Source organism: Lithobates pipiens, unplaced genomic scaffold (assembly GCF_037356315.1).
Source record: "Lithobates pipiens isolate NorthernLeopardFrog02 unplaced genomic scaffold, aLitPip1_a1.2 Scaffold_37, whole genome shotgun sequence".
In the NCBI taxonomy this organism is placed as follows: Eukaryota; Metazoa; Chordata; class Amphibia; order Anura; family Ranidae; genus Lithobates; species Lithobates pipiens.
In genome coordinates, this window is record NW_027507825.1 from 5,362,310 (window position 1) to 5,434,398 (window position 72,089).

The window sequence follows — 72,089 nt, forward strand, 5'->3', positions numbered from 1 at the left end:
TGGAGCCACCTCCTCCCAGCCACGTACAAGTCCATGTGTTTCTTGGGACTGTAAATGATCCCTTAAAGACTGCTGCTGATGCTGAGTGTCAGGCTCCACCTCCATGCTGAAACAATCCTCCTCCTCTTCCTCCTCCTCGTCCTCTTCTTGTGTGATCGGCGGGCCAGCAGGAACACTGTCTGGATAAAGGGGGCCTTGAGAGGTAAGGAAGTCCTCCTTTTCCTGCCTCTGTTCTGCCTCAAGTGCCCTGTCCATTATTCCACACAGCGTATGCTCCAACAGGTGGACAAGAGGGACAGTGTCACTGATGCATGCACTGTCACTGCTCACCATCCTCGTGGGCTCCTCAAATGGCGACAGGACAGTGCATGCATCCCTGATCATGCCCCACTGGCCTGGGGGAAAAAAACAAGCTCCCCTGACCCTGTTCTGGTGCCATAGTCACACAGCTACTCATTGATGGCCCTCTGCTGCATGTGCAGCCGCTGCAGCATGGCCAATGTTGAGTTCCACCTGGTGGGCATGTCACAGATTAGGAGGTTCTTTGGCAGGTTCAATTCCTTTTGGAGGTCAGTCAGCTGAGCACTGGCATTATATGACCGGTGGAAATACACACAGACTTTCCTGGCCCGCCTCAGGACATCCTGTAAGCCCGGGTACCTGCCCAAGAACCGGTGCACGACCGAGTTAAGGACATGAGCCAAACAGGGCACATGGGTCAGTTGTCCCTGTCAGAGGGCGGAGAGGAGGTTGGTGCCATTGTTGCAAACCACCATTCCTGGCTTAAGCTGACATGGTGTCAACCACCTCTCAGCCTGCCCTTGCAGAGCTGACAGAATATCTGCCCCAGTGTGGCTCCTGTCCCACAAGCACACCAGCGCAAGCACCGCATGGCATCTTTTTGCCTGCATACTTGAGTAGCCCCTTGAACGCCTATGGAGCACCACTGGTTCTGAGGACAAAGCAAGAGGCCATGGAGGAAGAAGAAGAGGAGGGGGTGGAGGAGAGAGGTGTGTCAGAATCACTAGTAGTAGCATTTTGGAGGCGTGGTGGCGGAACAACCTCCAACACTACTGCACTTTATCCTGCATCTTTCCCAGCTGCCAGCAGAGTCACCCAATGCGCCATGAAAGATAGGTAACGGTCCTCTCCATGCCTGCTGGACCATGAGTCAGCAGTAATATGCACCTTACCACTGACTGCCCTGTCCAGCGAGGCCAAGACATTTCCTTCCACATGGCTGTAGAGAGCCGAAATCTCCTTCCGTGCGAAAAGTGGTGTTTGAGAACCTGCCACTGAGGAACCACACATTCCACAAACTCACGGAAGGGGCAGGGTCTACCAACTTTAAAGGCAGCAGGTAAAGTGCTAGCAATTTAGCCAAGCTAGCATTCAACCGCTGGGCATGTGGATGGCTGGGAGTGAACTTCTTTTGACTGTGCAGCAGCTGGAGTAGGGAAATTTGGCTGCTACAATCTGAAGTAGGTGTACTGATAGCAGATTGCCCTCAAGTACTTGGCTGTGACATACCTAATTCTACACCTTCATTCCTCTCAGTGCAGGTTTCAGATGAGGAGTAAGGAGAGGTGTGGGTCTTTTAGGTACGCTTGCCAACGAACTGCATGGCAGGTCAACATATGTCTAGTCAAGCATGTGGTGCCCAAGCGGCTGATGTTTTGGCCACGTGAGATACACTTGAGAAATATGCTGCAAATAGCAGCTGTGCGATCTTATGCACTCCTCCCAAAAAAGGCCCACACCAAAGAACTTTTGGAATAACGCACAGAGGCAGCACCCTGCACATGCAGAGCTCTGTGGTGTGATGCAGTCAGTGTGCTGCCCTTAAACTGGCCCCTGGAGGGCATCCTGCCTCGTTGGAGATATGCCTCCTCTCCTCCTCCTCCTCCTCCTCCTCCTCTCTCCTATCAGGCACCCACGTGGAGTCTGTTACCTCATCATCCCCTCCCTCCTCATCACTGGAGCAAACATGGCAGTATGCTGCAGCTGGGGGAACATGACTGTCAGATTGCTGTCCCTCTTGGGCATCCCTCTCTCTGGGCTCACGTTACTGCCTTCCTCTAGCTGGGTATCATCATCAGAGCCTTCAAAACGCTGGGCATCCTCCTGGAGCATGTACCCAACAATGTGCTCGAACAGTTCGGGGGACTCCTCAGGAGGACATGGTGGGGCTAGAGAAGGAGTGAGTGATGCCATTGAGCCGAGGGAAGAGGCCACGTTGGCAGCTGCTTTGCCAGACAAAGTACCCTGAGCCTGGGTGAGAGAGGATGAGGAGGATGAGGATGGCTTGGTCATCCACTCTACCAAGTCTTCGGTATGTTGTGGCTCAACAAGACCAGCTGCTGAAAAAAAGGTCAAGCGTGTCCAATGGCCACGTGCTGATGAGGATGCACCGTGTCCACGACCTGCACTGTTGCCTCTAGACACAGAGCCTGCTTGCCCTCTTTTATTGGCTCGTGACTGTCTGCCTCTCCTTGTTGGCCTTCCAGACATACTAATGGCCTGCAGGGAGATGTAGCTGCACAAAGCTGGGACGTATATACTGATTATACTGCAGCTAGCAGAATCAACTGCCTGCCTGTAGTATTATTAGTATGAGAACACCAGCAATTGGGGTAGCTTTAGGTGCACACTGTGCAGAGTACACAATACACCAACTGTAATTACTACAGCTGCCTGCGGATAGGATCAGTGGAATACCAGCATTTGGGTTAGCTTTAGGTGCACACTGTGCAGAGTACACAATACACCAACTGTAATTACTACAGCTGCCTGCGGATAGGATCAGTGGAACACCAGCATTTGGGGTAGCTTTAGGTGCACACTGTGCAGAGTACACAATACACCAACTGTAATTACTACAGCTGCCTGCAGATCGGATCAGCAGAACACCAGCAATTGGGGTAGCTAAAGGTGCACACTGTGCAGATGACACAATACACTAACTGTAATTACTATAGTTGCCTGTGGATAGGATCAGCAGAACACCAGCAATTGGGGTAGCTTTAGGTGCACACTGTGCAGATGACAAAATACATCAACTGTAATTACTACAGCTACCTGCAGATAGGATCAGCAGAACACCAGCAATTGGGGTAGCTTTAGGTGCACACTGTGCAAAGGACACAGTACACAGGAACAAATCTAACTAAACTGAATACAGTGTGTGTGTGTGTGTGTATATGTATGTATATATATATATATATATATATATATATATATATATATATATATATATATATATATATATATATATATATATATATATATACACACACACACAACACCTAGGATGCATATATATATATACACAATACACTGACTGCAGCTAACTGACTAGCCTCCTGCCTGCTCTATCTAACTCAAATGAAATGAAATGACACTGTCTCTTTCTCTCTCTCTATCACCACGCCGGAACACATTACACAAGGCCGACTTCCAGGCGGCCTTATATAGTGTTGGGCGTGTACTAAACCCCCTGAGCCATAATTGGTCAAAGCCACCCTGGCTTTGGCCAATAACGGCTCGCTAGAGAGATGGCGCTGTGCTTGGCCAATCATCAGCCAGCAATGCACTGCTATGCCGCAGTGAATTATGGGCTGTGACGCGCCACTCAAATTTGGCGTGAATGTTGAATGCCGATGTTCGAGTCAAACATGGGTTTGACTCAAACTTGAAGTTCATCCCTAGTCAAGAATAAGCCAAGATCGGTAAACAGGATCAGACATAGGACACAGAGCAATGAGTACACGGATGCCAAATCAAACAATATTGATCAGCAGAGTTGGCTTGCTGTACACAGGTTAATATAGTTCCCTGATATGGGGCTGGGGTTCAGCCATCTTCCCCTCACTCATCTCCATGCACAGCCAGTGAGAGGACCGAATCGCCTGCACCGCTGCCGATGGCACCGGCAAGCGGCGGAGGGCACCCTCTCCCGCTGCCGATAAAAGTGATCTTGTGGCGAATCTGCCGCAGAGACCACTTTTATCTTGTAGCCGACCACCGGCCAAACATGGGGATACCGGGGATATGGTAGCTGGCCTGCTGCCATAACAACGATATCTGTCCTCAAAATTAGGGCATATATCGGCGGTCGGCAAGTGGTTAAGGATGCACATTAGTACCGCATGCTGAGGGGTGAAAAATGTGGGTGGAACTCTTCTTTAAAGTCCCAAATCCCCCTTCTTTTTTAACATTAGCATATAAGCACTGAATATTGTCATTTAATCTTAAGGCTACTTTCACACTGAGACGCTTTACAGGTGCTACAGCACTAAAAATAAGGCTTGCAAAGCGCATGTAAAGCGCCTCTCCTGTCACTTTAGTGTGAAAGCCGGGGGGCTCTCACACTGGAGCGGTGTGCTTGCGGGGCGTTTAAAAAAAGTCCTGCAAGCCGCATCTTTGAGGTGCTTTAGGAGCGGTGTATACACCATTCCAAAAGCACCCCTGCCCATTGAAATCAATGGGCAGCTCTGCCGAAGCGCCTGCAAAGGGCCTCGGCAGCGACGCTTTGCGGGCACTTTCAACCCCTTATTCGGCCGCTAGAGGGGGTTAAAAGCACCCCGCTAGCGGCTGTAAAACGCAGCTAAAACAACAGTAAAGTGCTGCTAATACGACAGTAAAGCGCCACTAAAACTAGCCCCTGCACCTAAGTGTGAAAGTGCCCTTAGTAAAATACATGTTTTTGTTTGTTTTATTTATCACTTGAAATGCTCACACTATGACAAGTGACGCCAGGCATACATACGTCTTCATGTCACACCTATTTTTTTATTACAACGCTATAAACACACAAGGAAGTCAATGCAATAGAAAATGTGCCGATTTTTTTCTTATAAAATGTGAATATCAGGTTTGTTGCCCAATCCGGCGTTGTGCAAACGTACTTTGTTATGATGGGGGGCGGAGTTTTCTGAGAGTCCGAGAAATCTTTTGGCACTTAAAAATGTTGTTTCTGGCTCTCTGGCTCTGCAGACGTGAAGGATCCATCCGTGTAGAAGGTTGGTCAGGTTGGTACCGGTGATGGGTGGTGAAGGTCTAATTCTAATTGGAACTTTCTCAAGCAGTTGCACTCTTTTCCCCATCATTGAATGTATTAATATTGTAAGGTGGGAGGGGATAATAATCTGTGTAGACGGTGTTCAGGGAATTGTTATCTTTTGCATTTTTTGGTTTTGGTTTGGAAATCTTTAAAAAAAACGGGCAAAAGATTCCTTCACATTTATTTTTATTTGTGTCCTATTGTTAGATATCTCTTTACTACTTTTCCCAGAGAAACAATTAATGCCGCGTACACACGATCGGAGTTCTCGGCGGAAAAGGCTCTGATGGTTTTCCCCGACCGAATTTCCAACGGAATTCGGCTCAAGCTGTCTTGCCTACACACGGTCACACCAAATTCCGATCGTTTATAACGCGGTGACGTACAACGCGTACGACGGGACTAGAAAAAGGAAGTTCAATAGCCAGTAGCCAATAGCTTCCATCTCGTAGTTGAATCTGAGCATGCGTGATTTTTGGCATGTCGGAATTGCGTACACACGATCGGAATTACCGATAGAATGTTCTTCCGTCGGGAAAATTGAGAACACGCTATCGATTTTTGGCTGGCGGAAATTCGGACAGCTAAATTCTTTTTTTTTTTTTTTAAGATATTTTTTATTGAAAGGCTGAGACATTACAAATATCCATATAACGTGATGGCAAAACAAACAGATAACACTTGTATATCATACAGGGAGAACATTTTCAACATGTTCATGTAGCAATATCAATCTCTCTAGCTTAACAGGTACATCAGTTTCTCCTTTTAATGTCAGCCAATAGATTTTTATTTTCATAGAAAAGAACTGTAAAACACAAAAAGATAAGGAAAACGCACAGTTAAGTCATAACTTTATATAATGTTTCTAGTACCGATCCAGGGTGCCCAGTTAAAGTAAAAGCCAGAGGATTTCCCTTCTGATGTGGAAAGGATCTGTTCGTACTTAAAAGTTACATCCATTGTCTTATTCAACTCACTAATATTTGGGGGGTCGGGGGACTTCCATTTTTTGGCTATTAAGAGTCTAGCTGTTGTCAAGATTTGAACCACTATAAATCTAAGAGATGGGGGAAATTGATCTATGCGGAGGTTTAATATTGCTAGTTCCGGTGTAGCCACACTGATAATCCCAATAGTTCTGGAGATTAGGGCAAATACTCCTCTCCAAAAGCTCCTGATGTAGGAGCATTCCCACACCATATGTAGTAAGGTGCCCACTTTCCCACACCCTTTCCAGCATACGTTCGAGGTATTTTCTGCAAATTTCGCGGTAATATAAGGAGTGTAGTACCACCTAAGAAGGAGTTTCTGAGATGTTTCCCAATGTGATATGGATCTGATGTGACGGGCGCTACTCTTTACAGCTACTTTCCATTGCTCATCCGAGAATGAGGTGTCCAGATCCGTCTCCCATTTCTGAAGAGGATGTGTTTTCTTAAAAACACTTTTAGATTGCAAGAGATCATAAAAAATGGAGATGCCCCCCTTAAGTTTCATATCGTCAGACCAAAACGACCATGCCTGGTGGGGAATGAGAACAGTGCATCTCCTATGATGTTTTAGGAAAGAAGAAATTCGCAAATATGTAAAATAGGCTGTATTTGGAATATCGTATTTGTTTACTAGCTGTCTAAAGGGAATCAGTTTATTATTTTGAAACAGATCTGAGACCAAGGTCAGACCCTTCTGCTCCCAAAGTGACACATCAATGTCCGCCAGGCATGCGCTCAAAGAAGAGATAGGAATCGAAATCTCCGTCAAAGTCTGGTGGCTGGTCACATTGAGAACAAAGTGTCTCCAAGTTTCTATCACTAACTTGATTATGGGATATTGTGATTTGATATTTGCATTGAGAAGTGACGAAGCCAGCAATGTAGAATACAGTGAGTTGGAGAGTAGCCAAGCATTTTCTATAGAAGCCCATTGTTTGTCCGGTTCGGACAGGATCCAATACTTAATTTGATCGAGTATACAAGCCCTATAGTAGTCTCTCAGGATAGGAAACCCCATACCACCCGAGTCCTTCTTACAACATAAAATAGTACTAGAGCATCTGGGTTTCCTGTCTTGCCACACAAATGAGGAGAGCTGTGCTTGGGCAGATGTGAAAAAAGACTGGGGAATGTGGATAGGCAGAGCTCTAAAAAGATATAAAAGTTTTGGTAGTACCAACATTTTGTATGCCGCTAATCTACCCATCCAGGATAGGTAATATTTCTTAAGATTAGTCATTTCTTGGTGAAGGGAGGAAAGTAAAGGTAAAAAATTCACTTTGAATAAGCCAGAACTAGGTGATATCAATTTAATGCCTAAATATGGAATCGGTTGGTTCGTCCACGGGTAGGGATATCTATTGGCTAGATCTTTCCGTGTTGCTCTCTTAATGTTGATAGCTAATATATTGGACTTAGACGCGTTAACCTTATAGTAGGAAATTTTATTGAACTGTTCTAAAGTATCATGTACTGCTGGCAGTGAAACGGATGGCCGGGAAAGGGATAAGATTACATCATCTGCAAAGAGTGTTATTGAATAAGAAAATTTCGCAATTGGAATACCTATGATGTCTGGGTGTGTGCGAATTGTTTCTGCTAGGGGCTCCATTATAAGGGCAAAAATTAACGGGGACAACGGACACCCTTGCCTTGTTCCATTCGAGATGTCAAAACTTTCCGAAAACATCCCCTCCGTAAATACCATTGCCGAAGGGTTCGTATATAGGGCCGAGATGGCTGAATATATATTCCCTTCCAACCCAAATTTGTCGAGTACCTTACTCAGATACCCCCAGTGGACCCTATCGAAGGCCTTCTCTGCATCTAGGGTAAGAAGCAGAGAAGGATCCCTCGAGGTCTCAGCCATATGAATCAAGTTAATAATTTTCCTGGTTGCATCAGGGGCTTGGCGACCCTTAATGAATCCCACCTGGTCGCTTTTAATTAGAGAAGGTAGAATTGTGGACAACCTATTTGCCAAAATCTTTGCAAAAATTTTTAGATCCACATTTAGTAAGGATATCGGTCTAAAGTTTTGAGTGGACTCCGTTGGTTTCCCTGGCTTGGGTATTGTTATTATTGTGGCGGCTAACATTTCCCGGGGAAAAGAGTTGGTTGAAGTTGCTTTCTCAAATGTGTTTAGAAGGTGACGGTCAATAATGGGGTAGAATGCCCTATAGTACTCCGACGAGAAACCGTCTAGGCCTGGGGATTTATTTAAAGGTAATGCTAGTATTGTTTTATGCAGTTCAGTCAGCGTTATGGGTTCGTTCAAAGCAGTTAGTTGGTCTTGATCTATTCGTGGGAGTAGCAACTTGTCAAGGAAACGTTCAATCGCGTCCGTGGTCGGTTGGGGAGTGGAATTATCGTCTCTTAAATTGTATAAAGCGCTATAATAATCCCGAAAAGCGTTGGCTATGTCTTTTGGGTTGGATAGTTTAACACCTGTAATTGGGTGGTGGATAAACGGTATTTTTTGTTTAATGGTTCTCTCTCTAGTCTGTCTAGCCAACAGTTTTCCTGCTCGATTCCCTTGGTGGTAGAACCGGGCTTTCCATTTCTTTAGGATACGGTCCTGTTGTGATATCAGCAATAATCTTATTTCGTGTCTAAGACCGTCCAGTTGGGAACCAATAGCAGGTTGGGGCGACTTTTTGTTTTGATCTTCTAACTTACCGATCTGGGAAAGGAGACTATCGATTTTTAGATTTCTCTGCTTAACGGCTGTATTTCTGAGTTTAATTAAAACCCCTCTCATAAACGCTTTGTGGGCGTTCCATACAGTGAAGGGGTCCGACACAGACTGGGCGTTGTTTATAAAAAACTCCTGTAATTCCGAGGCAATCTGCAATTTAAATTTGGGATGCGAGAAAAGGGAAGTATCGTTTCTCCATCTATTGGCCCTAGTCTCCGTCGGACACCCCTCCACTACTACGGAAACTGGGGCATGGTCAGACCATGAAATATTATGTATTGCAGACCAAGTAACCTTCTGGAGCAGAAATTTGTCAACTAGAAATAGGTCTATTCTTGAGTACGAATTATACACACTAGAATAATAGGAATAATCCCTTTCTGAGGAATGTTGGCATCTCCATACATCGTACAACCCATATGTTGTCATGAAATGCGCAAGGGTAATCCTGTCCCTGGATTTGTGAGGCCTCGAAGACACATCAAGGGCTTGGTTTGGTATCGTGTTGAAGTCGCCACAGAGTACAAGATAACCCTTGCGCACTGAAGCCACCTTCTTACCTACTTTGTGCAGAAAAGACAGTTGTTTAGAATTTGGTACATACACATTAACAATAGTATAAACCACATTATCGATTTCCCCTATTAGGATAATGTATCTACCCGCAGTGTCTATTTCAACCTGCAGACATTTAAATTGTAAGCTGTTGCGTATTAGTATAGCTACTCCCTTCTGTTTTTTCTGAGCATTAGCTAGAAAAACTGTTGAAAAATGTCTATTACGAAGTTGCGGGTGTTTAGAGTCCAATAAATGGGTTTCCTGAAGGCAAAGTATATCACTTTGTAATTTCAGGGCTTCCTTCCACAGTAGGCTTCGTTTGTGAGGACTATTAAGCCCTCTGACCGGACAGCTAAATTCTGATGGAGCGTACACACGGTCGTATTTTCCGATGAAAAGCTCTCATCGGTCTTTTTCTGGCCGGAATTCCGATCCCGTGTGTACGCGGCATTAGAAGTCTCTCCAAAGTCAGAAGAAACTCTTTCATAGTTGTCAGGTGTCCCCACTGGAAGATATTCCCTCCCATCTTTTTCTTGTGACTACTGCAGAAATAGGGCCGAGATGGCTGAATATATATTCCCTTCCAACCCAAATTTGTCGAGTACCTTACTCAGATACCCCCAGTGGACCCTATCGAAGGCCTTCTCTGCATCTAGGGTAAGAAGCAGAGAAGGATCCCTCGAGGTCTCAGCCATATGAATCAAGTTAATAATTTTCCTGGTTGCATCAGGGGCTTGGCGACCCTTAATGAATCCCACCTGGTCGCTTTTAATTAGAGAAGGTAGAATTGTGGACAACCTATTTGCCAAAATCTTTGCAAAAATTTTTAGATCCACATTTAGTAAGGATATCGGTCTAAAGTTTTGAGTGGACTCCGTTGGTTTCCCTGGCTTGGGTATTGTTATTATTGTGGCGGCTAACATTTCCCGGGGAAAAGAGTTGGTTGAAGTTGCTTTCTCAAATGTGTTTAGAAGGTGACGGTCAATAATGGGGTAGAATGCCCTATAGTACTCCGACGAGAAACCGTCTGGGCCTGGGGATTTATTTAAAGGTAATGCTAGTATTGTTTTATGCAGTTCAGTCAGCGTTATGGGTTCGTTCAAAGCAGTTAGTTGGTCTTGATCTATTCGTGGGAGTAGCAACTTGTCAAGGAAACGTTCAATCGCGTCCGTGGTCGGTTGGGGAGTGGAATTATCGTCTCTTAAATTGTATAAAGCGCTATAATAATCCCGAAAAGCGTTGGCTATGTCTTTTGGGTTGGATAGTTTAGCACCTGTAATTGGGTGGTGGATAAACGGTATTTTTTGTTTAATGGTTCTCTCTCTAGTCTGTCTAGCCAACAGTTTTCCTGCTCGATTCCCTTGGTGGTAGAACCGGGCTTTCCATTTCTTTAGGATACGGTCCTGTTGTGATATCAGCAATAATCTTATTTCGTGTCTAAGACCGTCCAGTTGGGAACCAATAGCAGGTTGGGGCGACTTTTTGTTTTGATCTTCTAACTTACCGATCTGGGAAAGGAGACTATCGATTTTTAGATTTCTCTGCTTAACGGCTGTATTTCTGAGTTTAATTAAAACCCCTCTCATAAACGCTTTGTGGGCGTTCCATACAGTGAAGGGGTCCGACACAGACTGGGCGTTGTTTATAAAAAACTCCTGTAATTCCGAGGCAATCTGCAATTTAAATTTGGGATGCGAGAAAAGGGAAGTATCGTTTCTCCATCTATTGGCCCTAGTCTCCGTCGGACGCCCCTCCACTACTACGGAAACTGGGGCATGGTCAGACCATGAAATATTATGTATTGCAGACCAAGTAACCTTCTGGAGCAGAAATTTGTCAACTAGAAATAGGTCTATTCTTGAGTACGAATTATACACACTAGAATAATAGGAATAATCCCTTTCTGAGGAATGTTGGCATCTCCATACATCGTACAACCCATATGTTGTCATGAAATGCGCAAGGGTAATCCTGTCCCTGGATTTGTGAGGCCTCGAAGACACATCAAGGGCTTGGTTTGGTATCGTGTTGAAGTCGCCACAGAGTACAAGATAACCCTTGCGCACTGAAGCCACCTTCTTACCTACTTTGTGCAGAAAAGACAGTTGTTTAGAATTTGGTACATACACATTAACAATAGTATAAACCACATTATCGATTTCCCCTATTAGGATAATGTATCTACCCGCAGTGTCTATTTCAACCTGCAGACATTTAAATTGTAAGCTGTTGCGTATTAGTATAGCTACTCCCTTCTGTTTTTTCTGAGCATTAGCTAGAAAAACTGTTGAAAAATGTCTATTACGAAATTTGCGGGTGTTTAGAGTCCAATAAATGGGTTTCCTGAAGGCAAAGTATATCACTTTGTAATTTCAGGGCTTCCTTCCACAGTAGGCTTCGTTTGTGAGGACTATTAAGCCCTCTGACCGGACAGCTAAATTCTGATGGAGCGTACACACGGTCGTATTTTCCGATGAAAAGCTCTCATCGGTCTTTTTCTGGCCGGAATTCCGATCCCGTGTGTACGCGGCATTAGAAGTCTCTCCAAAGTCAGAAGAAACTCTTTCATAGTTGTCAGGTGTCCCCACTGGAAGATATTCCCTCCCATCTTTTTCTTTTGACTACTGCAGAAAGTTGGATTATTACAATGGTCACCAGGAGAAGCCGAGAGGGTGAATCTGTCCAATGGTGATGTGGAGAGCAATAAAACCTGATGGGGGTTTTAATGGGAGTGGCAAAAGTGCCTTTCTGCGTAGCTGGGAAGTAATAAGAATGTGAGTATAAGTGACTGTAGGTGCTTGCAGTGCAGAGACAACACTATCCAGTGCCCGGGTAAAAGTTAGGAAACTGTCCCCCCTTCATGGATGGAGAAAGGGTGTCAGGACCTGGATCTGAACCTGGAACCTCTGCTTAGTGGCGGTTGGTGCTCAAAATTTTTGGGGGGTGCAAACAAACTGAAAAATTATGAAACAAAAATCCCATCAATTGCAGCCTCACTGTGCCCATCAAATGCTGCCACTGTGCCCATCAAACGCTGCCACTGTGCCCATCAAACGCTACCACTGTGCCCATCAAACGCTGCCTTTGTGTCCCAAATGTTGCCACTGTGCCCCAAATGTTGCCACTGTGTCCATTAAATGCTGCCACTGTGCCCATTAAATGCTGCCACTGTGCCCATTAAATGCTGCCACTGTGCCCAAAATGTTGCCACTGTGCCATCTGCCAACACTTACCTTGTCTCAGATGGGCAGCTGGTGACGGTGGCAGGCGGCGAGCGGTGTCCTCCATTTCTTCCCCAACCCCGATGTCTTCTCCTGCCCACTCCTCCTCTCCTCCTCTGCTATGATTGGATGCTTGGTAGGCGTCCAATCACAGCGCCTGTCATTTCAGCCAATCAGGTGACAGGTAACACAGACCCGGCAACCTGATTGGCTGAGAGGCGGTTCAATGTTAGCAAGTGGGAAGTGAATGCACAGCGTTGCGCCCGCTGCTCACATTTTTGTGTGCCTATGGCTCTAATCGGGTGCTTCCAAAAAACACCCCCGCCAGTGTAATTCAGATGCTCGGCGCCTGAAAATGGTCCGAGTACCTGAATAGGGGGTGCAGCGACCATAGATAGATAGATTCATGTGCTGCATGAATCTATCGTGATTAGAGCGGTGCAGGAGAGAAGGAGCAGCGCTCCTGCGCCCTTTATGGATGCACCACCACTGCCGCTGCTATGTCTGGTAGTAAATCTTCTTGCTGAGCTACCTGAGATTCTGGACAGCTCGCTATCTGATTCCTTAGACCAAGGGTCTCCAAACTATGACCCTCCAGTTGTTAAGGTACTACAATTCCCATCATGCCCAGTCATGTCTGTGAATGTCAGAGTTTTACAATGCCTCATGGGACGTGTAGTTCTGCAACAGCTGGAGGGCCGTAGTTTGGAGATCCCTGCCTTAGACAATCCTGTCTTGTATCTCATTTCTTGTGAACCTTGAACTCTTTGCTCCTCCCGTTAACTTCCTATTTAAGCCTTTGCACCTCCTGTTTGCCAGATTATTGTGCTGTTCCCTGCCAATATCTCCACCTGCTGTCCACATCTTTTCTACCATGCATTGCCGACATTTGGCTTGTTCCTCAGCTACACTTCTACTTGATCCCAACCTGCTACATCTAGTACTTGGCCCTCTCTTGCTCACCTCCTAGTGGGGCAATCCTACGGACCATGATCTGGTGCTAGCACACAGAAAAACCCATCCCCACCATCAGGAGTGCTGGTGAAGACTGGTTAGTGCTTAGACCCTGCAGCTTGGGTGAGCCTGCGTCATCTGCTATGGTGACCTGCTTGCATGCTTATTCCTGCTGGTTGATGGGAGTGTCTCTGCTGCTACGGCTACTGGCCGCTGAGCCTGACCCCTGACTGTGACAAGGTAATTGGGACTAAAAGAGGTTGGTGCAGCACACCGTGCCAAAATATCCACACCTGACCCATCTACCCAGAAGATATCTATGTGATGAAGAACCAGACAAATTGTTTAGAGAATTTTTCCTCTTTATCAAGTACAGTATGTAGCGGGGTCTCTTTAAGAACTATAAAACTACTGTTCCCAGAACCTCGCTGGTTCCCAGGATGCTTTGAGTTATGCCCCAGAGACTTATGGGGGAGGAAATATAAGGAGGGGGAGAGGCCTAGTTCGCTCTCTTTGGACACCCCCCTCTCTCCTAGCAAGAGGAGGTCTGTGCTGAACTGCTGAAAGCACAAGGCCTGAAGCCTGGGCCTTGTGCTCTTTTCCAAAGAGCTCTCTGCCAGCTTAGTTGCACCTGAGAGACATTTTCTCATCTTTGCTGCAGTACACCAGAAGGATTGAAGACTGGGAGGTCCGTGGATTCCTGTTCCTAGACGAAAAGGCAGAGAAACCGGACTTGGACTTGTCCGAGTGGTGAGAGCTGTTTAGAGACAGATGCTTTATCTTTATTATTCGTTTGGATTACAAAGTTGTTCTTCAAGTGCACCACCGAAAGATTGCTAGCGAATATTGTTTTACTGGACTTCCATTTAGATCAGTCAGGCCTGACTGCATAGGTAGATAGTGCTGTATGTTAGTTTACCCATGCGGGGAAGTAGCTGAAAAAGGGCAGCGTTAGAGTTGCATAGCAATACTTTATTATGCTGATTACTCTGTTCATCTTTATCACTGGTTACTGCAGGGACCTGCTTATGTGTTGCAATCCAAATGTTTGATTTATGTTATTCCTTTTTTAAAACACACCAAGTAAAGTCAGTTATATACTTTCAAAGATTGTCTATGAGCTTGAGTTATCCACCCAGGCACACACACATATTTAGAGTATAAGTGATTTAATGTGTATTGCTAGTTACTAACTGTGCCAAAGTGGGTAGTGCAGATTGCCGGGGGGTTGGCGGAGCTGTGCTCAGGACCCAAACCAAACTTGCGGCCCTCTTAAGTGAGGGTATCGCTATAAGTATATTACAAAAGTGAGTACACCCCTCACATTTTGGAAGAAATTACACTTGGCTACAATGTAAAGTAGTGAGTGTACAACTTGTATAACAGTGTAAATTTGCTGTCCCTTTAAAATACCTCAAGACACAGCCATTAATGTCTAAACCGCTGGCAACAAACGTTAGTACACCGCTAAGTGAAAATGTCCGAATTGGGCCCAAAGTGTCAATATTTTGTGTGGCCACCATTATTTTCCAACACTGCCTTAACCCTCTTGGGCATGGAGGTCACCAGAGCTTCACAGGTTGGCACTGGAGTCCTCTTCCCCTCCCCCATGATGACATCACAGAGCTGGTGGATGTTGGAGACCTTGCACTCCTCCACCTTCCGTTTGAGGATGTCCCACAGATGATCAATAGGGTTTAGGTCTGGAGACATGCTTGGCCAGTCCATCACCTTTACCCTCAGCTTCTTTAGCAAGGCAGTGGTCGTCTTGGAGGTGTGTTTGGGGTCGTTATCGTGTATCATCAAGGGATGGTATCATGCTCTGCTTCAGTATGTCACAGTACATGTTGGCATTCATGGTTCCCACAATGTACTGTAGCTCCCCAGTGCCGGCAGATAATGGTGGAGACGCCATAGTCTAATGCCCTGGGGAAAGATGTAAAACTGCCCCCCCACATTGGGTGGAGAAGGGGATGGGACCAATAGCAGCACACGCTGCACTGAAATGTATGGAATGGTTGTGATGTTCCCAAATAGTGCAAATGGTTGTGTGCACTCCAAACTGAAGAGTTTAATATCAGTGCACAAATATGGGGCTGTGTCAGTGGTGTCACTGGAAGGGAAAAATGCCCCTATGTCATTAAGGTCAGTGAAAGGAAAAATGTCACTGCTTAGGTGGTGTCACTAGAAGGAAAACATGGCTCTGTGTTAGTGATGTCACTGTAGGTAAAAAAACATCTTTGTGTCGGTGTTGTCACTAGTAAGGCCGCGTACACACGCGGGGACTGTTCGCCCAACTTTGTCCGCTGAACAGTGTTTCGGCGGACAGTCCGCTCGTGTGTGGGCTTTCAGTGGACAGTTTCAGCGGACAGTCTGCTGAACAAAGTTTTTCGGAATTTCCGAAAAACTGTCCGCTGAAACTTGGTTTCAGCGAACAGTCCCCTCGTGTGTAGGCTTGTTCGTCAAACTAAGTTCCGCGCATGCTCAGAAAGGATTTACACGCCGAAAGTTGTAATGCAATGTATAGGACGTCATATTTTCCGTCCCGTCGTACGTGCCGTTCACGTCATCGCGCACGGTTTCAGCAAACTGTTCGTTCGTCGTGTGTGGGCAAGTCCGTCCATGCTAATTTTGAGCGGACTGTTTGCCGAAACTGTTTGACGGACAAAGTTGAGCGAACAGTCCCCGCGTGTGTACGCGGCCTAAGAGAAAATGTCCCAACAGCTGTGGTTTTACTGGAAGGAAAAAATGCCCCTATGTCAGTAGTGACATTGGAAGGAAAATGTCACCACATAGGTGGTGTCACTGTACAGAAAAAAAGTCTATGTGTCTTTGGGGTCAGGCCCATTATTATAAAACACTAATAGACTGGATAGAATTTCTCTGATGATTTCTCTGTATTTGCTCAGGAAAATCTGTCCTGCTGCTGGCTAATTTATATCAAACCCTTTAAAAGCATTGGGGAATCACAGATGATAAAGCAGTGTACACATTGGCCAGCAGGAGGACAGATTAAAGCGGGAGTCCGCCGGGACTCCGCGTTTTTTTTTTTTTTTTTTAAAAGCCAGCATCTACAAATACTGCAGCTGCTGACTTTTAAAATAGTGACACTTACCTGTCCAGCGCGCCCGCGATGTCGGCACCCGAAGCCGATCTCTCGATCGTCTCTCGGGTGCTGCCGCCGCCATCTTGGGTATGGGAATCAGGAAGTGGAGCCTTTCGGCTTCATTTCCCGGTTCCCTACTGCACATGCGCGAGTCGCGCTGCACAATAAGGACGCTCCCCGCTGCCTCTGGGATCTGTGTGTTTCCCAGCAGGCAGCGGGGCACTTGCGGAAAGGGGCGTAATCTACGCCCCTTTCCGCAGAGAGCTATCCCGGAAGTGGGTGCAGAATACCTGTACTGTACAGGTATCTGCACCCCCCTCCCCCCTGAAAGGTGCCAATTGTGGCGCCGGAGGGGGGGAGGGTTCCGATGAGCGGAAGGTCCACTTTAGGGTGGACCTCCACTTTAAATAAAGAACTAACCAAAATGTACTAGAGACACAAGGCACAGATACGAGATGTAAGAGACTGCAGAGGTGGTATAAATAAAGCAGGACCGGAGCAGAAGATTGCTCTTGGCCGGGGACTCAGGAAGCCATACCTGAGAGAGCTGCTGATCTGAAGTTTGTTTTGTGAGAGAAAGAAAAGTTTGCATGAAAAAAACAAAAAAAAAAACAGAAAATAAATCCTTGCCCTCCAGGCACTAACTAAACATTTCAGGCTCTTATCTCACAGGTGAAGGACTTCTCCCAGTCACCCACAAAACAAAGATAATGCAAACTTTTCTTTCTCTCACAAAACAAACTTCAGATCAGCAGCTCACCAGTCCAGCTTTATTTATACCACCTGTTGGTGGACACAAGTGGACCGTAACATCTGGTCCGGAACAAACCCTGCTAAGGTGGTTTGTAAAACCTGGACCGGATTCCCCCTTAGTTCCCTGCACACGAACGCATGCGAAGTAAAACATAAAGTCCATCGATCACCTCGCCTTTCATAATGTCCCAATATTTACATAGTTAATCTGGTTGAAAAAAGGACCATCTAGTTCAACCAACATAGAAAAAAAAATGTAAAAAGGACAAACACCGAAAGCTCATCATATCCCCCCTTATGTATTTATACATGGAGATCATATCCCCCCCTTATGTATTTATACATGGAGATCATATCCCCGTTATGTATTTATACATGGAGATCATATCCCCGTTATGTATTTATACATGGAGGTCATATCCCCCCTTATGTATTTATACATGGTGATCATATCCCCCCCTTAGGTATTTATACATGGAGATCATATCCCCCCTTATGTATTTATACAGGGTGATCATACCCCCCCTTATGTATTTATACATGGTGATCATACCCCCCCCCCCTATGTATTTATACATGGAGATCATATTCCCCCTTATGTATTTATGCATGGAGATCATATCCCCCCTTATGTATTTATACATGGATATCATATCCCCCCCTTATGTATTTATACATGGAGATCATATCCCCCCTCATGTATTTATACATGGAGATCATATCCCCCCTTATGTATTTATACATGGAGATCATATCCCCCCATATGTATTTATACATGGAGATCATATCGCCCTTATATATTTATACATGGAGATCATATCCCCCCCTTATGTATTTATACATGGAGATCATATCCCCACCATTTTGGCTAGGGCAGCACTGAGGCTCAGAGGAACATACAGGGATTACTTCAGAATAACAAAAGTACCAGTAGTAAACAGCGGGAGTTCCGGATTTTCCATTAGGGTTGAGGGAGACCTTACTTCCCTAGGCTGGGCGGGATGCGGCTGCGGCGGTCATCGCTTTCTGGTAAGCAGGTTATTCATACACTTTGGGTGGTGATTCGGAGGGACTTCGTTTGCTTTGAAGATTTTGTCACGATTATCAAACTTATTTCTGCTTTGATTTGGATGGACACTATTTTATAAGAAACTATGGACTTTTTTTCTATGATGGGACTTTGCTTTAGTTTTCCTTTTTGTCACTTTTTTCGTTTTTGTACCTCTTTTCAATCTTTCATGTATATTCACAATTATATATATTTATGAGTTTGTAATTAGCGCTGCATCTTTTTTGACATTGCACTTTATTTGGAGTTTCTGCACTGGACATTTTGATGTTAGCAGCTTATTTATTTATTATTTCACAAGTTACTTTTTTTTTGCTATAGCATAGCGCCAGCCTTAGGACAGGCAGTAAAGCCCGGCAGCTTCGCAGACGTCTCTCTCCGTCACATCTGTGAAGTATGCTGCGCTTTGTGAATGGCCGGCAGAGTGGGGAGGAGGGGGGGGGGCGAACCTCTGATTGCGTTTGCTTGGCGAACTCAATCAGAAGTGGGAGAGGGTACCTATCAAAAACCTTTTTTGGGTGGGGCGGCGGGTACTTGGTTTTTGATAGGTACCTGCTCCCCCCACCCATGAAAGGTGCCAATTGTGGCAGAAGATGGGGGAGGGGGGACAAGTGGAGCTTCCCCTTTTGGGTGGTGCTCCACTTTAACCACTTGCCGCCCGCCATATAGCAAAATGGCGGTGGCAAAGTGGTTTTAATATCCTGACCGGACGTCATATGACGTGATCAGGATATTAAGCCGCTGCGTGCCCCCGGGGGCGCGCATCGCGGCGATCGTTGTTGCAGGGTGTCAGTCTGACACCCGGCAACTAAGATCTCGGTAAAGAGTCTCCGACGGAGACTCTTTACCACGTGATCAGCCGTGTCCAATCACAGCTGATCACAGTGTAAAAAGGGAGAGACGATGATCGGCTTTTCCTCACTCACATCTGTCAGTCGTGAGTAGAAGAGAGCTGATCGGCTGCTCCTCTGACGGGGGGGTCTGTGCTGATCGATTATCAGCACAGCCCCCCCCCCCCCCTGAGGATGCCCACACTGGACCACCAGGGACACCATCAGACCACCAGGAGATGCCCAGCACCAGGTATGCCCCCTAGACCACCAGGGATGTCAGACAGTGCCCATAATGAATGCCAATCAGTGCCCATAATGGATGCCAATCAGTGCCCACAATGGGCATCACTGATTGGTATGCATTATTGTTTGGCACTGATTGGCATCCATCCCTACAAAACTTTAAATTACAATGCCGCTTATCAGTGCCCATCCATACCGCCTATCAGTGCCCATCCTAGCCGCCTATCAGTGCCCATCCATGCCCATCCGTGCTGCCTATCCATGCCCATCCGTGCCGCCTATCCATGCCCATTTGTGCCACCTATCCATGCTGCCCATCCATGCCAATCCGTGCCACCTATCCATGACAATCCGTGCCACCTATCAGTGCCTATTTGTGCCATCTATCAGTGTCTGTGTCGCATATCAGTGCCACCTATCAGTGCCACTTCATTGGTGCCACCTCATTGGTGCTCATCAGTGCCGTCTTATCAGTGCCCGTCACTGCAGCCCCGTCAGTGAAGGAGAAAACTTACTTATTTACAAAGTTTTGTAACTGAAACAAAAAAAAACATGTTTTTTTTTCAAGATTTTCGGTCTTTTTTTATTTGTTTAGCAGAAAATAAAAATCCCAAAGGCGATCAAATACCACCAAAAGAAACCTCTATTTGTGGGAACAAAATGATAAAAATTTAGTTTGGGTACAGTGTAGCACGACCGCGCAATTGTCATTCAAAGTGCGACAGCGCTGAAAACTCAAAATTGGTCTGGGCAGGAAGGTGTATAAGTGCCCCCCGGTATTGAAGTGGTTAAATCTCATCTGCCACTTAGTTGCCTAATTAAACAGAGCATTGAGGTCGGCTTGTAAATTGGAGACATCCTGTAAGGACGTTATTCCACTGCATAGCTCGGTGTCATCTGCAAAGACTATCATTTATAAAGATATTAAAAAGTAGGGGCCCCAACACTGAACCTTGGGGTTCAGCACCACTGATAGCCTTAGATTTAGAACATTCAGAGTAAGAATCATTAACCACTACAGTTTTCTATCCATTTACAGGCTGCTTTTCCCCTGAGCCTTGAGTGTCCTAATCCTAAAAAAGCCTCATCTACATATAATCAAATAAAAAAAAATAATGAAAAGCCCCAAACCCCTCCCCTCACCCCTTAAAAAAGCCCTCTTTGTAAGGGAAGTCTAGTAGGAAATAAAAGCATTGGCTCTCCAAAAGCAAGGGCTATCAATTAATTGTATTACTGACACAGATAAGTCCTAATAAGTGTAAGGCGGGCCGCAGCCTGTACTTGTAGGAGGAGTCAGGCTGCATAAAGCCTGCCCTCCTTTGCTTCCTCCCTTGTGATCGTAGACTCGCGCGTCTGTTCCTGATAGCGGCATTTCCGGTGTGTGACCTATCTGACGTCACTTCCGGGTTTTCATCTCGGCTAGGAAGATGTGCGGCTGGAAGGAGGGCTCCGAGTCTCCCCGCTTTCACTGGCAGGATACAGGTTTGGTCAGGGGGTTCCACGGGTGGACGGCCACCCCCATGTGGACTAATCCCGGGCATCTACTGGCATGCCGCTACTCTCCCCATTTAGGGTCCGGTTGGGATCAGCGCCCTGCCGGTTATCCCAGTTCTGACACCCTCAGGGCTGTGGCCGTTATGGCGTGTGTCTCTGGTGCCCGCGTGCAGGTTACTTAGGAGCTGTTGGTCACTCGCAAGCGCGGTGCTGTTAGGCTGCACTCTGGCTGGCTCTGCTGTCGCCTGCGGGGCTGGGGGTCTCTGGTGTCGGGGGTGGGGGTTGAAGTTGGCTGGACTAGGGACGATCATGGCTGCATTAGTGATCTTGGTATTTGGGTCTGTCACCACTGGCTGGTCATGTACCTGTGGGGAGGTTCGGGGATGCCTTGGTTATGTTGCAGCATAGGTATGTTTGGGCAGGGCCTCCTCCCTCCTAAGCTCCTCATGGTGGTTCTTCCCCCCCTCCAGAGCTCCATGTGGTGGGTCCCCCCTCCTGAGCTCAATGTGGTGGGTCTCCCTCCTGAGCTCCATTTCTCATACAATTCACGTTTCTCATACAATTAACGTTTCTCATGCAATTCACATTTCTCATGCAATTTATGTTCTCATGCAATTTACGGTTCTCATGCAATTTATGGTTCTCATGCAATTTTTCGCTTCTCATACCAATTCACGTTTTTCCCATGTTTCTGACGTTTCTTACGTTTCCCATGTTTCTTACGTTTCCCATGTTTCTTACGTTTCCCATGTTTTTAAGTTTCTCACGTTTTCATGTCATATGCCTTTTCATGTCATTGCCTTTTGTTCGCTGCATTTCCGTTAGCTACTGCTTACATCCAGGATCTGTCACGTCTACAGATCCATACGGGCTGAGGATTTGTTCTTTAATTGATTGTCATCCCACAATCTTCTCGCCTGTAGTCCATATGTCATGCGTGCACTTTCACCATTACACCTTTACTACTACCCACCACAGTCTGTGGGTACCTTAGCCCTGAGTGTTCGTTTTTAATTTCCTGTCTTGGCGCTGCAGGTTGCTTGGGCTCGCTTACTGCATACAGTAGGGTGGTGTTGTCATTAGGTTCCCATTCATGCGCTATTGGTCTTGTCATTTCTGCACCCATATCCTTATACTTGTCAGGTATCAGGGTTGTTGTCATGTGATGGGCTGGTTGTCTGTTATGTTCTCTGGTAGTTTTCACACAGCTGGGTTGTCTATGTTCTTCCACTGCAGGTTACCCATCACATCTATGGGTTTAATAGATTGAGGTGATCGTTTTTAATTGGCTTGTTCGGTGGCAAGTCTCCTCATCTGTTCTTACGCTGCTCATATACTTTGTACAAACTCACGTTTCTCATGCAATTACATTTTTCATGCAATTTACATTTCTCATGCAATTAAGTTTTTCATGCAATTTACGTTTCTCATGCAAATTTTTGTTTCTATGCCAACTCACATTTTCTTATTTCTCTAATTTTTCCCAGGTTTCTCTAGTTTTTCCAGGGTTCTCTAGTTTTTCCAGGTTTCTCTAGTTTTTCCAGGTTTCTCATGTTTTCCTGTGTTACTCTTATTTCTCATGTTTCTCACGTTGTTCATCAATTCACGTTCTCGTGCAACCTGCATTTCTTATGCAGTTTGCGTTTTTCTTGCAGCCTCGGTTCTTATGCTGCTCACATTTTCATCAGCTCGTGCTACTCATGTTTCTCGTTCTGCCACGTTCCTTCACGCAGCTTACATTCCTGTGACACGTTTCTCAGTCTGCTCACGTTTCTCTCGCAGTTTATGTTCCTGACCGAGTTGTGTGTCATTTCCACACTACCTTTAATTTCCTAGCCAGGAGTTGCGCTATAGTATGGAACTATTGGTAAGCCGGCCTATTGCAGCTCCAGCAGCTTTTACTGACTCAGGGGCTTTAGTGGATTCCGGAACCCTCTTGGTGACTAGGCCGGTACCATTAGGCCCAGGTTCTCGGATGCAGATGCCGGCGTCACGCCTTCTCTTCAGTTTCCAGCATTTGTGATGGATTGGGTTTCCATTTAGCCGATGAAGCAGCCTTGATCGATAAGTCTTTATTTTGAATACCAGGAAGGCTCATGACACTGCTTGGGATGTTTTCCAGGCTTTCCGGTCAAGGTTTCCTAGTCGTAATGGTTAACATCCAGTTCCTATTTCCTTTTCTGTTTTTTTTTTTGCCTCTTCCAACTCGTTTTGGCCCACAGCACTATCGGGGAGTATCTGGCTGACACTCAGCATTTCATGTTGTTGGAAGACCCCGATAGGCTTTTCTTTATTTTCTGCGCACTCTATTTAAGCCATCCTCAGGAATCCAGAAGAGTAGCCCTCCTGCTGTGCTCAGCAGACTTCCCATCATGGGTCATATTTTTCGTGACATATCTGATATGCTCTCTAGTTCTCCTTTTGTGTTGTTAACCAGCTTGGTGCTCAAGGCAGCGCTATGGCTGGCCTTTTGTGGTTCCTGAGGCCAGGGGAGTTGCGCTTCTGGCCCAGGGTCTCGCTTACTTTGGCCAATCAACTGGTTTGGCATCCGGCCTTTTCTGTTTACATGTGCATGCTCGCAAGAAGCAGCAGTCAGGAGGCGGCACTGTCATTAGGTTCTTGGAGCCTGGCAAGGTGGTGCCCGGTGTTGGTTTTAAACTAGCTGGTCAGTGCTACATCTGATAAACCCAGGGATGGTCCTCTGTTGCCTTTTCCTAGCGCTCCCCTCTCCGCAGCTCAATGCATACTTCATTGCCGTCTCCTTTGGCCAATCAGGGTCTGGACCCTAAAGCATACTTTGGCTATTCACCCAGGATAGGAGCGGCTTCTGTGACTTTGCGCCAGGGGGATCCCGGCCCTTATCATTTGGTATTTGAGTAGGTGGAGATTGTCTTGTTTCTCTGGGTATGTCCCAGAGCCACTTTTTGAGATGTCACAAGCGTTGTCAATTGGCAGGTTGTACGTTAATTCAGTGTGTATAAATCTGGTTGTTAAGCTTTCATCCTACTGTGTTATTTTTTCCCCTTTTTAGGCATACTGACCACGTGACCCTGGCACACTTCAGGTCTATGTTCTCTGTTGCTCTTTGTTCCTTTCTTATACTATCCACAGATTGACTCCGAGTACAAGTGTAAGGCTGACCGCAGGTCAGCCTGTATTTGTAGGAGGAGTCAGGCTGCATAAAGCCTGCCCTCCTTTGCCTCCTCCATTGTGGTCATAGACTCGCGTGTCCCACCCACCCACCCATTCCCCTTTTCTTTTTCTTTCATTTCATTTAATTTCATACTTGGGTAATGCCCCCCTTTTAGGCATACTGACCACGTGACCCCGGCACACTTCAGGTCTATGTTCTCTGTTGCTCTTTGTTCCTTTCCTATACTATCCACAGATTGACTCCTAGTACAAAAGACTGTTGGGTTTAATGAAGAACCGTAAACACAAGTGGGGGTACAAACAAGACCCCACTACTGCAATTTACAAATGTAAATCAGTTTGTCAGCTTTCCCTATCCCGGACTACTACAGACATCCCCCAATCTCAATAACATAAGATTGAGGTGTTCTGTAGTGCACTAGAGATTATTGGGAAGGACTGAATTCTAGGGATTTGAGTGCAGCAGAGGCAGCAATGGCAGTTCACTGCAAGAAGTTAGGAGCTCAATGGATTTCTGACAGATTAACAATTTTAATAAACTTGCAGCATTCTAAAGTGAAAAAAACATTGGGAAATGTGGATGTATTTCAAATATTTTAAGGCCTCCATGACGATATTTAGAAGTCTTGAGATCGTGTCATGTTAGCCCGCGTACACACGCGGGGACTGTTTGCCGAAACTAAGTTCGTCAAACAGTCCGCTCAAACTTTTGAATGAAGGAACTTGCCCACACACGGCACTTTTTTTGAGCGGACTTAGTTCGTCGTACTAAGTCCGCGCAACTTTTGAAAGCCCACACACGAGGCAACAGTCCGCTCATTTCGAGCGCGTGTGAAGGTAGAAGAAGAAGAAGAAGAACGGAAGGCGACCGGAAGGCGACAGCGGCGACAGAAGACCGGGCCACCGCCTGCAAAAGAGCTATAAGAAGGCGCGGTGGCCCGGCAGAAGAACCGAAGGCGGCGACAGAAGAACGGAAGGCGGCGGCGACAGAAGACCGGGCCACCGCCTGCAAAAGAGCTAAAAGAAGGCGCGGTGGCCCGGCAGAAGAACCGAAGAGGGGGACAAGACCCCCGAAGACGGAAGACCCCCGGAGCTGTGCAATAAAATATTTTATCTCGTGTGTTGTGTTTTTTTTTGGGTACTTTTATTTTACAGGTGAATGGGTAGGGGTACATTGTACCCCATACTCATTCACATAGGGTGGGGGGCCGGTATCCGGGGGCCCCCTTATTAAAGGGGGCTCCCGGATTCCGATAAGCCCCCCGCCCGCAGACCCCGACAACCAACGGCCAGGGTTGTCGGGAAGAGGCCCTTGTCCTCATCAACATGGGGACAAGGTGCTTTGGGGTGGGGGGGCCGCGCGGCCCCCCCTTCCCCAAGGCACCCCCCATGTTGAGGGCACGCGGCCTGGTACGGCTCAGGAGGGGGGGCGCGCTCGCTCGCCCCCCTTTCCTGGCCGGCCGGGTAGCGCGCTCGGACAAGGGTCTGTTGTGGACTTTGGGGGGACCCCCACGCCGATTTTTTTCGGCGTTGGGGTTCCCCTTTAAGTCCATACCAGGCGGCGGGGCCCGCAAAGTCTCCTTCGCGGGCCCCACCTACCTTCACACGCGCTCGATATGAGCAGACTTTCCTCCGAGCGGGAACAGTTTGCTCATTTCGAAAGTAGCCTACACACGGGCGGACTGTTCGCTCAAACCAAGTTTCAGCGGACAGTTTTTCGGAATTTCCGAAAAACTTTGTTCGTCAAACTGTCCGCTGAAACTGTCCGCTGAAAGCCCACACACGGGCGGACTGTCCGCTGAAACACTGTTCAGCGGACAAAGTTGAGCGAACAGTCCGCCCGTGTGTACGCGGCCTTACACTTAGTTGAGTCTTTGTTTCCAACCACTGATAAGACTAACACATTGTCATTACCTGCAGGTGAGCGTCTATACTGAGAAGACATGAAGTTCCTCCTAATTTTGCTTTTGCTCATCCCGGTCATAACTGCTTCAGATGAACACAAATCTAAAGAGTGCCATGAAGATGCTAAAGGTGGAAGGAAAGCCCAAGCACTAAAAGAAGCAGTAAAAGGAAATACTGAATTTGCTTTTACTTTCTTCAAGCATCTGACCTCTGTGTCTTCTCAGGGCAAGGATTCACCACCCAAAAATATTATTTTGTCACCTTTCAGTATTTCTTCTGCTTTTTCCATGCTGTTGTTGGGCGCCCAATCAAAGACCCACCAGGAAATCCTGGAAGGTTTGAGCCTGAACAATAAAAACTCCAGAGAAAGGGAGCTCCACAAGGCGTATTCCACTCTTCTCCGACTTCTGAATAAACCAAAAAGCAGCCTTCAAGTTGACATCGGCAATGCCCTCTTTGTAGAGAAGACACTGACCTTGCTGAAGAGCTTTGAAGATGATTTAAAGAATCGTTATCATGCTGAATTTAGGAAGACCAATTTCAATGACCTACAAGAGGCTAAAAAAGAAGTGAATGAATATGTGAAGAATAAAACTGAAGGCAAAATTACGGAACTCTTCAAAGAATTTCCTGCAGATACTAAGTTGGCCCTGGTCAACTATGTTCTGTTTAAGGGTAAGAAGAGAGCCACAGGATCTGGAGTAGATCATTACATATGTAGTGCTACCCGAGGAGAGGCTGCTGTAGATTACCCCAGGTCTTATTTGCTCGCACAGAAGCTGTTAGTCACAAGAACAATTCCATGTACACTGACAATACAGGCTCAGTCTAGGGGATGTCAAACAAAACTTCTAAGCTCAACTTACCATCCAGCCTGCGACCAACCAAATTATCATGTCTAACAATATGCATTAAAAACAGGGGTTTAGTCTTCACACATTTGCAAATACATGCGTAAGCTACAGAGCCCTGTAAAGGCACCCCATTTTCTGTAGTCCCAACTTAAACATTTGAGAGCCTCCACAGTGGAAGCACTGGTGAGCCAACGCAGTGGATACCTTTGCTGCCATAGTGCTATGTGCTGGGTGTCCAGTGCACCCCTGTGCCTTTAAGAAGGGTTGTGTTCCCACCAGGCTGACCCAACCTCAAACTATCCATTTCAATGCATGTGCTTCCACTGTGGAGGCTCTCAAAGTCCTTCCAGTGCTCCTTGCTGTGGAGTCCAGTTATAGGTGGGGCAATGGCCAGTTGTTTGTACTGTTTAAATACTGGTGAGATAACACAATGGACACCTTTGCTGCCATAGTGATATGTGCTGGGTGTCCAGTGTGCCCCTGTGCATTTAAGGAGGGGTGGGCTCACCTGCCCTCTACCTATCCATTATAACGCATGTGCTTCAACTGTGGAGACTCTCAAAATTTAGAGTTAGGATTACAGGATGAATTGATGAGACGCTGTAGCTTACACATGTAATTGAAAATGTATGCCGACTAAATCCCCATTTTTAACGCATATTGTCAGACAGGATAATTTGGTTGGTTGCAGGCTGGACGGTAAGTTGAGCTTGGAAATTTCTTTGGTTTTGTTTGACATGCATCACTCTTACAGAGCTCCCTGCTGTGGAGGCCAGTTATAGGTGGGAGGATAGCCAGAGTCATGCACAGGAGAGCAGAGAAAGACAGTCCATTAAACAAGCCAGGGTCAAATCAGGAGATGGGCAGAAGACAGGTCCAGGGGCAAGCCGAGTCATTAACAGGTATTCACAGCAAGGTTTCACAGGAACAAACGCACTAAAGAAATGAAGATCAGCCAGCAATCACAGAGGGTAACTAGCTCCCTTATAAAGGCCTCTTGGTGCCAATCCGGGCTGAGAACATGCACATCAGTGCGCTTGCACATACCCATGTGCCTGTACATCCATTATGCCTCCAGCTTCATGGGCCAGTGTCCTGAGAGTAAGTCTTACTCACAATGTCCCAGGTGCTGACTGCCACCTTCCATGGATAGTTCCTCAGTGGGGGAGATAGAGGTTTTTTTTTTTTATCCCCATACCAGGACTTCAGAACAGTGCTCTCCTGCAAAATCCTTTAGCAATGTTCTCCCAGCCCTCGGGCCCAGCCACTGATGAGGTTCTAACTGTAGCTCCCATCTCACTACAGCTGCCTCCAGGGACAGCAGGCCAGGAGAATAGGAACCTATTAGCAGGGGAAGACCTTCTCGTAAGGCCTCCCTTCCATATTTATCACCTCCCCAGGTACCTTCTGGATGTCCCCTTCCAGGAATTGGCCAAGACAGGATATATTTATATTATATCATATATATATATATATATATATATATATATATATATATATATATATAATGTATATATGTAGCACTAACCCCCGAAGGAGCTGCTGGTTAGATTTGGCTTACCGTTACTTTCTTTTTCTTCTCACTTCACGTCTAGGGGTGTCCCATGGTAAATGGCCCAGTAACTCGTGAGACTGACAACAGATCCACCTAAATGGATTTTATTGGCAAAAATGTAGACAATGAACAGTCTCTTAAAGTGGGATCAGAGGGTTGGAAAGGAAGTTCAGGTACTCTTTAGTGTCAAGTCAATATTGAAGAACTTGCTTACTTTGACTGCATCCAGAGAATAACCATTTGCAACTGGATGTTAACTCAAGTTGGACAGTCCCTCTCTCACAAGTCCTAGCAGCCAACAAGGTGCTTACTCAGGAACAAGTCTCTGCCACAGACGTTGTTGTAGAACATACAAGATAAGTCTCTGCCACAGACGTTGTTGTAGAACATACAAGATAAGTCTCTGCCACAGACGTTGTTGTAGAACATACAAGATAAGTCTCTGCCACAGACGTTGTTGTAGAACATACAAGATAAGTCTCTGCCACAGACGTTGTTGTAGAACATACAAGATAATGTCTCTGCCACAGACGTAGTTGTAGAACACGTAGGAAACTAAACTTGAAGAACACTCGTAGGATACCTGGATCTTTCATCCAGCTTGGCGATATCCACGAGACCAGATTCTCTTGGGTACTTCAGCTGCTCCAGGCTCTTGCTAAGAAACCAACCCGTACGTGGCCTTCTTCTGAAGAGTCCTCCCCTAGATAGAATGAAGTCACTGGGTCTCTGGTACAGCATTACATACAGGGAATACAACACATCATAGAAAAATGTATAGTATAGCATATCACTGAGCATTAGCGACATCTAGTGTCCTGGTTGTGAACTGCAGTCAATAGGCTAAGCTGAAAGCTGTTGTATATCCAACAAAATGATGATAGAACCTTGAGACAATAATGGTTGACACTGCTATTTTCACATTTTTATCAATATTATGTTGTCCCTGTGGGGTATCTGGATGATAGGTAGGCAGCTTCCCTGCACCAAAGGAGTTCCTCCATTACCTCAGGTTGTGAAAACAATCTTTAAATCTGGAATATAAAGCATCATTCCAAAATATTTGAGTCCAAAAGTTTATTCCCAACATTAATTAGATACAAAATCTTACAAAATCTAACGCATTTTAGAGGGCCAATAATGTCCCTTTTCATCAGGGTTCAGGGGCAATTGGTGACTTCAAGGATATATTCTTTCTCATGCATTTCCCAAAACAAAGTCTGCTTCATTTGAGAAATCCTTCCTTCATCAAGTTTTATCCAAGCATCTCACCTCCATTTGCTCGGCACTAGGGATGAGCTTCTTGTTCGAGTCGAACGTACGTTCGACTCGAACATTGGCTGTTCGGGCGTTCGGCGAAATCTGAACTCTTGGTCCGTTCGCGTCAAAATTCGTGTGGCGCGCACGGCCCACAATGCACTGCGATGGCGCAGTGCATTGCTGGCTCATGATTGGCCAAGCATGCACTGTGACCCCGCATGCTTGGCCAATCGCAGCGCCAGCAGCGAGGAGAGCCATGATTGGCCACAGGCATCCTGCCTGTGGCCAATCATAGCTCAGGCTGTGTAGTGCACGCCCCACACTATATAAGGCCGCCTTTGAGGCGGCCTCGTGTAGTGTGTTGCCATCTGAAGCAGTGGGTGTTCTGTGTACCTTCAACACAGTACACACCGATCGTTTTTTGGCTGATTTCCTATCTTGCTGTTGTGTAGTGGTTATTGTCTGTGCCTTGACCGCAGTATACACCACTATATTCACCTCACCTATATAGCTAGTGATCTATCTTTAATAATAGAGCTTGCAGTCAGTAGTGTTAGGAGATAGTGCGTGCTGTCTGCGTGCTCTGTACCCAGTACATACCGCTATAATCCACCTACATAGCTGTTCTCTATTTGAGCCCAATTGCCATCTGCAGGAGTTATTGGAAGTTGTGTGTGCCTCCAGCACAGCACAGTATACATCTGTATATACCCCTTTATCTCTGCTGTTTTCTGGTTATTGTCTGCGTGCCCTGACCGCAGTATACACCGCGATATTCACCTCAGCCTAAGGCCCAATTTTTCTGCCCCTGTTTAACAGGGACATGTAATTACAATTCTTGATATAATATTTCACAGGAGGGCCCCTTCCTGTGCCCACCCAGAGTAACGGTGAGGACTTATAGTGTTGTGGCACCAGCACCACAACCACCAAAGGTCAATTTTTCTACCACTGTTCAACAATGGCATGTAATTACAATTCTTGATATAATCGTTCACAGCAGGGCGCTCCAGCGCCCACCAAGAGTCACTTTGGGGGCTTACAATGTTGTGGCAAAACCAACACCTTGTTCCGCCATTTCTGCAGAGCATATAGGGCAGGCCCCTACTTTCAAACATCCAACTTACAAACATCTCCTACTTGCAAACGCAAGGAGACAGCAGCAAGTGAGATGAAAAAAGATGGACGACAAAACAAATTATACAGGGGTGATAACCCTTCCCTATGTTTTCCAAAAAGCTTAAAAATAGTTTTTTTGACTGGAGCTACACTTTGTAATTTTCAACTGGTACATTTTTAAACAGATTCAACTTAACACAACAAACCTACACAGTCCCTGTCTTGTTTGCACCGCCTGTATACTGCTGTTCTGAGTATATAGGGCCTGGGGGCCACACGCATTTCCTTTTTTTAATATGGGTACAGGGTTTCCCTTAATATGCGTACAAGACCCAAATAGGCTGGTAATGGGCAGGGAGGGCTACCCATGCCATTTTTATGAATGATTTTCAACCATATTGCAGGAACCAGATATAACATTAAAACCGCAAGCAGTTTTAAATGGTGTTATTTCCGTTTAATGTCATTTGGTGCAGGGACTGTTCTAAACAAGGGAAACACGTGGCACTTCACAGGCATACTACAGACACCCCCCAGGCACCATATTTAAAGGAATATTTCACTTTTTTTTTCACTTTAATCGTCATTAAAATCAGTGCTCCCGCCAAAACGGCTGTTTTTAAAACTTTTTTTTGCATTGACCCATGTCCCCTGGGGCAGGAGGCAGGTCGCCAAACCCTTTTTAGGACACTATCTTGCATATTAGCCGTTAAAATTAGCACTTTCCATTTCGAACGTTCGAGTCCCATAGACTTCAATGGGGTTCTAACGTTCGTAACGAACGTGGGGTCCGTTCGAAAGTTCTGGTGCGAACCGAACCGGGGGGTGTTTGGCTCATCCCTACTCGGCACCTTGCTATCGCTCAGACGGATGCCAGGAGGAACGTTCAAGCTGAAAAGCAGAGTGCCGAGCGCATACTTGATTGGCTCATTAAATTAAGTATTTCTCAGATGAAGCAGTTCTGGGAAATACATGAGTAAGAATATATCCTTGAAGTCACCTACTGCTCGAAAGATTACTTAGAACCCCCAAACATTATATATATTTTCATAGCAGAGACCCTAGAGAATAAAATGACAGTTGTTGCAATATTTTATGTTACACAGTCTTTCAAACGCGAACAGTAAAGTTGACCCAATGTTTTTTGTATAATAGTAAGTAAATAGATACCTAACATGTCACACTTTAAAATTGCGCACACTCATGGAATGATGACAAACTACAATACTTAAAAAACGCCTAAGGCGACACTTTAAAAATGTCTACAGGTTACCAGTTTAAAGTTATAGAGGAGATTTAGTGCTAGAATTATTGCTCTCGCTCTAACGATCATGACGATACCTCACCACAATTTTAAATTTAACTTTAGGTCTTCTGTAAACTGAGGCCGCGTACACACGCGCGGACTGTTCGCCCAACCTTGTTCGTCAAACAGCTTCGGCAAACAGTCCGCTCAAAATTTGCATGAGCGGACTTGCCCACACACGAGCGGACTGTTTCAGCGAACTGTTTGCCAAACAGTTCGCTCAACTTTTGAAATGAACGGACTCGCCCACGTAAGGCGGAGCCAAGTCCGCCCATTTCGAGCGCGTGTACAGGTAGGCGGGGCCCGCGAAGGAGACGTCGCGGGCTCCGCCGCCTGGAATGGGCTTAAAGGGGAACCCCAACGCCGAAAAAAATCGGCGTGGGGGTTCCCCGAAAGTCCACACCAGACCCTTGTCCGAGCACGCTACCCGGCCGGCCAGGAAAGGGGGGCGAGCGAGCGCGCCCCCCTCCTGAGCCGTACCAGGCCGCGTGCCCTCAACATGGGGGGTGCCTTGGGGAAGGGGGGGGCCGCGCGGCCCCCCCCACCCCAAAGCACCTTGTCCCCATGTTGATGAGGACAAGGGCCTCTTCCCGACAACCCTGGCCGTTGGTTGTCGGGGTCTGCGGGCGGGGGGCTTATCGGAATCCGGGAGCCCCCTTTAATAAGGGGGCCCCCGGATACCTACCCATTCACCTGTGAAATAAAGTACAAAAAAAAAACACAACACAGGGAAAAAATATTTTATTGCACAGCTCCGGGGGTCTTCCGTCTTCGGGGGTCTTGTCCCCCTCTTCGGTTCTTCTGCCGGGCCACCGCGCCTTCTTATAGCTCTTTTACAGGCGGTGGCCCGGTCTTCTGTCGCCGCTGCCTTCCGTTCTTCTGTCGCCGCCTTCGGTTCTTCTGCCGGGCCACCGCGCCTTCTTGTAGCTCTTTTACAGGCGGTGGCCCGGTCTTCTGTCGCCGCTGTCGCCGCCGCCGCCTTCCGTTCTTGTTCTTCTTGTTCTTCTTCTTCTTCTTCTCCTGGAGATGTTGACTCGACGAGCTCTCCGGCCGGAATGCCAGGGACACGCTCCGCTGCCACTTATATAGTGACAATGGGGCGGTGTCACATGGTATATGTCACATGGGTTGGTCACATGGGTTGATGTCACATGGGGACTTAGACATCGTAAGGGGGCGGGGTCACCATGTGACCAACCCATGGGACATATACCATGTGACACCGCCCCATTGTCACTATATAAGTGGCAGCGGAGCGTGTCCCTGGCATTCCGGCCGGAGAGCTCGTCGAGTCAACATCTCCAGGAGAAGAAGAAGAAGAAGAACAAGAAGAACAAGAACGGAAGGCGGCGGCGGCGGCGGCGACAGCGGCGACAGAAGACCGGGCCACCGCCTGTAAAAGAGCTACAAGAAGGCGCGGTAGCTCGGCAGAAGAACCGAAGGCGGCGACAGAAGAACGGAAGGCAGCGGCGACAGAAGACCGGGCCACCGCCTGTAAAAGAGCTATAAGAAAGCGCGGTGGCCCGGCAGAAGAACCGAAGAGGGGGACAAGACCCCCGAAGACGGAAGACCCCCGGAGCTGTGCAATAAAATATTTTTTCCCTGTGTTGTGTTTTTTTTTTGTACTTTATTTCACAGGTGAATGGGTAGGGGTACATTGTACCCCATACTCATTCACATAGGGTGGGGGGCCGGTATCCGGGGGCCCCCTTATTAAAGGGGGCTCCCGGATTCCGATAAGCCCCCCGCCCGCAGACCCCGACAACCAACGGCCAGGGTTGTTGGGAAGAGGCCCTTGTCCTCATCAACATGGGGACAAGGTGCTTTGGGGTGGGGGGGGCCGCGCGGCCCCCCCTTCCCCAAGGCACCCCCCATGTTGAGGGCACGCGGCCTGGTACGGCTCAGGAGGGGGGGCGCGCTCGCTCGCCCCCCTTTCCTGGCCGGCCGGGTAGCGTGCTCGGACAAGGGTCTGATGTGGACTTTGGGGGAACCCCCACGCCGATTTTTTTCGGCGTTGGGGTTCCCCTTTAAGCCCATTCCAGGCGGCGGAGCCCGCGATGTCTCCTTCGCGGGCCCTGCCTACCTGTACACGCGCTCGAAATGGGCGGACTTTCCGAGCGGGAACAGTTTGCTCATTTCGAAAGTGGCCTACACACGGGCGGACTGTTCGCTCAAACACAGTTTCAGCGGACAGTTTTTCGGAATTTCCGAAAGACTTTGTCCGTCCAACTGTCCGCTGAAACTGTCCGCTGAAAGCCCACACACGGGCGGACTGTCCGCCCAAACACTGTTCAGTGGACAAGGTTGGGCGAACAGTCCGCCCGTGTGTACGCGGCCTGAAATTGATGTCATGTAACTTTCATTTAATTTTTTTGTTTTGTTTTGTTTTTTTGGGTCATTCGTCATAATCACAATTCGGAAATTAATAAATTAGAAAATTCATAAATTCGAAAATAAGAAATAAAATCCGAAAATTCTAAAGAATAACTAACAAACTAATAATAACTAACTATTAAATGATGGATATTGGAGCTTCCTTCCATAATTTGTCTGTTAGTGAATGTAACAAATTTATCTGAAGTTACAAATTATCCGAAATAACGAATGCCCCATCTAAATGAATGGAACAGAAAAAAATAATAATTATTAGTGATAATAATAATAATAGGTTTTCTATTGTTATTATTTATTATTATTAATTAGTTACGTTTCATTTGTTCAGATTTGGCATTCGTTATTTTGGATAATTCGTAGCTTTGGATAAATTCCTATTTGTTACGTTCACTAACAGCCTAATTTGATACCTATATCAAATATCAAATCCTATAATTTAATAGTTAGTAATACTTAAGTTCTTATTAATCAGTTATTATTTCAGATTTTCGGGGTTTTTGGATTTTTGAAAATTTATGAATTTTCAAATTTTTGGAAAAATGTGTTAAATGGGTTTTCATTCATTCGGATTTCTCAAAATTAACAAATTTTTTTGAAATTCGTAAAAAAAAAAAAATGAATTTGTAACGAAACTAATTGCAATTGTCTAATGTCATAACATTGCTTCCGGGTTACTAGATCCGAGACCCGATCAAAGTCAAGTCCAGCTTCATTCGGGTCTCCAGCCAGCCAGCGGACATATCGGCTGGCCTCCCAGTGGGATGGAAGAGCTTGGGAGAGTCATGGAAAGCAGCGGGAGGAGGGGGGAGGTCCCCTCCCGCTCCTTGGGATAACAGCCAAGCAGCTTTTTTAGCCATATCGGTTGTTATCCCAAGAAAGCCAACTGCCGGCTGTAAAAAACGATACGGGATTATGCGTACAGCTGCAGGCATCACCCCAGTACAAACCCTTCAAACTGAGGCTGCATATTTGTATCCGGTCAACGTGAAGGGCTTAAAGAGACAAAACATAGGAAATGTTCAGGTATTGTTGAGATATATTGAATGTGTTGTTTTTTTCCAGACATTCGTTTTAATGCCACGAGCATGTTTTATTTGGGGCATCAAATCTAATAATTTCATGAGTTTATTTATCCATTCACCAGAGATTTTATCAGATTTAAATCACATACATGTTTTATGTTATTAGGAGAATGGCAGGACACTTTTAATGCAATATTTACAAGGACCCGGAAGTTCAAGGTTGATAAGAACACAACGGTGGATGTTCCAATGATGTATCAAAGGGGTCAGTACAACAATTACCGTGACACAAAGCTTCCTTGTACAGTGGTGGAGCTTCCATACAAGGGTAAGGCATCCATGATTATCGCCATGGCTGAGCCGGGCAAGATCCGTGAGGTAGAGCAAGGATTGTCTGCTGAGACCATACAACGATGGAGGTCATCATGGAGAAAATGGTAAGAAGAGAACACTGCAGGTCAATGTACAAAAAAAAACCCCTAAACTTTGTTTACATATTTATTCAAACTCATGTATCTATAAGCCCTTGTACACGCGGTCGGATATTCCGATGGACAATGTCTGATAGGACCGTGTTGTCGGATAATCCGACTGTGTGTGGGCTCCAGCGGACTGTTTCCGTCGGAATATCCGACGGACCAAGTTTGAGAGCTTGGCTATAAAATTTTCCAACAACATGATCCGATCGGACTTTGTCCGACTGTGTGTAGAGAATTCCGATCGGACCAAGTGCCGCGCATGCTCAGATCAAATTCCTAGACCAAAACTATTGGCTACTAGCCTGAACGTAGTCCCTTCGTAACTAAATTACGTCACCCCGTTCTGAACGAACGGATTTTCCGACAACTTTGTCCGACCGTGTGTATGCAACAGTTTCGGACAAAATCCGTCTGACAAAATCCAATGGATTTGGTTGTCAGAATGTCTGACCGTGTGTACAAGGGCTTAGACATGTGCAGAGGGAAATATTTCATTTGGGAATTTCGTTTTCATCCGAAAAATTTAATTATTTAGTTACTCCCAAAATTTGTTTTTATTTATTTAGTTTTTCCTTCAAAAATTGCATTAGTCTGAAAATCCACATGAATTACGGTCAAATCTGTCTTTGAAGGCTTGTGGTGTCTGTCGAATGTATAAAGAAGATTCGACAGAGCTGCTAAACTCTATATAGCCTATAGGTGGAGCATTTGACTCTGGAAATGTACGATTGCAGCGTCGTACAGTTCCGATGCTCCGTCGAATATTATTATAAATGTGTGTGTTTTGTTGAATCTCCATCGTTCATGTTGAATGAATGGTCTAAGCCCTTGTACACACGGTCGGATATTCCGATGGAAAATGTCCGATAGGACCGTGTTACCAGATAATCCGACAGTATATGGGCTCCATCGGACTGTTTCCATGAGAATATCCGACGGACCAAGTCTGAGAGCTTGGCTATAAAATTTTCCAACAACATGATTTGATCGGACCTTGTCCGATCGTTTGTAGAGAATTGCGATTGGACAAAGTGCCACGCATGCTCAGATCAAATTCCTAGACCAAAGCTATTGGCTACTAGCCTGAACGTAGTCCCGTCGTAACGAAAATAATGTTATCACGTTCTGAACGATCGGATTTTCCGATAGCTTTGTCCGACCGTGTGTATGCAACACAAGTTTCGGAAAAAATCAGTCGGACAAAATCCGACGGGTTTTTGTTGTCGGAATGTCCAACCGTGTCAGGTGTCTCACAGTGTCAGGTGTCAGATAGTGAGTGACTGATAATAACGAATATGGCGACAACCCATTGCGAGAGCGACATGGAGGCATTGGCGGACGTTCCTGGGCCATCTACAAGTGTTTCTGTATATATATTATATACTCGGTCAAACAGAAACTGGTGGACTGGTGATAGTAGGCTTGTGCAATTCGTTTCGTAACTAATCGAAATTCGGCCGAATTTTGCATCTTTCGGACATTCGGATGCATCCGAATGTCCGAATAAAAAAATAACAAATTACAACGAATACGAAAGAAATATAACTAATGAATTCGACATGATTCGAAATTATTTCAACTGCATTCGAAATGATTTCAACATGATTCAACATTATTTCAACCGCATTCGAAAATATTTTGTGACCCGACTTTAGGGCCATGTATCTTGGGATCACTTAGTGCTAGAAACTTCAAATTTGGATATGTTGTAGTGCTGGTATTATTGTGTTTGCATACCAAATTTGGGCTTTCTATCTATAAGTGACCCCGAGATATGTGGCCCCAAAATCGGTTCGCAAAATGTTATTAGTTATTAGAGCAGAGAATAACATTTTGCGACCCGATTTTGGGGCCACATATCTCAGGGTCACTTATAGATAGAAACCCCAAATTTGGTATGCAAACACAATAGTACAAGCACTACAACATATCCAAATTTGAAGTGTCTAGCACCAAGTGACCCAGAGATACATGGCCCTAAATTTGGGTCACAAAATATTTTCGAATGTGGTTGAAATAATGTCGAATCATGTTGAAATCATTTCGAATTCGGTAGAAATATTTTCGAATTTGGTTGAAATATTTTCGAATGTGGCCGATTTTTCGAATTCGGTAGAAAACTAAATGAAATCTGAAAACGAATTTAAGGAAGTTAATGAATATAACTAAACGAAATTAATGAATTAACGAATGAAAACGAAACAAAACTAAACAAATTTTTTCCTTTTGCACGTCTAGGTGATAGTGATCACTGATCAGACAGGTAACAAGATTCTATAATAATAAATCCCCCCACAACACAGGCAGCCTCTGAGGCTATCACAACACTAGCAGCAACCCTAGTATCACTATAAGGTTCTCACACTAACACAATAGCAGCAGATTATTAGGAAAAAGCTAAGTTGAACTGTAGCTTGCTTCACTATTGTTCTGCTGCTGTGCCTATGCTTAATAATTCAGGTTCTCTGACAAGTGCCAATTCAAACGGACCAGCTAAGATTGACTGTCTTCTGAAATGATTCAGTGTGTGTGTCTCTCTCTGCTAGCAATCGTAAAGTGAAAGTAAGTTGGCTGTACGTGTGTGTACTTAGTTCTAGCTATTTTACTGCTCCTCCTTTTTGGTTACAATCAGCCAATAACATTCATCATCATCATTATTTTTATTTTACTTCCCCCACCCAATTCCAGAATCTTTTCTCTCTGTCAAATCTTTTCTCTCTGTCGAATCTTTTCTCTCTGTCGATAGAGGTAAGGTTAGGCACATTCGACCACAGGTTCAATAGACACAGATTGTTATTGTCAGAGTCACGTCGAATCTCCTATTCTATATCGAACTGTTGTAACAACGAAAACAAAAATAAAAGCATTTATGTCGGATCTTTTATTTTTCGGATTCTGAACTTTCGTTATCGTTTGTCAAAACGAAAACGAAAATACCTGAAATTCGGACGAAAATGCATTCGGATGAAAACAAATGCACATGTCTAGTATCTATATTCTGATGTGCCAGCTGAATATGGAAATTTAACTTGCTGGGTGAGCATTTATACACTCATTTAGCTTAACCACTTCCCACCCGGCCAATGTACATATACGGCCGGGTGGGAGCCATCTACTTCTGATAGGACGTTCAGGAACGTCCTTCAGAAGGAGGGGGATCGCGCGTGCCCGCGCAGCGGCGCGATCCCCATGTGCTCATGTCACCCGGACACGGCGCATCTCAGATTGGCAGGAGGGCTCTGTGATTGGCCCTCCTGATCACATGACGGCCGTGTCCAATCACGGCCGTCATGTAATGTAAACAAACAGCCGGTTGCTAGGCAATCGGCTCCTCCTCTCCTCACACAGAAGTCATCGCTGAGGAGAGGAGAACAGATCGCTGCAGCCGGCTGGTGATCAGTGCGTATGAACTGTTTTTACAGCTTTTTACTAACTGATCACCAGTCTAGTGTAATACACACATCACCACACAGGTTTTATCCCCTTCATGACCATTTTTTTGCTATTTGGCACTTTGAATGGTAATTGCGCGGTCATGCAATGATGTACTCAAACAAAATTTATATCATTTTTTTCCCCACAAATAGAGATTTCTTTTGGTGGCATTTGATCACCACTGCATTTTTTATTTTTTGCGCTATAAACAAAAAAAAGAGCATAACGTTTTTTTTATTAAAAAAACTATATTTTTTTACTTCCTGTTATAAAACATATCAAATATATATATAATTTTTTATATAAAGAACACATTTTTCATACATTTAGGCCAAAATGTATTCTACTACATGTCTTTGGTAAAAAAATAAATAAGAATCCTGATAAATGTATATTGATTGGTTTGCATGAAAGGTATAGATCAGTGATGGCAAACGTTGGCACCCCAGATGTTTTGGAACTACATTTCCCATGATGCTCTTGCACTCTTCAGTGTAGGTGAGCATCATGGGAAATGTAGTTCCAAAACATCTGGGGTGCCAAGGTTCGCCATCACTAGTATAGTCTACAAACTATGGTTCAGTATACAGTATATAATGGAATTATTATTTTTTGTATATATTAGTAATGGCGGCGAAAAATGACTTATAGTGGGACGGCAGACAATCTGACACTAACTGACACTTCCTGGAAACTGGTTAACTGCCATTGACATCACCAGTGACACTGTACTAATGACATTGGCTGGGAAGGGGTTAACATCTAGGGGTGATCAAAAGTTAAATGTTTGCTTAAAGGGTAAGTTCACCTTTACAGAAAAATCTTACACAGGACCCCCTCCTCACCCCCCCCCCCCCAGGCCCGCTGACCTGGAGCATGGCAAACTCCCGTTATGAGCCCCGGTATAGACGCCTCGTGGCTTAGAAATCCCCTCGGTTTAATCTTCAAAATGTGCCCCATCAGGAGGTATGTTTAGGAGCATTCTAATTATTTGGCGCCATCACATGGGCAGCATGGACCAATCAGAACCCGCGTAGCCCGTCCTGTCAGCGGGGAATTGAGAAAGCCGAGGGGATTGCAGCAGTAAAAGTACAATGTGCGGTCGGCAAGTGGTTAATGATAAATTGTACTGTTGTCTTTCTAATGCTGGGTCATGTGCGGCTCTACAATTGTTTTGGTGGATCGGCAGCTCTATGGGGGTCTCAGCTGCAGTGAGGTGGATAGAGAAGGTGGTTGAGGTTTCCTTTTTTATCCCAATGATTATTGCCGCTATCAGCATTTTCCAGTTCTCATGAGCTTCATTGTTTTTGTTTTGTTCGTTTGCTTCACAGGAACATTGATCTCTATGTACCCAAATTTAATATTACTTCTGAAATAAACCTGAAGGATGAGTTACCTAAAGTTGGCATCAGAACCCCTTTCACCAATGCTGCAAACTTCTCCGGAATCACTCACGATTTCGGGCTTAAAGTGGGATCGGTAAGAGTCCATTCTATTCATTATTCCTGTTATGGAGTTTATATTTGGCCCATAAACACGATGTCACCTCTGACCTAATACCCTCTAGACATGTCCGATTCGTTTCGTTCCGTTCCGAATTCCTTTTTCAATGAATTTTGTCAAATTCTTCAATTTGGAAATATGTGAATTAACGAAAACCTGTTTAACTAATTATTCCGAATATTTGAAAAATTTGAAAATTTGAAAATTCAAAAACCCAAAAACCTGAAATAATAACGAACTAATAATAACTTAACTATTACTGACTATTAAATTATAGGTATTGGAATTTCCTTTCAAGCTTGGTGTAACAAATGCAAATTTATTCAAAAGTTACAAATTATCCAAAATAACGAGTATCTAAACGAATGGAACGTAACGAATCAATGAAAGTAAATAACAATAATAACAATAAAAATAAATAAAATCAATGGTTGGTGTTGTGTTGCGCTCCCAAATAAATGAAAACAGTAATATAATGCAATAAATATGAAATTGATAATGAAATGCAATACATTTTAAAATTCATAAGTTGTGGTATCTTCAGATGCCTCAATAAATAAGAGTGCACTTTTGAATCAGATAAAGTGCAAATAGACATAAATGGTGCAATAAATACAGTAAAGGGCAAAAGTGCTGAACAAGTGTCTGTAGTGGATGAAATATGACTGTCTGTAAAAACAATCTTAATATTGTAAAAGCTTTCAAATAATGATGATTGTGAGACGAACTTCTCAATTATGTCTAAGCCCTTGTACACACGGTCGGAGATTCCGACGGAAAATGTCCGAACGGACCGTGTTGTCGGATAATCCGACTGTGTGTGAGCTCCATCGGACTGTTTCCGTCGGAATATCCGACCGACAAAGTTTTAGAGCTGGGCTATAAAACTTTCCAACAACATGATCCGATCGGACCTTGTCCGATCATGTGTAGAGAATTCCCATCGGACAAAGTGCCACGCATGCTCAGATCAAATTCCTAGACCAAAGCTATTGGCTACTAGCCTGAACGTAGTCCCATCCTACGAAATAACATCATCACGTTCTGAATGATCGGATTGTCCGACCGTGTGTATGCAACAGTTTCGGACAAAATCTGTTGGATTTGGTTGTCGGAATGTCTGACTGTGTGTACAAGGGCTTAGTCAGCTTAAAGCCACGTACACACGTAGCGGTATGTCCAACGTACTTAGTCTGACGGACTTCCCGCCAGACTGTACGTCGGACTTTCCGAACGGGCTACTTGCCCACACACGGCACTTTTTGAGTGGACTAATACACGTACTAAGTCCGCCGTACTATCCGCCATACTTTTGAAATGAACGGACTCGCCCACACACGCGGAGGAAAGTCCGCTCATTTCAAGCGCGTCTCCAGGTAGGCGGGGCCCGCGAAGGAGACGTCGCTGGCCCCGCCGCCTGGTATGGACTTAAAGGGGAATCCCAACACCGAAAAAAATCGGCGTGGGGGTTCCCCCAAGTCCACAACAGACCCTTGTCCGAGCACGCTACCCGGCCGGCCAGGAAAGGGGGGCGAGCGAGCGCCCCCCCTCCTGAGCCGTACCAGGCCGCGTGCCCTCAACATGGGGGGTGCCTTGGGGAAGGGGGGGCCGCGCGGTCCCCCCACCCCAAAGCACCTTGTCCCCATGTTGATGAGGACAAGGGCCTCTTCCCGACAACCCTGGCCGTTGGTTGTCGGGGTCTTCGGGTGGGGGGCTTATCGGAATCCGGGAGCCCCCTTTAATAAGGGTCCCCCCGGATACCGGCCCCCCACCCTATGTGAATGAGTATGGGGTACAATGTACCCCTACCCATTCACCTGTAAAATAAAAGTACAAAAAAAAACACAACACACGAGATAAAATACTTTATTGCACAGCTCCGGGGGTCCCCTTTAAGTTCATACCAGGCGGCAGGGCCAGCGACACACAAAAATAGGAAAAATACTTACAAAAATAGTACAATGGTACAGAGTGAATGTGTTGCTTCATATATGATTAAAAAAGATTAAAGTATAGTTCATTAGTTTCAAAAATGTGGATAGAAAGTTCTTAGTCATTTGACCATGTGTTTCTGAAAATGGATGAAAGGAAGAAAAGAGCAAGATGGCTGAAAGTCTGTATGCTGTAGAATAGATGTTGTTCATAGAGCAGCCAAGATGAGAAGAGACCTGTCTTCGTGACGCCTTATCCTTTTAACACCTTGCATCCTTTGTTTGAAAAATGCGCCTGTGGCGGGGGTCCCTTTTGGGCGCAGGGTGACCAAGAAAAGAATGAACCCTGAGAATATGATTGGATTACTTCAAATGGGAAAGTAAGTAATATTCATTAACAATATCTTTCAAGAAATATGAATATTTTATCCCCTGGACACTGTGAGGTCTATGGCCAGGAAGTATAACTCTTCTATGGACATTCCAGGAAGTTCATCATAAGAGACAGACCGTCTATTGCTTAACGATGTTGCTTTTGTCTGGATAAGTAAATCATGTTAATCTTGTCTGAGGCAGTTTTCCCTTCACCTATCATTAAAGCGGGAGTCCGCCAGGAGTCCGCATTTTTTTTTTTTTAAAAAGCCAGCAGCTACAAATACTGTAGCTGCTGACTTTTAAAATAGTGACACTTACCCGCCCAGCGCGCCCGCGATGTCGGCACCCGAAGCCGATCTCTCGATCGTCTCTCGGGTGCTGCCGTCGCCATCTTGGGTATGGGAATCAGGAAGTGGAGCCTTTCGGCTTCATTTCCCGGTTCCCTACTGCGCATGCGCGAGTCGCACTGCGCAATAAGGATGGATCCGTGTGTTACCCAGCAGGCAGCGGGGGACTTTCGGAAAGGGGCGTAGATTCTGCGGAAAGGGGCGTACCTTCTGCAGAATCTATGCCGGAAGTGGGTGCAGATACCTGTACTGTACAGGTATCTGCACCCCCCTCCCCCCTGAAAGGTGCCAATTGTGGCGCCTGAGGGGGGGAGGATTCCAATGAGCGGAAGGTCAACTTTAGGGTAGACCTCCGCTTTAAGTGTGCTAATGAACTCACCTATTGTCTACTAGAGGAGATATTGACACTCAGAATAATGTGTATTGCAGGCTCGTTATGTAACCATTGTGTAATGTTGTGGGTGGATCCGGGTCATTGTTCCTGTGGGGTCCGCAGTATCCTCAAATGTATAAAAAGAGCCTGCATTCTTTTCAATAAAGATTCATTTTCCTGTTTGAACCTCGATACAGAGCCTCTTCTCGCATTTGGGGGAGAATTGCTTGTATGGGTTCCTTGTTTGGCTGATGGAAGTGTTCGGAAGCTGCCTTGGTGTTCGGGGAGCGAATGTCCTAAACGACTTTAACCCCTTTCATACTTGGGGTGTCATTACAGCACCCAAAGCGTACACATTCCCTTTTCTCTCCAACTCCTCCCATCCAAGGGTGGTTGTACAGAGAGCAAAAAACATCTGGCTTATCTTAAAACATAAAATGGCTATTCATCTGACAGGAAATGGGTTAAGGGGCTACCAGACTCGGGAAATTAATGCAAGTCTACAGAAAACACCCATTCTTCATGTCAAAATATCGGTTAAATAGGAATATTACAATATCCATCAATATGTCTAAAACAGCTTCTAAAACTCCGATAATCCAGTTCAAAATGTCACCATCTGGAGGTTATTAACGCAAAGTCTGCCATTCATACAATTATAATTATAGGGAATTCATACTCAGGATAAAGTCTAATAAAGCCAAATTAAATTTTAGATATTAAGAATATAACACTGTCCAATATCAATAAGTGGATAAAAAAGGGAGTCCATAAAAGAAATAAAAAATATATCGGAGGTGCAAATGGTGCTGATGAATCACAGAAAGAGACCTCATCTGGATCCAAAGTGCAAGGTGCAATGTGAAGGTGCTCTGTAGTAAACAACAGATGACACTGTGACTTCAGTGGTTGTGGGTCTTCGGTGTAAGTAACACCCGTGGGTGTTCTTTCCTTCCAGGGGGTCCCACTGTATGCAGAGCTTAATAGGTACTTCCTTTCATTCAGGTAATTGTCATGGTTATGCAATAGAGTTTGTCTGCTTACCTGTTTCCATGTGTTCATCTCTAGAGACCAGCCGACCCTCACCTGACTGCTTTTGTAATCCATCTTCTGGCATGACTCCACCCTAGCTCCTATCAGAGAACTCTATATGAACCTGTGCACTGCAGGCCAACCCTGCTGATCAACCATTGTGTATTCCTTGTGTGTTTAGCTTCCTGTTACCTGCCGTGTGCTCTTCTGTTGTTCTGTTACCGACTTTGGCGTGTCCTTGACTATCCCTGTTTGCCTGTGATCCTGGCCTATTGGCATGTCCCTGACTATTCCTATCTGCTTGTGGCCCCGACCTTGGCTTTATCCCTCACTATCCCTATCCTCCTGTTGCCTACTGTGGGTGCGAGCTGGGGGACCCTGGGGGTCACGACCTGGAGCCAGTTGCAGCCAAGTCCACCCTCACCACTAGAGGCTCTGGTGAACACCTGCTGGCTCTTAGACTCCGCGCCCCAGGGAATCTTACGCTCTAACCTCGGTGGGATCTGTCTCTGTCCGCAGCAGTCAGCCTTAGGGTCCACAACCTTGCGGTGCACTCCTGATCCCTACAATGTGCATCTGTCACCTCACCTCACAGTGACCTGACAGTAATGTTAGTGGTAAGGACCGCTCAAATGCATCAAATGCGGACATGTATGGGAAAGATTCGGAGAGAACACAGAGCCTCTATGGTGTAGCATGCTTAAGGTGGGTGTTTATCTTTAAATAACAGCAATAAAAGTACTCACATTTTGTATAGAAATACTGCACAATGTAAAAGACAAGCAGGGAGCTTGAGACCTAAACGTTACTACCGGTGTCCGTATGCCTGTGTCCTACGCGTTACGTCACGTCACGTGACTTCAACGGGGAAGTCTATTTCTGTGATTCATCAGCCCCATTTGCACCTCCGAAATTTATATATATTTTTTTACTTTCAATATATGTTTATTGAAGTTTTACACATAATAAATATAACATACAGTAACAATCGAAACATTAGCCTGCAAGGCCTTCATTTACTGAAATAGAGCGTAAGAAAACAGTAGGAAAAAATACTATAACATTAGCTTGCCAGAAAGAGCGCAGGTTGAATCACAAGCCATGCACTTTTAGGCTGGAATGTTCCCTAGAACAGTGGAGACAGTTCCATCGGATCCGAGGTTAGGTCTTCCTCCCGGGGGATTGTCCTAAAGAACCTTATCACATGCTTCTATCGTTCCCATGCTGAGAAAGTCCCAAGTGTTCATTAGAGGGGATCCTGCAGCTGCACCAGGGGATGTCCTGCCTGCTAACCCAATGGGAGCAAACTGTGGCCAAGCATAACCTCCCCCCAGTACCCTGTCTTTTCCCCCTCAGATTTAGGGCTGCGAAAAGCTAGCTATGGGACCAGTCTGATCTGCCACAGCATCAGGCTTCTTGGATAGGAGATCCGGTAAGATGATTCAGGGGGCAGGGTTGCTAAAAACAACTCGGTATCCCAGCCTGTTCATAACCTGCTCTGCTTCACCAATAAGGGGTACAGTTTCCCCTTTTACATAGAGGAGAGTGGGAGCAGAGTGTCCCTGACAGAAAGAGTGGGGGGGGAAGGAGAGAGGGGTAGGGATCCAGGTTCAACCAGTTATCCGTTCACAATGCTCGGGGCGAGGGAAAAATTGCAGTGCAATACCCAAGGTTCCCAGATAGCTTCAAAGTTACCTACTTTGTCCTGAGATTTCGCCACTATGGTGTTCCTGTGACATTATCCAAGATATTTTCCGCTTGGCCCTCCTGAAAGAGACAGTAGGAGTTTTCCATGCGCTTGCAAGTGTTATTTTCGCTCCTAGGAGGATATAAAACATTAGGGCTTGCAGGTGTTTAGGAATCAAGGGGATTCTGCGGTTTAAGAGGGCAATGATGGGGTCTGGATATATCATGGTGCCCATTATCTTCCTCAGAGTGTAAAATATCTTTTTCCAGTAAGACCTAACTCGGGGACAAGTCCACCAAACATGGAACATCGTGCCCTCCAGGTCACACCCCCTGAAGCAAAGGGGGGACGCTTCCGGGTATATTATCGCCAATCTGGAGGGGACGTATTACTACCTGGTTAAAACTTTTACCCAATATATTTTTTATTTCTTATATGGACTCCCTTTGATCTATATATTTTTTATCCACTTATTGATATTGGACAGTCTTATATTTGATCCACTACAGACACTTGTTCAGCACTTTCGCACTTTACTGCATTTATTACATCATTTATGTTTACTTGCACTTTATCTGATTCAAAAGTGCACTCTCATTTGTTGACGCATCTGAAGTTATCACAACTTATGAATTTTAAATTGATTGCATTTTATTATCAATTTCATATTTATTGCATTATATTACTGTTTTAATTTATTTGGGAGCGCAACACCAACCATTGGTTTTATTTGTACTCTTTTGTGGGTAGTGTTTGAATAACTAAAGGTGCTGCAAACACCGTCAGGGTCATTTATTTTTCCATAGTAGTGCGGGAATATTTATTACATATAATAATAATAAAAACTTTTTATTATTATTATTTATTATTAATTTGTTCCATTCCTTTTGTTTGGATGTGGCATTCGTTATTTCGGATAATTCATTACTTTGGATAAATTCGTATTCGTTACGTTCACAAACAGCCAAATTTGAAAGGAAATTCCAATGCCTAGAATTTAATGGTTAGTAATAGTTACGTTATTAGTTAATTAGTTAGTTATTCTTTCATATTTTAGGATTTTCTTTCTTATTTTTGGATTTTTTTAATTTACAAACTTAGGAATTGAGATCATAACGAATGACCCGTAAAATGAAAAAAAAAAAAAAACACGAATGAAAGGAAAATGAACACATTTTCGGCAGTGCACATGTCTACTATCCTCTAATAAGACGATGTTAGTTATCTCAAAGAACGGAACGGATCAATGAAAATAAATAACAATAATAATAGTAAAAACTTTTTATTATTATTGTTATTTATTATTCATTTGTTCCGTTCTATTTGTTTGGATGCGGCATTCGTTATTTCCTATAATTCGTAACTTCGGATAAATTCGTATTCGTTACGTTCACAAACAGCCAAAGTTGAAAGGAAATTCCAATGCCTATAATATAATGGTTAGTAATAGCTAGGTCATTATTAGTTAGTTAGTTATTCTTTAAACTTTTCAGATTTTCTTTCTTATTTTCGTATTTTTGAATTTATGAATTGAGATCATAACGAATGACCCGAAAATTAACACATTTTTCGGCAGTGCACATGTCTACTATCCACGAATAAGACAATGTTAGTTCTCTCATAGAAAACTGCTGAAATAATAACATATCAAGCAATCCAAAAAGTTCAGCAGTACATCATTATGACCACTGGATGGCATTGAGTATCAGCGGAAATGAGTATGCTCCGCATCACCATCTAGTGGTTATAATGTGGTATTTTCCACAATCGAATATTGGAACTGCAGAGTGTATAGCCAGAGAACCTAGGACTATGCCCCTGTTAGGTACCTGGTGATGAGCCCGACTTGATGGAAGAAGACTTCTCTTACAGCTCTGGTTCAGGGACCACTGGAATGGAGACAGTGGCCCCGTGAGCGCAGCGGGGTAGGAGTGTCTGACCGGAAGCAGCAGCTGGTTCTTCTGGATGCTGGAACTGCGGAGGAGTTGGTAGACAGTCAGGCAGCGATCAGCAAGCGAGACAGTGGCAGCAAGGACTGGGTGCAGCACACTTGAACAGCAGAAGAATAGTCAGGCGGGCCGGGTCACAACGGATAAGCAGGCAGGTAAGTACAGCAGGCAGAAGAGAAGTGCAGGCAGGCAGAGGTTCGGCAACAAAGGTACAGTCCAAAGCAAGGTCAGGCAGGCCGGGGTCAGAGCAGGAGAGGTCAGCGAGGTCAGACAGTAGCCGGGTCAGATATCACAACAGCAGGCAGATAGCAGGTAGTTCGGGTACAGAGCTGCAGACAAACAGCACCGAATAGATGCAGCAGCCTTCTTTAAATAGGCCCACTGGCGCCAAACCGCGCTAACACGCACGCGAGCGCCGCGCACGCGCGTGCACGCGAACGTCGCGATCGCGTACGCGCACATCGCGTACGCGCACCTGTGCATCTGCCCGTTTTGTGCGGGAGAAACCCTGACATTGCCCCCCCACAAGGGGCAACCTCCAGGTGCCCACAAGGTGCCTCTTTTCCGGATGAGCAGAGAAAAAGGCACGGACCAGTCTGTTGGCATGCAAATTACCATCGGGTTCCCACGAATTACTTTCTGGACCGTACCCCTTCCACTTAACCAGAAACTGTCTCTGACCTCGTCTCCTTCTACAATCGAGGATAGCCTCTACCTCATACTCTTCGCTACCATCGATAAAAATGGGTTGAGGTGGTCTGGAACTTCTACCCGGGAAGGGGTCGGGCACCGAGGGCTTCAGCAAGGACACATGAAAGACCGGGTGGATTTTCATTGAATCAGGCAAGACCAACTCATACGACACCTCATTAATCCTTCTCTTAACAGGAAAGGGTCCCAAAAATTTGGGCGCAAGTTTCTTAGAAGGACAGGCTAATTTAAGATTGTTCGTGGAAAGCCATACCTGATCTCCGACCTGCAGGTTCAATTCCCCTCTTCTCTTACGATCAAAAGCCTTCTTGCTGTCAGCTTGAGCTTTGGATACCGCCTCTTGTAACACCCGATTGTTATGACTGAGGAAGGTCACTGTGTCCTGAACCGCTGGAACTGGTGACTCTGGAAGAAAGTCAGGCAGAAAGGTTAAGTGAAACCCGTAATTAGCAAAAAACGGGGACTGCCCTGTGGCTGAGTGACTAGCGTTGTTGTAGGCAAACTCCGCAAGGGGCAGCAGAGATACCCAATCATCCTGGACAAAGGACGTGAAACATCTAATGTACTGCTCCAGAGTCTGGTTGGTACGCTCAGTCTGTCCATTGGTCTGGGGGTGGTAGGCAGATGACAGAGCCAGCTCGATCTTCAAACACTCACACAGGGCCCTCCAGAACCGGGAGGTGAATTGGACCCCCCTGTCAGACACGATGTTAGCAGGTACTCCATGCAGTCTGACTATCTCCTTAATGAAGACACGGGCCGTCTCTGGAGCAGATGGAGTCCCTTTCAAGGGCAGGAAATGGGCCATCTTAGTCAGTCTATCTACAACCACAAAAATGGCCGTGCAACCTTCAGAGCAGGGAAGCTCGGCAATAAAGTCCATCGTGATCATCCTCCAAGGCCGATCAGGTGCAGGAAGAGGCTTCAGAAGTCCCCAGGCCCGATTCCTTGTTGCCTTGCTCCGGATGCACACAGGACAGGAGTCGACATACTTCTTACAGAAATCCTTCAGACCGGGCCACCAGAAGGTACGCTGTACCAATTCCAAGGTCTTACGAGGCCCAAAGTGTCCTGCTAACGGGTGATCATGGAGGAGGGCTAGAACTTTAATCCGGATGCTTTCAGGCACAAAAACTTGGCTCTCCTTCCATAGAAGACCCCCTCTGGAAATCAGTGTGACCTCTGGTGGTGCAGGTGAATTAGTGGATGCCTCCCTGATCTGCGCCAACAAGTCTGGTTGCACAAGTAGAAAGGTACTCGCAGGTAGTATGGTGTCCGGAGCAGCAAGGTCTTTGGGGCAATCGTACATACGCGAGAGCGCGTCTGGTTTCACATTTTTAGATCCGGGATGGTAAGTAATGTGGAAACAGAAACGTGAGAAAAACAGGGCCCAACGGGCCTGTCGGGGCTTCAGACGCTTGGCAGTCCTCAGGTATTCGAGGTTCTTGTGGTCGGTGTAGATCAGCACTGGATGAACTGCACCTTCCAACAAGTACCTCCATTCCTCCAAGGCAGATTTAATTGCGAGTAATTCACGGTCACCGACATCATAATTCTTCTCGGCAGGGGAAAGCTTTCGGGAGAAGAACCCTACGGGGTGCATCAAATCGTTGCCGCCTTGCCTCTGGGACACAACTGCCCCCACAGCTACTTCGGAAGCGTCCACTTCAAGAATATATGGTAGGGAAGGATCTGGGTGGCTGAGGATGGGGGCAGAGGTGAACAGTCTTTTGAGTCTCTCAAAGGCCTCCTGGGCTTCCGACCCCCAGTGGAAGCGTACACACTGTTTTGTCAACTGGGTAATGGGGGCAATTATGGCGGAAAATCCCTTAATAAATTTTCTGTAAAAATTTGCAAAGCCCACAAAACGTTGTACCCCCTTTTTATCCGTAGGTGCAGGCCAGTCCAGAACAGCGGAAACCTTCTGAGGATCCATCTTGATGCCAGCCGGGGAGATCTCAAGCCCGAGGAATTGGATGTTCCGTTGCTCAAAGCTACACTTCTCAGCCTTAGCATATAGTCCATGCTGACGGAGCCGGAGTAGCACCCTGCCCACGTGACCCCGATGCTGTTCGAGAGACCCCGAAAAAATCAAAATGTCGTCCAAGTAGACGATCACAAAAATGTCCAGGAAGTCCTTGAACACATCATTAATAAGATGCTGGAAGGTGGCAGGAGCATTACAAAGGCCAAAGGGCATGACCAGGTATTCGTAATGCCCGAAACGGGTCCTGAATGCTGTCTTCCACTCGTCCCCAGCCCGAATGCGAACCAGGTTGTAAGCCCCCCTTAAGTCCAACTTGGAGAAAATCGTGGCTGATCTCAGTTTCTGAAAGAGTTCCGGCATCAGAGGAAGAGGGTAACGGTTCTTGACCGTGATCTTATTAAGCTCACGATAGTCCACGCAGGGCCGGAGCGACTGGTCTTTCTTGGTCACAAAAAATATTCCAGCGCCTGCTGGGGAGGTGGAATGACGAATGAACCCCTTCTCCAAGTTTTCTGTAATATAAACCTTTAAGGCCTCCTGCTCCTTTTCAGACAGGGGGAAGATACGCCCAAACGGAATCTCAGCTCCTGGAAGAAGTTCAATAGGGCAGTCATAGGGGCGGTGAGGTGGAAGTGTGTCTGCTCCTCGCTTGCTGAAAACATCTAAAAATTCATGGTATGGTTCAGGCACCAGCTGGCATAAGTCCTGATCAGAATCAAGGCAAAGAAGGGTAGAGGGCACAACAGAATTCACACAAAGACAGTGCTCTTGGCAGTAGCTGGACTGGAACTTGATCTCCCCTGTAGCCCAGTTGATGCAGGGATTATGGGCCTGAAGCCAGGGGATGCCCAGGATCACAGGAAATAGAGGGGAAGAAATCACATCAAGGGTGAGGAGCTCTTTGTGCTGGGAAGGGGTACAAGCCATCAAGGGTAGCGTCTCTTGGGTTACTTGCCCCGATTTGATGCGGGACCCATCAGCCAAGAACACAGACAGTCCATGGGTTTTCTTCTGAAGGGGCAGGGCTTGCAAACTGGCAAAGGTGGCATCGACAAAACAACTGCAAGCCCCAGAATCAATGATGGCGCTGGTGGAGACCGTCCTTCCCTGGAACTGCAATGAGAGAGGGAGAGCAAGGTGGGTTGTGCTGGCTGGCAGGGAAACAGGAACAGGAGACACAGAGGAAAGGCACTTACGTGTCTTAACAGGGCAGTTGTTAACATAATGTCCGGACCCCCGCAGTAAAGGCACAAATTCAGCTGGCGACGACGGGCACGTTCCTCTGGAGACAAGGTGGGACGCATCAATCCCAGCTGCATTGGCTCAGGAGTGTCAGGAGCAGAACTGGCAGGGTCCCTTTGCAGAGCAGGCTGAGGACAGAAGGCGGGAATAGGAACCCTTGCAGTCATCCAATTCGAGCGCTGAGACTGAGTTGAGCGCTCGGCCCGCCGTTCCCGAAGTCGACGGTCAATTTGTATGGCCAAGGTGATCAACTCCTCCAAAGAGTCCGGGATGCCGACACGGGCCAGTTCATCTTTCAGTCCCTCAGAGAGGCCCATGCGGAACTGATGTTTTAGAGCAGAGTCATTCCATTGGGTGTCTGCGCTCCAGCGCCGAAAGTCAGTAACATAGTCCTCGGCCGCACGGCGGCCCTGCTGGAGCGCAGACAGAGCAGATTCGGCTGTGGCAGTTCGCTGAGGATCTTCATAAAGCTGTGCCATAGCCTCAAGGAATGAAGAAAGGGAATGGGTAATAGCACTGTCACCCTCCAGGAGACGGTGGGCCCACGTCTGGGGTTCGCCCTGTAGTAGCGATATCACAAACCCCACCTTGGTAGCTTCAAGTGAAAAAGTCCTGGGTTGGAGGGCGAAGTATAGCTGACAAGCATTACGAAAGGCCCGGAACTTGGATCGGTCTCCTGAGAACCTTTCTGGAACAGGTACTCTCGGTTCAGGAGGGAGCATCACCACTGCAGGCTGGGTAGCAGGCTGAGTATGAAGAGGAGGTGATGCTGAGGTGGAAGGACTGGTACCGGAAGGTGTTGAACTTGCTCTTCCAGTCTGGTATATCCCTCTTGGAGCGACTTCACAGCCTGTGTAAGGGCCGCTAAGTGGGTGCAGATCTCCTTCATGGCGGAAGCTTCTCCCGCAGGCTCAGTCATGGCTGTTTGTACTGTTAGGTACCTGGTGATGAGCCCGACTTGATGGAAGAAGACTTCTCTTACAGCTCTGGTTCAGGGACCACTGGAATGGAGACAGTGGCCCCGTGAGCGCAGCGGGGTAGGAGTGTCTGACCGGAAGCAGCAGCTGGTTCTTCTGGATGCTGGAACTGCGGAGGAGTTGGTAGACAGGCAGGCAGCGATCAGCAAGCGAGACAGTGGCAGCAAGGACTGGGTGCAGCACACTTGAACAGCAGAAGAATAGTCAGGTGGGCCGGGTCACAACGGATAAGCAGGCAGGTAAGTACAGCAGGCAGAAGAGAAGTGCAGGCAGGCAGAGGTTCGGCAACAAAGGTACAGTCCAAAGCAAGGTCAGGCAGGCCGGGGTCAGAGCAGGAGAGGTCAGCGAGGTCAGACAGTAGCCGGGTCAGATATCACAACAGCAGGCAGATAGCAGGTAGTTCGGGTACAGAGCTGCAGACAAACAGCACCGAATAGATGCAGCAGCCTTCTTTAAATAGGCCCACTGGTGCCAAACCGCGCTAACGCGCACGCGAGCACCGCGCACGCGCGTGCACGCGAACGTCGCGATCGCGTACGCGCACATCGCGAGCGCCGCGAACGCGTACGCGCACATCGCGATCGCGTACGTGCACATCGCGTACGCGCACCTGTGCATCTGCCCGTTTTGTGCGGGAGAAACCCTGACAGCCCCATTCACACAAAACAAATTCACATGCAGTCTCAATGGAGATTTATTTTACTTTTATTTACTTTTACATGTTGTAAATGTGACCTTTGATTGGATGACCACCACAACAAGGGAAATATTTTGTAAGGTTTTAACTCTTTTCTACTCTAAAATGAAAAAGAAAGGAAAAAGGTAAATGAAGACGAGTTAAAGATAAAGAGTCGTTAAGAGTTGTGAGAACAATAGAGCCGTTGTTATGTCCACTCAGGAGCTGTGATGGCAACAGTGAAGTAATGGGCAGGCCTGAGCAAAGCAAAGGGGCCTCTCAGCTTCAAGTGTCATCCTTAGGCAGATTAAAGCAAAATTAAACTCCTTAGCAAATGTAAGCACCCCTCCCCAGAAAAGCGCTTACCCCGACTTGTTCATGCCCCAACTTAGTTGGGGTAGGCAGTAAACTTTGGTGGGGGTGGGTCAGCCAGACCTCTTGATCTTTGACCTCTGGGGATACGCCTGCTGACCTTTGATCTTTGGGGGTGGTCCCTATTCCAATACCTGAGTCCTAACCTTGTTCTTCTAGGGGAAATCCTAACCCCAACCCCTAACCCTAAATTCTAACCCCTAACCCTAACCCTAAACCTAACACCTAACCCTAACCCCTAACCCTAACTTCTAATCCTAACCCTAAATTATAACCCTAATCCTAAGTTCTAACCCTAACTTCTAACCCTAACCACAACTAAACTTTGACCTATGACCTTTAACCCTAACTCTAAGTGTATCTCCACTTTATGACTCCCCCACCCTAAAACCCCTACCTTTCCCAGATCCCGCTCTGTCTGTTGGAAAAAGGGTAAAAAAATGTTATGCTCACTCGCTCTCGCTCGCTCACCCCGTAGGAGCTCGTAGGATGCGCGGACTGCCTCGCTTTGCTCGGCAGCCTTTTCTAAAACAACATTTCCATGATGCGCAAATGGGCGCGCTCACCCCGATTTGTTCATGCCCCGACTTGTTCATGCCCCAACTTAGTTGGGGTAGACGGTACACTTTGGTAGGGGTGGGTCAGCCAGACCTCTTGACTTTTGACCTCTGGGGGACATGCCTGCTGACCTTTGACCTTTTCTTCTGCACTTCTGTCCCATGACGCTGCGGTGAGGTATGCCACTTCTGAGAGGTTATTTGCCCTTCCTTCCCTTGTCAACTTCTGGGTCACAGACAGTGGTGTCTCCAGCTTTCATATTTAGGGGGGCATATGGGGGGGACAGGGACAAAAGTAGTGGGGGGGGCAAACTTTAAAACACTATATATATATATATATATATATATATTTTTTTTTTATATATTTCAAGAATAGAATTTACTCCAGAGGTCTTGTTAGAAAGAGAGTTTTCAGCTGAACATTGCAGCTGTAAGCAGTCACTTAGATTCAAAGCGTGTAATTGTCCTTTCAATGTTGGGCTAACATACATGCTCTTCAATGCCACCTATCAGTGCCACCTATCAGTGCCACCAATCAGTGCCACCAATCAGTGCCTCCTCATCAGTGCAGACTATCATTGTTTATCAATGCCGCCTACCAGTGCTTCCTATCAGTGCCCATCAATGCAGCCTATAAGTGCCCATTAATGCTGCCTATCAATGCCCATTAGTGTCTCCTATCAGTTCCCATTAGTGCTGCCTATCAATGACCATTAGTGCCTCCTATCAGTGCCCATTAGTGCCTCCATTTCTCGATATTACACCTGGTAGTTCTCTCTCCCCTCCTTCCTCTCTCACATGGGATAAGAGAGGAGACACATCTGATCCCCTCCTTCCTCCCCCTGGTGCCACCGCTCTCCTCCTGTGTGTGTTGTGCACCACGGGAAGTCAAGTGTGAAGCTAAGAAGCTCACTTTTCCAGCGGTACACACAGGAGGAGAGCAACAGTGGCAGCAGAGGGGGGGGGGCATAAGGAGCAGTTCGGCTGTGTCTCCTCACCAATCTGTGCGAGAGAGAAAGGAGGGGAGAGATAGATGGCACTGATAGGCAGCACTCATCAGGAGGCACTGGCAGGCATCACCGATGGGCATAGAGTGACATCACTACTGGGCATTGATAGACATCCCTTGTGGGCTCTAGTGGGCATCCCTGGTGGTCCTGGGTGGGAAAACCTGGTGGCCATGGGTGGGCAACCCTGGTGGCCATGGGTGGGCATCCCTGGTGATCATGGGTGGGCATCCTTGGAGGGGCTGCACTGATAATCAATCAGCACAGACCCCCCTGTCAGGAGAGCAGCTGATCGTCTCACGCCTGTCTGTGCGAGTGGAGGAAAAGCCAATACACGGCTTTTCCTGTTTACACCGTGATCAGCTGTGATTGGACATGTCTCATGTCTCTGTCAGAGACTCTTTACCTAGATCAGAGATGATGTGTCAGACTGACACACCACACCACCAATCACCGTACTGCGCACCCCCGGGGGCACGCAATCTCGGCTTACCCTGCTGGATGTCATATGACGCCCAATCCGGTAACAGAGCCATGTAAAACAACTCATTCTGTTTAAAATAGAAATGAAAGGCAAAACATTTGCGTATAGTGATGACATTCCCTCTGTTCTCAGCTGCAGGAGAGAGCTGGGGCAGGAGAAGCAGCAGCACACTGAGCTTCCCAGTGAATGGATATACAGTGGGGGGTGTCAGGAAAAGTCTGATCATTGGAAGAGAGCAGACTGAGTTCCCAGCACAGCTAGGGAACTGACCATGGTGTGCTCTCCTGCTTAGTGTGGTCAGTATTTAATAGTAAAGCAGAGGGACTGGCAGGAACACCAGGGATTTCACACAAAGGAAGCAATACAAAGAGAACAGGAGACTTTCTCATACAAGTACATAGTACAGCAGCCACATATCAGCAATATGAAGTATTGGGGTAACAAACACTTTAAATGTTGCGGACAAGCTGCCTCGGATCAGAGCCATGCATTGGCATGGTGCAGGTGACCCCGCTGCCATCATCATAACAACAAATGGGGCCATACATCCTGGCACTATTGTTGTATGGTGCTGGCGGGTGACTTGTCCATGGCAAGTCACGGCTTTGATCCGGGGCAAACTGGGTCTCATGCTCATGGCACCCCAGAAGAACCGAGATGGCATTTCAGGGTGCCATGTCACCCTGGTTGGTAAACACGGGTCTAGCCAACAGTAAGCAAAGGAACTGGCGAAAATTATTAGAAAAAACCCACAAACATAATTGTATTTAGAATGTTTCTTGGTCTTTTCTTGTAGTGATTATAAACTCCCATTACCCCGACACCAATCATCTTATAGGGTTAGAGTTGAGCAGGTTGTGTTTGCTGATTATTTGCTGATCTCATCATGTCTGTTATTATATTTCAGGCCGTACACCAGGCTGTCATCAATGTGGCGGAAAAGGGGACAGAGGCTGCCGCAGCCACTGGCACGGGGTTTATGTTAGCGTCAGCCCCCCCAATGATAGTCGTTAACAACCCATTTGTTTTCTTCATCAGTGAGGAAACAACCAACAGCATTCTTTTCATGGGGAGGGTCATCAACCCTACAGAGAAATAATCCACAATGTTCCCATCTCTGCCACAATGTAACATTCCGGGGGATTGAATAAAACTTGATGAATAAAAGCTGCACACTCTCCGGATGGTTTGTCAAATATTTAGATCAGGGGGGGGTCTCCAAACTTCTCATAGGGCCAGTTTTCCGTCTGACCTTTTCTGCCGGAAAGTCTGATTGTGTGTACACGGCATATGTGTAGATATATAGACATCAGGTGGTTACACCCGGATCATGCCTGCAGCTGAATCGCAGTGATCAGTCACTATACAACCCCGCCTGTGTTTTCTTTTTTCTCCTCTTGAATGGCAAAAACTGAACAATTTTATACTTTTTCTCTTTCCTAGAGGAGAAACATTTGAATAAAGAACAGTGTGTGTGAAAAAATAAAATTAAAGATAAAAAATCGACATCAAGGTGTGATCGAGGTCAGTGACTGGGTCAGTGTTGGGATCAAAGGTCACAGTCAAAGCCAAAATGTTGGGGGTCAAAGGTCAGGGCCAAGTATTTAAGGTGGGATTATAAAAAAAAAAGCATTTTTAAATGTAAACTAATGCCGCGTACACACGACCGGACTTTTCGAGGGACTAGGTCCGACAGACTTTCGACGGAGTTCTGACAGAGTTCTGACGGACTTTCCAAATGAACGGACTTGGCCACACACAATCACACCAAAGTCCGACGGATTCGAACGTGATGATGTACGACCGGACTAGAATAAGGAAGTTCATAGCCAGTAGCCAATAGCTGCCCTCGCGTCGGTTTTTGTCCGTTGGAATAGCACACACACGAGCGGATTTTTCGGTAGGAACTGGGTCCGGCGGAGTTCTGGCGGAAAAATTTGAAACATGTTCCATTTCTAAAGTCTGTCAGACTTTTGCAAATCAAAAGTCCGCTGCAGCCCACACACGATCGAATGGTTTTTTGATGTTGAAAAGTCCGGTCGTGTGTACGAGGCATTAGTGTCGGTGCCAGTTCGTGTCAGTGTGCTTAAATGCTTGCTGCCCACTCACAGTAGATTTACTGCCACTGGGCAGCAGCTGCAGGCTAGGCAACGTACCCATATGCCACCACCTACTTCTTGGTCTACATGCCCCCTGCTAACCCATGCTGTGATTGGACACAACACACGTTTGTTAGCAGGTTTCAGCCAATAAGTTTGGCAGAATACCTGCTGATCAGCTGTGGCCAATCACAGCACAGAGTTTTATGTGTTTGCCAACACACAGAACTTTGTACACAGAACAGTGATCTGGCTGTTTCTTCTCCCTGAAAAGCAGGGGGGAAAAACAGCTAGATCTGTGATAGGTAGTCAGGAAATCAAATGCAAAAGTTACGCCCTTTAAAAGCCCGAAGGTGCTCCTTGGATTTTGGGAGCCCGTACATAGCTAGGCTATGAAAAAGTCTCAGGCGTGTGAGAAATACTTAATTCATTTAAAACTTTGTAAGAAAAAAAAGGAAAAACATTTTTGGCCATTTTCCAAAAACTTAAGTTTATGGAATATTTTTTTTTGGCACCCCAGATGTTTTGGAACTACATTTTCCATGATGCTCATCCACTCTGCAGTGTAGTGGAGCATCATGGGAAATGTAGTTTTAAAACATCTGGGGTGCCAAGGTTCGCCATCACTGCCTTGGAGTGTCTACTTTCCAAAAAGGGATAATTTGGGGGGTGTTTTTAATGTCCTGGTATTTTTGTGCCTCAAGAAATGTGATAGGCTGGGGGGCGCATGAGCGGCATGGATCGGAGCGGCAGCATCTGAAGAGCGATCCGTCCGTCTCTGGGCTTCCAGCCACAGAAACGGGGACATTATCACCTGCAGCTGGCACAAATAGCAGGTATCCCCGCACACAGACTCCTGTGCAAGCCTACATCGTGGAAAGAGGAGGACAGTGGAAGTCCCTTCACACACTACCTCCTGAGGTCAGATGAACGGACAGCTTGGCCAAAAATGGTGCCGGCTCCCTGCCCACATCATCAGAGTCTCCCTCTCCTGCAAAAGAAAATCCACTGCAGAACTCTGAGATACCTGGAAACAGTGAGTACATTCCCCTCTCAAAAGCGGAATTGGACATCAGCTTAGACACGCTTTGTACTAAATTTCAGAATTGCAGAAATCTACTTCTACTCCATCCCAAGGAATAGCAGCCCTGGGATCATGTACAGACCTACTAGAAAATAAACATGATGAACTGGCGATAGCGTTTAATGATTTATCCAGAGAACATGAAAGTCTATCCTCAGCCTTTACACAATTACAAGCACATGTGGAGGATTTAGACAACAGAAACAGAAGAAATAATCTCAGGATCAGGGGGGCTCCAGAATCCATTATGGATTTACCTGCATATATCTCCAAATTATTTTTGTTTCTGTTACCCGACCAAAACCCCCCGTACTTCACATTCGATCGCATACAACGCGCATTAAGGGCTAAACCCCCCCCCCCCCCCCCCGACAAACCCCCTTGGGACATAGTCCTTTGCCTGAAAGACTTTTTAGTGAAGGAAGAAATAATGAGAGTGGCACATAGCCTCAGAAATATCGCAAGCCACACTGGACAGACGCAGGAAAATAAAAGAAATCGCCACTAGACATGTGCATTTCGTTTCGTTACAAATTCGAATTTCGGACGAATTTTCATTATTCGGACATTCGGATGCATCTGAATTACCAAATTACAATGCTAACGAATTCAACCGAAATCGGACAAAATTCAAATTGAATTTGCAAAAAATTTTTTGAATTTGAAAACAATTCGAATCAAATTCGAAAACAATTCTAGTTGAATCGAATTTGAAAACAATTCGAATCAAATTCGAATAAAAACCGAAAAAATATAAATCGATTTCTAAAAAAGAATACAGTAAAATAGAATATAAAATAATAACACAATAGAATGAAAATAAAAAAAATAGTAAAGAACAGAATAGAATTTAATAGAATGTAATAAAATACAATAGAAGAATATGACCTTCTTCTGAAATTATAATTTTGAATAGTATAAATTCGAATAAGAGAATAGATTTGAAAATAACTCAAAACAATGGAAACTAAAATAATATATATTATATTTTATTATAGTCTATTCTTAGCCTATTCTTTTCTATTATTTTATAAATTTTTGAATTTCCTATAGAATGAATTAGAATAGAAAAGATTTGAATAGAAGAGAATAGACTAGAAAAACAATTGAACAGAATAGTATAAAATATTATTTTATTCTATTACAATCACTGAGTCCAAGCCTTATTCTTCAAGGGGAAACCGTAACCCCAACCCTAAGCCTAACCTGAACTCCAAGTTGTGGATTGTCCACCATGTGACCAAGTTGGGTATTGTCCACTTGCCGTGTCACCTGCCACAAGTTGTGTATTGTCCATTTGCCACATCACCTGCCACAAGTTGTGTATTGTCCATGTGCCACGACACCTGCCACGAGTGCCATGTGAGCGGCCATGAGTGCAACGTGACTGGCCACAGGTGCCACATACCCTGCCACGTAACCAAGTTGTGTATTGTCCACTTGCCACTTCACCTGCCACAAGTTGTGTATTGTCCACTTGCCACATCACCTACCACAAGTTGTGTATTGTCCACTTGTCATGACACCTGCCAGGAGTGCCACGTGACGGGCCGCGAGTGCCACATGACCGGCCATGAGTGCCACGCGACCTGCCACAAGTTGTGGATTGTCCACTTGCCATGTCACCTGCCACAAGTTGTGGGGTTCCTAGCACTAAGTGACCCCGAGATATGGGCAATATGCCAAGTACTTTTCTGCAGCAGAGAATTACATTTTGCGACTCGACTTGGGGCCACGTATCTCGGGCCACTTATAGCTAGAAGCCCAAAATTTGGTATGCAAACACAGTAGAACTAGCACTACAACATCTCTAAATTTGGGGTTTCTAGCACCAAGTTACCCCGAGGTACGGGGCCCCAAAATGAGAAGTTGATGTGACAGATGTATATAAGTAAGTAACTAACCATCTTCCAAAATTTCTAATTCAAATAGAAAAGATTAGAACAGAATAGAAAAAAATATAATTTAATAGAATAAAATAGAAAGAATATACAACCATCTTCTGAAATTCGAATTTCGAATAGAATAAATTTGAATTTCGAATAGTATGAATTCAAATTTTTAAATTAAGAAATTTTAAATGTGGATAGAAGAGATTATAATAAAATAGAAAATAGACTAGAAAAAACATAGAACAGAATAGAATATATTATATTTTATTCTATTTGGTTCTATTGTTTTTCTAGTCTACTCTTTTATATTCTATTAAAATCTTTTCTATTAACCACTTCAGCCCCGGACCATTTTGCTGGTCAAAGACCAGACCACTTTTTGTGATTCGGCACTGCGTCGCTTTAACTGACAATTGCGCGGTCGTGCGACGTGGCTCCCAAACAAAATTGACGCCCTTTTTTTCCCACAAATAGAGCTTTCTTTTGGTGGTATTTGATCATCCCTGCGGTTTTTATTTTTTGCGCTATAAACAAAAATAGAGCGACAATTTTGAAAAAAACACATTATTTTTTACTTTTTGTTATAATAAATATCCCCCAAAAATATAAAAAAAAAAAAATTCCCTCAGTTTAGGCCGATACATATTCTTCTACATATTTTTGGTAAAAAAAATCACAATAAGCGATTATTGATTGGTTTGCGCAAAAGTTATAGTGTTTACAAAATAGGGGATAGTTTTATGGCATTTTTATTAATTTTTTTTATTTTTTTACTAGTAATGGCGGCGATCAGCGATTTTTATTGTGAATACGACATTATGGCAGACACATCGGACATTTATGACACATTTTTGGGACCATTGTCATTTATACAGTAATCACTGCTATATAAATGCAGTGATTCCTGTGTAAATGACACTGGCAGTGACACTGGCAGTGAAGGAGTTAAAGCGGAGGTCCACCCTAAAATTGACCTTCCGCTCATCGGAATCCTCCCCTCCTCCGGCGCCACAATTGGCACCTTTCAGGGGGGAGGGGGATGCAGTTACCTGGATAATCCAGGTAACTGCACCCACTTCCGGGATAGCTCTCTGCGGAAAGGGGCGTAGATTACGCCCCTTTCCGCAAGTGCCCGCCCCTTTCCGCAAGTGCCCCGCTGCCTGCTGGGAAAACACACAGATCCCAGAGGCAGCGGGGACCGTCCTCATTGCGCAGCGCAGCTCGCACATGTGCAGTAGGGAACCGGGAAATGAAGCCGAAAGGCTCCATTTCCTGATTCCCATACCCAAGATGGCGGCGGCAGCACCCGAGAAACGATCTACAGATCGGCTTCAGGTGCCGACATCGCGGGCGCGCTGGACAGGTAAGTGTCACTATTTTAAAAGTCAGCAGCTGCAGTATTTGCTGCTGCTGGCTTTAAAAAAAAAAAAACGCGGAGTCCCGGCGGACTCCCGCTTTAACCAGTGGGTGGCAGTGTAGGGGTTAAGTGTTCCTAGGGGTGTGTTACTAACTGTGGGGGGGCTGGGCTTTCATTTAGTGAACACTGATCTCTGCTCCAATCACATGGAGCAGAGATCAGCGTCACTCGTTGCTAGGCAGAATGGAGAGATGCTGTTTACAACGGCATTTTCTTGTTCAGCCGCCCCGTGAGACGATCGCGGGTATGCCCGCGGCGATCGAGTCAGTGGGACCCACGACCGGACTCACGGGGGTCCCGACCAATCAAATCAATTTCATTTTTTTTTTTTTGCAGATTACTATTTATTTCCATCAGATCTCCTGCAGTATATAAACATCTATTTCATTTTTTGCAGATCTCCTGCAGACTATTAGCATCTATTTATTTTTTCTTTTCTTTTTCTTTCATTGCATTACAGCAGCCATTTCCTTTATTTCAGCAGATCTCTGGCAGACCATTAGCATCTATTTCATTTATGAATGGAGGAACGGTTTGAGGAAGAGACAACAAGAGAGATATCATCACCGCTTATATCTCTATACACTGGGAAATGGCTGCTAATAGTTTGTAGGAGACCAGCAAAAAATAAATAAATAAATGGATGCTTATAGTCTGCAGATCTGATGAGAAAATTAAATAGATACTAATAGTCTGCAGGAGATCTGCAAAAAAATATATAAATGCTAATAGTCTGCAGGAGATCTGATGGAAATAAATAGTATTCTGCAAAAAAAAAAAATAGATGCTAATAGTCTGCAGGAGATCTGCTGAACTAAAGGAAATGGCTGCTCTAATGCAAAAAAAGAAAAAGAAAAGAAAAATTAAGTAGATGCTAATAGTCTGCAGGAGATCTGCAAAAAAATGAAATAGATGTTAATATACTGCAGGAGATCTGATGGAAATAAATAGTAATCTGCAAAAAAATAATAAATTAAATTGATTCTAACAGTCAAGCAAGTGAAATGGCTGTTAATCGTCTGCAGGAGATCTGATAAAAAAAAAGAAATAGATGCTAATAGTCTGCAGGAGTTCTGGTGAGAAAATGAAATAGATACTAATAGTCTGCGTGAGATCTTATGGAAACAAATGGTAATCTGCAAAAAAATTTAAAATGAAATAGATAGTATCTATATTCTATTCTGTTCTATTGTTCTAGTCTATTCTCTATTTCCATTCTAATCTTTTCTATTCAAATTCGAATTAATTCTATACGAAATTCAAATGTCAGAATTTTTATATATATATATTAAACCATCTTCCAAAATTCTTATTTAGTATATAATGATTTCGATTTTAATAGAAAAGATTTTAATAGAATATAAAAGAATAGACTAGAAAATCAATAGAATAGAACAGAATAAAATATAATATATTCTATTCTGTTCTGTTCTATCGTTTTTCTAGTCTATTTTCTATTTTATTATAATCTTTTCTATCCAAATTTAAAATGAATTAATTAAAAAATTTGAATTCATACATTTATTCTATTCGAAATTCGAATTTCAGAAGATTGTATTGTTGTATTATCTTCCTATTTTATTCTATTAAATTATATATTTTTTTCTATTCTGTTCTAATCTTTTCTATTTAAATTAGAAAATTTGGAAGATGGTTAGTTACTTATATACATCTGTCACGTCAACTTCTCATACTTGCAGTGTAAAGTGCAAAAAAAGCACACACATCTTATTTCATTTATATTCATGGTATCCATGAAGTTGTCAGCATGCCTGATTGAAGAAGTCACGGATGTCGATCGCAAGGCAAGTACATATGCTGTATGTCATTGTCCACTTGCCACAACACCTGCCACGAGTGCCACGTGACCAGACACGGATGCCACGTGACCTGACACGTGACCAAGTTGTGGAATGTCCACTTGCCACAACACCTGCCACAACACCTGCCACAACACCTGCCACGAGTGCCACGTGACCAGACACGGATGCCACGTGACCTGACACATGACCAAGTTGTGGAATGTCCACTTGCCACATCACCTGCCACAAGTTGTGGGGTTCCTAGCACCAAGTGAACCGAAATATGGGCAATATGCCAAGTACTTTTCTGCAGCAGAGAATGATATTTTACGCCCTAACTTTGGGGCCACTTATAGCTAGAAACCCCACATTTGGCATGCAAACACAGTAAAACTAGTACTACAACATATCCAAAATTTGTTTCTAGCACCAAGTGAACCCCGAGATACGTGGTCCCAAAGTCGGGTCACAAAATGTCATTCTCTGCTGCAGAAAAGTGCTTGACATTTTGCGACCTGACTTTGGGGCCCTGTACCTCGGGGACACTTGCTGCTTGAAACCCCAAATAGATTAAGAGATGTTGTAGTGCTAATTCTACTGTGTTTGCATACCAAATTTGGGGTTCCTAGCAACAAGTGTCCCCGAGATACGCAGCCCCAAAGTCGGGTCACAAAATGTCAACCACTTTTCTGCAGCAGAGAATGACATTTTGGGACCCAACTTTGGAGCCACGTATCTTGGGGCCACTTGTAGCTAGGAAGACGAAGCTTTCTCTTTATACGCGAAACGTGTCGGGCACGAATCCAGTACCAGCACCTTACCGCCATTGATGTTTTGCTATTTCAATATCTACAATACAATTACTAAAGATATTATTTTGTCTCAAGGTTTTTGTGAATAAAATTATATTTTTTATTTATCGGCAATTGTTCTTTGTACTAGTGCCTATAAAGTCCAAAAAGTCCCTCCTTTTTTTCTTTTCTGCATTATAGATAGAAGATTCGACATGGCGGTGACAATAATGATCTGTGTCTATCGACCCTGCAGTTGAATGTGCCTCACCTAACTCTATTAGTCCAAGATTATTTCGACAAGAAAAGATTCAACATTATAGAGACATGAAGATTCAACGAAGCAGCTAAAAACATACGATGGGTGCGAGCGGACATTTATGGTCAAATGCTCCGCCCATAGGCTATAGAAGAATTCTAATGTTGGTTGACTAGTAATAATAATTAATAAATATAATTATTACTAGAGTCATACAACATTACAATTCTACCGTAGCTTGTGGGTGGAGCATTCGACCGAAAATGTACGATTGCGGCCGTCGTACAGTTTAGCTGCTTCATCAAATCTTCTTAGAACTTTCGACAGACACCATCAGCCCTTCAATGACAGATTCGACCTTCATTAACCACTTCCCGACCAGCGCACGACGATGTACGTCGACAGAATGGCACGGGCAGGCATATTGGCGTACATGTACGTCCAATATTCGTTGCTGCCGTGCCATCGGGAGCGCGCCGCCGGCGGCGCGCTCCCGCGCTGGTCGGGACCCCCGTGAGTCCGGTCGCGGGACCCGCGGACTCGATCACCGCGGGCATCCCCGCGATCGTCTCACGGAGCGGCCGAATGGAGGAAATGCTGTGTAAACAACATTTTTCCATTCTGCCTAGCAACTAGTGACGCTGATCTCTGCTCCATGCGATTGGAGCAGAGATCAGTGTACACTAAATGAAAGCCCAACCCCCCCACAGTTAGTAACACACCCCTAGGAACACTTAACCCCTACACTGCCACCCACTGGTTAACCCTTTCACTGCCAGTGTCATTTACACAGGAATCACTGCATTTATATAGCAGTGATTACTGTATAAATGACAATGGTCCCAAAAATGTGTCAAAAATGTCCGATGAGTCCCCCACAATGTCGCAGTCACAATAAAAATCGCAGATCGCTGCCATTACTAGTAAAAAAAAAAAATAATAAAAAATTATTAATAAAAATGCTATAAAACTATCCCTATTTTGTAAACGCTATAACTTTTGCGCAAACCAATCAATAATCGCTTATTGCGATTTTTTTTTACCAAAAATATGTAGAAGAATACGTATCGGCCTAAACTGAGGGAAAAAAATGTTTTTTTATATATTTTTGGGGGATATTTATTATTACAAAAAGTAAAAAATAATGCGTTTTTTTCAAAATTATCGCTCTATTTTTGTTTATAGCGCAAAAAATAAAAACCGCAGAGGTGATCAAATACCACCAAAAGAAAGCTCTATTTGTGGGAAAAAAAGGACGTCAATTTTGTTTGGGAGCCACGTCGCACGACCGCGCAATTGTCAGTTAAAGCGACGCAGTGCCTAATCGCAAAAAGTGGTCTGGTCTTTGACCAGCAAATTGGTCCGGTCTGTAAGTGGTTAATTCAGATTTTTGGACGAATGCATTTTTTTTAACGAAACAAAATGAATAAAAATGAGTTTCGGAAGTAATTAAATCATTTTATTTTTCGGATGAAAACGAAATTCAGAAAACAAAGTATTTCAGTGTGGACATGTCTAGTAATAATAGTTATTGAACATCCCCATCGAATTATCTATTAATCCTTTGTTCTAAGAGAAATGCATTTTCCACAAACTCCTTGTACACCTGGTTGACCTCAGAAACAGTAAATAATGGTTGTAATCTGGACAATACCCCCATCCATTTAACTCCCCAAAACAAAAGGAAAAAAAAAAAAGCCTTCTTACAATATAAAAAAATTACATGCAAAAGTAATTCTATTACAGAAAACTCACTTTATGAAAGGCAATCACCCAAATTTCTTCCATAAAGCTTATAATCAATCTTTCTATACCTCAACATCCACCAAAACCAAAGGAGTAGCTATCTATATCCACCAATCCTTCCCTCTAGAGGTTCAATAGCTTTACAAGGATCAAGGTAGTAGATTTATAATAATTAACCACTTCAATACCGGGGGGGCACTTAAACACCTTCCTGCCCAGACCAATTTTGAGCTTTCAGCACTGTCGCACTTTGAATGACAATTGCGCGGTCATGCTACACTGTACCCAAATGAAATTTTTATCATTTTTTCCCACTAATAGAGCTTTCTTTTGGTGGTATTTGATCACCTCTGCGGTTTTTATTTTTTGCTAAACAAATAAAAAAATACCGAAAATTTTGAAAAAAAAAAAGTTTTTTTTTTGTTTCAGTTTCAAAACTTTGTAAATAAGTAAATTTTCTCCTTCACTGATGGGCACTGATGGGGATACACTGATGGGTAATGATAAGGCGGCACTGATGGGCACCGATGAGGTGGCACCAATGAGGTGGCATTGATGGACACTGATATGTGGCACTGATAGGCGGCACTGATGGGCACTGATAGGCGGCACTGATGGGTGGCACTGATGGGCGACACAGATGGGCACTGATAGGTGGCACAAATTGGCACTGATAGCTGGCATGGGTGGGCATGGATGGGCGGCATGGATGGGCATGGATAGGCTGGACAGGTGGGTATGGGTAGGCGGCACAGGTGGGCATGGGTAGGCGGCACAGGTGGGCATGGATGGGCACTGATAGGTGGCATGGATGGGCACTGATAGGCGGCACGGATGGGAACTGATAGGCGGCATTGTATAATAATATACTGTACTAATGGATGCCAATCAGTGCCAAACAATAATGCATGCCAATCAGTGATGCCCATTGTGGGCACTGATTGGCATCCATTATGGGCACTGATTGGCATCCATTGTGGCACTGACTGGAATCCCTGGTAGTCTAGGGTGGCATACCTTATCCTGGGCATCCCTGGTGGTCTGGTGGCGTCCCTGGCGGTCCAGTGTGGGCATCCTTGGGGGGGCTGTGATGATAATCGATCAGCACAGGCCCCCCCCTGTCAGAGGAGCAGCCGATCGGCTCTCCTCTACTCGCGTCTGACAGACGCGAGTGAGGAAAAGCCGATCACCGGCTCTTCCCATTTACACTGTGATCAGCCGTGATTGGACACGGCTGATCACGTGGTAAAGAGTCTCCGTCGGAGACTCTTTACCGATATCGAAGTTGCCGGGTGTCAGACTGACACCCCGCAACAATGATCGCCGCGATGCGCGCCCCCGGGGGCGCGCAGCGGCTCATAATCCTGATCACGTCATATGACGTCCGGTCAGGATTATGAAACCACTTTGCCACCGTCAATTTGTAATAGGGCGGGCGGCAAGTGGTTAAAGGTATCCTATCTGGCAGACAACTGACAATTGCCAATGTGTATGCACCAAATGACACACAAACCACATTCTTCACACAATTTTTTAACACCTAACAACGCTACCATTCAAGTTAATATGCACTCAAAAACGTTTTAAAAAAACAACTTCTGCACATATTAATGATTTACAACTCATTGACTCATGGAAAGCATTAAACATTGGGGCGCGTGAATATACCTTCTACTCACACCCACACGATTCATACTCACACTTTGTACTCCTATAATCTTAGCTAATACACAGGAAGCAACAACCCATCCATGTTCCCAGTCCGATCATCATATGACCACTCTTAGTACACAATTTATAGGTCTTTCTTCAACACCATACTCATGGAGACTCAACAAATCTTTATTAACAGACCCCCAAATATCAACATGAAGATTATTTCCCATGAAATACTTCACCAGATATGTCCCCTACTACTACTTTATGGCTAGCACACAAAGATTTTCCCCTCATGTGTTCAGACTAAGGGGCCAGCCACTTCCACCTGGTGGTTTTTATAACCTCTCCTCTAAGCATGGCTCCACCCCAGGCCCTATCAGGGAACCCTATATTAACCTGTGCACTGCAAGCCATCGGGGCTGATCAACCATTGTGTATTCATTGTGTGTTTGGCTTCCTGGTTCCTGCCGTGTGCTCTACGTCTGTCTCCGTTACCGACCTTGGCGTGTTCTCAACGATTCCTGTCTGCTTGTGACCTTGACCTTTTGCGTGTTCTCTGTTGTTCCTGTCTGCTAGTTGCCCTGACCTCTGCCGTATTCCCTTACTATTCTTGTCGTTCCAGCCTGCTGCTTCCTTCTCCTGTAGTCTACTGTGAGCGTGAGCTGTGAGACCCTAGGGGCCGCGACCTGGAGTCAGACTGCAGCGAAGTCCATCCTCACCACTGGAGGCTCTGGCGAACACCCGCTGGCTCTTAGACTCCGCGCCCTGGGGAATCTATGCTCCAGCTCCCATTGGGATCTGTGTTAGTGATCCTGTAGATCTGTGTCCTGAATCTCCCTGGGTACAATCCGCAGCAGTCAGTCCTAAGGTCCACTACCTAGCGGTGCACTTCCGACTCCTACCGAGTGCATCTGTCACCTGGTCTCAGGTGACCTGACAGATGTTCTGAGGGGTCGCCTTATTAAGATGGCAGCTCAATCTAATAGAGAAAAATGGGCAAAGATACGCTCGCTCACAAGAGATCTTCACAAATTCTATAAGGACCGCACCAACACACACTACCCAGATATCTTCAACATGATCGCCAAAAAGCGCAACAAATTAGATTCCTTACTAACATTTAAGGCAGAAAAGGTACTCTCCTGGTTGAAAGCAAAATTTTTCCTTTCAAATAATACATACTCGACAATGATTGTTCGCAAACTAAACCAATCAATAAAGCCTACTCATTTTGGTCATTTTGGACCCATTTCAGGATAAAAGGGCCGGGGGTGCGATTTTGGTTATTTTTCACCCATTTTGGGATAAAAGGCCCGGGTGCAATTTTGGTTACTTTGGACCCATTTTGGGGTAAAAGGGCTGGGGGTGCAATTTTGGTCATTTTGGGGTAAAAGGGGCGGGGTGCGATTTTGGTCATGTTGGACCCATTTTGGGATAAAAGGGTGCAATTTTGGTCATTTTGGACCCATTTTGGGGTAAAAGGGCCTGGGGTGCAATTTTGGCCATTTTGGGGTAAAAGGGCGGGGGTGCGATTTTGGTCATTTTGCACCCATTTCAGGATAAAAGGGCCGGGGTGCAATTTTGGTTATTTTGCACCCATTTTGGGATAAAAGGGCCGGGGGTGCGATTTTGGTCATTTTGGAACCATTTTGGGGTAAAAGGGGCGGGGGTGCAATTTTGGTCATTTTAGACACATTTTGGGATGAAAGGGCCGGGGATTCAAATTTGGTCATTTTGGACCCATTTTGGGGTAAAAGGGCCGGGGGTGCGATTTTGGTCATTTTTTCACCCATTTCAGGATAAAAGGGCCGGGGTGCAATTTTGGTTATTTTGCACCCATTTTGGGATAAAAGGGCCGGGGGTGCGATTTTGGTCATTTTGGAACCATTTTGGGTAACAGGGGCGGGGGTGCAATTTTGGTCATTTTAGACACATTTTGGGATGAAAGGGCCAGGGATTCAATTTTGGTCATTTTGGACCCATTTTGGGATAAAAGGGCCGGGGTGCAATTTTGGTCACTTTGGACCCATTTCGGGGTAAAAGGGCCGGGGGTGCAATTTTGGTCATTTTGGACCCATTTTAGCATAAAAGGGCCGGGGGTGCGATTTTGGTTATTTTGCACCCATTTTGGGATAAAAGAGACGGGGTGATATTTTGGACCCATTTTGGGGTAAAAGGACCGGGGGTGCAATTTTAGTCATTTTGGACACATTTTGGGATAAAAGGGCCGGGGTGCAATTTTGGTCATTTTTCACCCATTTTGGAATAAAAGGGCCGGGGGTGCAATTTTGCTCATTTTGGACCCATTTCTGGATAAAAGGGACGGGAGTGCAATTTTGGTCATGTTGCACCCATTTTGGAGTAAAAGGGGCGGGGGTGCAATTTTGGTCATGTTGCACCCATTTTGGAGTAAAAGGGGCGGGGGTGCAATTTTGGTCATTTTGGACCCATTTCAGCATAAAAGGGCCGGGGGTGCGATTTTGTGTCATTTTGCACCCATTTCAGGATAAAAGGGCCGGGGGTGCGATTTTGGTCATTTTGGAACCATTTTGGGGTAAAAGGGGCGGTGTGCAATTTTGGCCATTTTAGACACATTTTGGGATGAAAGGGCCGGGATTCAATTTTGGTCATTTTGGACCCATTTTGGGGTAAAAGGGCCGGG

The 72,089-nt window shown here is 45.4% G+C and overlaps 1 protein-coding gene across 2 annotated transcripts; it reads left to right on the forward strand.

The window, feature by feature from the left end:
* The first annotated feature begins 4,929 nt into the window (after positions 1-4,929).
* LOC143956505 (alpha-1-antitrypsin-like) lies at positions 4,930-57,845 on the forward strand. Of its 2 annotated transcripts, none has more exons than XM_077466706.1 (5): positions 4,930-5,030; positions 26,060-26,719; positions 35,721-35,991; positions 40,800-40,947; positions 57,586-57,845. In XM_077466706.1, exons 2-5 carry the CDS (start codon positions 26,083-26,085, stop codon positions 57,775-57,777), a joined length of 1,248 nt encoding a protein of 415 aa, XP_077322832.1. In that variant the 5' UTR covers positions 4,930-5,030; positions 26,060-26,082; the 3' UTR covers positions 57,778-57,845. The 2 variants fall into 2 exon arrangements, with proteins under 2 accessions (XP_077322832.1, XP_077322833.1); XM_077466707.1 differs by having other exon boundaries at positions 5,000-5,021.
* The last annotated feature ends 14,244 nt before the right edge of the window (positions 57,846-72,089 follow it).

Coding starts and splice junctions, on each gene's coding strand:
- LOC143956505 (XM_077466706.1), top strand. CDS start 26,083: ATGAAGTTCCTCCTAATTTTGCTTTTGCTCATCCCGGTCATAACTGCT. Junction 35,992..40,799: donor AGGTCATCATGGAGAAAATG/GTAAGAAGAGAA, acceptor TTTGCTTCACAG/GAACATTGATCTCTATGTAC. Junction 40,948..57,585: donor TCGGGCTTAAAGTGGGATCG/GTAAGAGTCCAT, acceptor ATTATATTTCAG/GCCGTACACCAGGCTGTCAT.